Source organism: Cannabis sativa, chromosome X (assembly GCF_029168945.1).
Source record: "Cannabis sativa cultivar Pink pepper isolate KNU-18-1 chromosome X, ASM2916894v1, whole genome shotgun sequence".
Lineage (NCBI taxonomy): Eukaryota > Viridiplantae > Streptophyta > Magnoliopsida > Rosales > Cannabaceae > Cannabis > Cannabis sativa.
Genome location: NC_083610.1, coordinates 20,322,800 through 20,394,381, shown reverse-complemented (window position 1 = coordinate 20,394,381; position 71,582 = coordinate 20,322,800). Strand labels below are relative to the sequence as shown.

Here is a 71,582-nt window from a genome sequence, read left to right as displayed (position 1 = left end):
ATAATATTAATATATACATATATCTCCATAAAAAATAATCATAAAAACTCAAAACAATCAATAAAATATTTTTAAAACAACGAATATTTATTCTATAAATGTAGAACATGAATAATGTATTTTAAATAAACATAAAAATGAAGGAGTTTAGAATATCTTTTGTACCATGTTTTTAGTACAGTTTTTTTTTAATTTTTTAAAACTTCTTTATTTTTAGAGAAGTTGTTATAAGTGATCTTAGGACCAGGGCCAGCCCTGAGAATATATGAGCCGAAGGCGAATTAAATTTAGAAAATTTACATGGTATACTAATTTTTGCTCTTTTTTTACAAAAATACTGACAGGCAGTATTTTTTACTTTTTTACTGTATTTTTTTATAAGTTTCATACTACAGTATATTGTGTTAAGTTTTCACTAGTCTTCTACCTGTGTTTTTTAGTTGTTCTACTGTTGTTTTGAGTTGTTCTGTTTTGTGTTCTACTGATGTTTTATAAAAAACAGTATTTTTGAAATTTTTTCCGTGTGACAGTATTTTTGTAAAAGTTAACCTAAATTCCAGTATTTTTGTAAATTTTCCTTAAAGTTTGGGGCCCTAAAAAATATAAAAAAAAATATCAAAAGAAGAGTGTTATGGGATATGAACTCATGACCTTGAATAATATGTCATCCACCTCAACCAACTAAACTATGAATATTTATTGCTTACAATACACTTAAAATTTAGATAAATAAAAGCCTAATAAATTTGTTTATTTTTTTATTTTGGGCACCGAAAAATATGGGCCCTAGGCACGGGCCTAGCCCACCTATACCTAGGGCCGGCCCTGCTTATGACGTAATTGCCAATTTTCGTGTAATTACTAGGATAGTTACATATGGGTAATTGCTTATAGTAAAATAGTAAGCAAATGTACTAACAAACATGTTTTTAGAATTTGAAACTCCAATATCTTTTTCTCTTTTTTTAGAGAAAAAACAGAAATATTTATTAAAAAGTAAATTAGATAAAATTCATTATATAAAAATATAACTCATAAAGCAAAATCAACAATACTAGGCAATAGGCATACCAAATAAAAAAAATCAAACAACAACCTCAATTAAGGGTCTAATAAGCCTATAGCGATCAAGTACTAAAATGTGAAAAATACTAAATTTCTATATCAAATGAACATTACGAGAGAATCGACCTGTTAATAATTATTAACTAATAATCTTTCAATAAAAATTAAGACATAACAACCTCATTATTTAGATCATAAATAAAGAAAATAATATGACCAACTATGTTGTAATGCTCAATCACAAAAGATTAGAGCACAAAATAAAGGGCCAATAGACATATATGAATGACACAATGAGAAATAATAACACCCAAATAACTTAAGCCAATCGATAAATCATTGACTACCCAATAGAGATTAAGATCTTCTTCGTGCTTCAAATCAATCAATAATAATCTCTCGACATTTATCTTGGCTTCGTCCCTACTCTTTCACCCAAGGAACGAATGAGGGCTTCTAATTGATCGATGAAAAAAAAAATTACGTAATAAACCAAAAATTACAAATATACAAAACACAAAATTTTTTTTATCTTTTACGCTTTGAACTATTTTATTTACAAAAAATACATTTTCAGTAAAAATAATAAACTATTTTTTAGTTGTTTATAGTTTATTTATAGTTGTCGTGTGGTTGTTTCTCTAGTTACTTTTAATTGTTTTATAATTTATTTATAGTTGATATATAGTCGTCGTGAGGTTGATTTCTCATTTTTTTTTGGTATTTTCTTACTTTTTGTTGAGTAAAGTGTATTTTTTGTAAATTTAAAATTTTACAATCGTATTTTTATAAATACAAATTTAGGCCGTAAGAATTCGGGGAGGGGTCGTTTTTGGACCTAGAACGACCGGGTTCAAGAGATAAGAAAATTAAGGATACCTACCAGAAAGGCTAATCCATTCCATAATGATGTACCGAAAAATGCAACATTTTTATTACCCGACCAACTATCAGGAGAATCAAATACAACGGGTACACTAATCAGTAAAATTGATGAAGTAACAATTAATGGAAAAACAACCAGTTTGAAAGCAATAATCATTATAAATAAAAGATAAAAAATAGTATTTTTGAAAATTTCTCAAAATAAAAACTAAATCATTAGAAATAAATTATTATATAGATAATTTTATATTAAGAATATAAGTAAATTAAAATTACCATGTAAATGTAAAATTACATGGTTGGTTAGAGCATATTGTTCTTTTCCAGAAGTCTTCAACATGGGTCATATTCTTATTGAAGTAGTCTTATTATTTTAGGAATTTAACAAATTAATAAAAGTTACATATTTACTTTAAAGAAAACTTAACAAGTTTGAAGTGATGGTGTCATGTCCCATGTTCCCTTGCCTCATTTCCATTAGAAGCAGATAACCTATCTTGTAAGTTAAATTGACATTTTTATTCTAAACAGAGTATAGATATGTAAAATCCCCATCATCTAGTTGTGTTAAAACAAAATGAGTGGTGATTATTATATAAAGAGGAAAAGGTAAAAAGAGGAACAGAAAGCTTTAGAAAACGTTTCTTTGGTCATATTTCTGTTCTTTTCTGAGCTGAGCTGGGTCACTACTATTCTAATTGTTATAGTGAGATTTCTCTCACTTAGAAACTCGAGACCAGACCCCTCTTTGAAGGACACGTGTATCCAGACTTCCAGTGAAGGCTGAAATGTCCAGGGGAGACTTCTCGAAGTTTAGACCTCGCCCAGGATAAAACCAGCGAGGTATCGTGGATGCGACTTAATTCATACCGCATAACCGTAATCCTCATCATACAGGGTAGACCCAGCTCGCATATGTCAGAACATGTGCGAGTACCTCCCTCTATACCTCCGCTAGTATGTGAGGCCAATGCCCTATGATGCGCTGTCCTAATGACCCAATAGCCCTAATCGGACCGCTGTAAGTTCGCATGTCCGAGGATGCTACCAACTTCAAGATGCGACGTCCGTATCGAGCGATCACCTAAGGACGCAGACGTTCCAAACGTACGTGCGACCTGCGAACTCGACGGACTAACACGAACGGTCGGCTCGGCAGATGCGAAGGACGCATACGTTGATGAGTTCAGTAACTGTCATATATTTATTAATGTTAACGTTGTCTGAGTTTAATCATTGCAATTCAATGTGTAAATAATGGATTAACAATAAATGTGATCCTCATGTAACCGATTAGGCACTCCGTTTGTATATAAAGCGGGTGATCCACCATGAAAATGCACCTACGAATCCTCGCTACAGTGGGACTACAAGTAACAAAATCGACCGAACCACTATATTTCATTGTCTTCGTATTTTTTCCAAATTATTGTCTGTTATCGCATTCCTATTGGAGTACTCGCCGTTTTAGGTTGAATACTCGCATTTATCATCTCCCAAACAATTCTATCTTTTACCAGCTAAATTACACTTCTTGGTGTTGTGAAATTCTAGTAACAACATTTGGCGCCGTCTGTGGGAACGATTGTAAGATTTTATTTACCTCAAAGAACATTACTCAACATGGTACCGGAAATCACGCTAACAGAAGCTAACAATGAATCCATCAACATTGGAACGATGAACGTACCATTGCACGGAATCGAGTGCCGCCCGTAGACGTCATCAACGGCGGGTAGGAAGGAGCAACATCGACCACCAACCTTTCCGAAGCTCAACAGCGGTCCTCGTGCCGGAGGCACATCCACACCGCCGCAACCATGCACTTTCCCCCGTCACCCGATGGCGGTCGTGTCCGAAGGAATGGTCCAGCCTCACGACCGATCAATACGCCGCAATCCGGGGATCAACCGCGAGCACTACAGCGAGGTAGACGGACGAGTCGCGCTCGACACCCTCCTCGGGTCCCCGCCGTTCATAATGAAAACCCTCGGGTAACGCTCGACGTCAAACTAACCGTGTACGCAGGAGCGAAGAACTGATCCTGAAATCTTGGATTTGAATCACCCGACGTCGAGAGATCAATATGCAAGGGTGCCTAACCAGAGCACGCGAACCGACGAGGATCCCGAGCGCCGCAATCCTCGCAGTCGTCATCTTCGAGATAACGACGCGGAATCGACCTCTTCATCCTCGCATAACCGCACCTCCAAGCAGAGGATATACGAGGTCCGGCCCGTGCAAACACGGCAGGAGGACGCTACCGTGTACACCGAGGTGATCTGCGTGATCATCTCAATCTTGTCTTTAGGGCGCGCTCCGCGGCCGCGCAACACGGAGACACTCCATGACCCCGTATGGGCGATCGTGGTGTCAACGCGATTGCCAACCCGCCTATCGCGCCGATCGCGACCACGAGGGATTAACATCCCTTCCAACCTTGCCGCAGTGGCTGCGAGCCCCACCGTTGTAGCGACTCCACCTCCCGCGACAGGGAGGAATCGATCAAAGTATGCTTACGCAAGCTTTGAAAATGCTCGAACAAAGAAGCCTAAACCCCGTATACAAGCCGCACGGACCTCTCCATTTACCGTGCAAGTGCGACGGTGCCCAACTTCCAAAGGGATTCCGTTTATCCGAATCCCTCAAGTATAAAGGTACATCTAACCCATTGAACTACCTAGAGAAATTTAACACCATAATGGAAGTGGACCAGCCGCAACTCGCGAAGTGTCGCATTCCTCGCGGCCACGCTTGAAGAGAATGCCCATGACCGGTTCACCCAATTGCCGGAGGTACCGATATCGACATGGGAGAACTTCGTCGATCTATTTCTCACACACTTCCGAGCCACGATGACGTATAGGCCACCCTATACGACTTTGGCAAACATCAACAAGAATGCGGTGAGTCTTTGCAGACTATTTCAAGCGTTTTAACGGCGAGGTAACGAAAGTTGAGAAGGCTCCGAGTCTTCGCTTGTGTGCATGTTAATAACAGTGTCCCGCCAAGAACCGACTTCCGGAAAGAGCTGCAGTTCGAAGGCCGAATCCCTTGGTAGAATTCTTCGCCCGGCCCGACCGGGCCTCCACTGCAGAAGCCGAGCACTCGACGTAATTCCGAGAGACGTATTGTCACATCCAACCATAGATCGAGGAACGATCATGAGATCGATGACGCTCGGGAAATTACCTCGGATGAGTCCATTGTCGCATACCTCGACAAGGGGGTCTTACCTAATGATAAAATAAGCAAGGAAATTGCGACAACGAGCGGCCGCTATGTGATATATGACCGGAGCTTGTATCGCGTATTTTAGTCAACCGCTTCTCAAGTGTATCGGTGGTGAAGAATGCGGTTATATCTTCGCGAGAAGTACATGAGGGAATTTGTGGCAATCATATTTTGGAGGTAATTCCCTTGCCTTAAAGATCATGCAAGCAAGGATATTACCTTGGCCAACACCGCGACAAGATGCCTCACATTTGCAAAAAGGTGTGATAGATGTCGCCGAATAGCCACCTACACGCACAAGCCTCCGAGTAACCTCCATTCTATCACGAGTCCCCACTGCGATATGGGGAATTGATTTAATTGGCGAGTTACCCAAGGGAAAAGGCGGAGTCGACATACGCTGTATGCAGCTTGACTGACTACTTCACAAAGTGGCCGAAGCAAAAGCACTCGCGACTATCACCGCAGTGAAGTTGCGCGAGTTCGTCTACACTTCCATCATCTGCCGTTTCGGATCTCGCATACGCTCATTTCGTATAATGGAAAACGGTTCGACCGTAGAAGAAATGCGGCGGCTATGCGATGATTCTGGGGATTAAAAAGCCTTTTCCGCAACCGCTTACCTGAAGAGAATGGACAGACGAAGGGCCAACAAAATAATTAAGCACACCCTAAAGGAAAACTACAAGATCGCAAAGTGGCATGGCCGGATGAATTCACCGTAGTCTTATGGTCCTACAACACAACCCCTCGATCTACAACCTGGCGAAACACCCTTCTCACTTTCTTATGGGTGCGAGGCCATGTTGCCGCAGAGAGGGTCGGCCGATCCTGCGCGAGACGCTTTGGATATCTCGCGGAACAACGAGAATCCGGTTGCTTTACCTTGATTTTTTGAAGAAAAGCGTGATAAAGCACAACTACAAAACGCTACTATCAACAACGAATCGCAAGGTACTTTAACTCGAAGGTTAAGATAAAACCTCCGCGAGTAGGGGACTCGGTCCTAAGAAAAGTAATGCCAAACACCAAAGTCCAATCCCACGGAGTCTTCGGAGACAATTGGGAAGGGACCGTACATGATCGCATCAAATTGGTGATGCCACTTATCGACTCGCAACACTCGATGGGACCGCGATCCCACGAGCATGGAATAGCGAGAGCTTGAAATTCTATTATCAGTAATATTCGCGTCCTTTGATTAGAGTACTTATACTTAGACATTTATTATTCAATATAATTCCTAAGTATAGGGGCATGTATACCCGCATGTATTACCGATTGTTTGAATAAAAGTGCTCGTTAAGTTTTTTCTACTTTGTTACACCAATTTGTAATTAAAGTCGCATATATATATATATATATAATCGCGGTCACACCAAGTTGTGATCAAAGTTGAAAATAAAATCGCAAGTACCCATGTACTTGCGTAAATATTAAAATGCATACTATCCCCGCGTGGATAGAAATTTGTCCAAAAAGTAAAGAGGAAATTCTTTAAGTACAAAGTGCGAGTACGCGTACCGCATATATAAAAAAAAAAACAAAACAAATAAACAAAAGTAAAAACTAAGATAGAAAATAATCAAACGGGCGGGAGTAGTCTCATCGGAGTGCCTCATCCACGATCTTGCTCACAACTTCATTCTCGACCTCCTCACCGCGCTCCTCGATTTCATCCGGAAGGTTGCCTTGAGTCCGGGTAGAGACATCGAGCGAAGGCTTCGCCCATTTCAGCAGCCTTCATCTCCAAGCGAGAAGTCGAAGTCGGGGACCTTAGAGAGAGAGTATAAATATAATCGTACACACGAATCATCGTTTTTTTCCCCTCTCGACCTCTAAGTCGCGAGCCATCTCGCCGATCGTGTCCCCTGCGACTTCGAGCTCGAGCTCCAACCGGTTCTTTGGGGCCCGTTGGCTTCCTCGAGCTCCTCAGTGAAGTTCCTCCATCTTGGCCACCTCCTCGCTTCGGCCTCTTTATGTTTTCCGAATGGGCGTTCGCCTTCGCCGCCGAGTCGGTTTCCTTCGAAGGCGTGGCCACGCTTTCATAAACAAAGCCACGCATTGTGCGCCGCCCGCTTGATCGAGAAACAATTTCCTCATAAGGAATCTCGCCGCAATTTTTCCCGCATAGCCGGGGAAGTCGCGAGGGCGAACCGAGAATCAATGACAACCCTTCTTCCCCTTATCCCGAGTGGTCTTGGCCAACTTCTTGGAGGAATCGCAGCGAGCGAAGTCATCACATCGCTCTTCCTCTTCCGTGCGACGACCGGTGAAGAAGCGTGTCCCACCCTTTTGCTTGATCTTCGGGACGGGGCGTACTCGGGAAAGTCATGTCTGTGAGCATAAAGACGAGATAAGTAAAAAAAAAAAAAAAAAAAAATCACGACGCTACTCATCACGTTATGGCGAAAGGGACGAGTTACTGAAGTTTCTCGAGGAGTTTGCTTGGAAAGCCGTTTATCTATCCGCTCCCCGTCGTCTCTCGATGGTTCTTTATATACCGGCTCCCGTTGAAGACTCGCGTTCTCGTGGATGCCAGTTGTGTTCTCGCAATTTGGCCGTACACAAAGAATCGCCGCCGCGATCTTGTACCGAAGACTCCCAAGAATTTCAGCCTACCCCCTTTATGAGCGTTAAGCGTTGGTCGAGAAATGCATCTCGCGATGACAACAAAAGAACGAGTTAGCAAAAGATCTCGAAAAACGAGTAACAAACCTTATCTAAGTCAACAAATATGCGACATACCGGGTCTCAAGGATTAAAGCCTGCTTCCGATCCAGGGAACCTTAAAAACGTAGAACCATTTTGACTTCCAATCACCCATGTTCGAAACCATCCCCTCAACCCCGTTGATTTCGTGTCGCCCATTTACTAAAGCAAAAGAAGCCGTTATGAAGGCCCACGCTCTTTATGTCATAAAAATAACTAAATTCCTTCATCGACGGAGCTACATGGGCGTACTCCATGTACATCGCATAGAAGGCTAGAATGCATGCGATCGCTTGTTGGGTGTTAGGCCTGAAAAGGCGATACGTCATAGCGTCTAAGAATGGCCGCGACGAAAGGATGAAATGGGACCGTTACACCACATCGAAGAATGGGTATCGAGATGACCACGTCCTCCGTAGGATGATCGCAGGTTGGTGAACGAAGATGCGCTCTACGAGAGGGTTTGGGACTTTGAAACGCAAGCCGCCGGATTTAACCTCACGAAAGTGGTGAAGTCGACTTGACGACTCGCGAGACTAGGTCTTCGCATGAGAAAGGCTCGTTCAGTTGGGAGTCGTCAACCGAGTCCGTCCCGCTCCCTTCCGCTTCCTCTTCTTCCCCACCTGACTCGCGGGCTGGAGTAGTCCATCCCTCCTCCACCTCCTCGACCTCGATGTCAGGAGCCTGCCTCGTACGGATGAGGTAGTCGCGAGCCGACACCGTGGATTCGCTATCTCGGATATCGATGCCCCCGTGTTCGGTAAGCTCCCGTACCATCTTCTCGATCTCCACAGAAGACATAGGACCTAACTCTATCTCCGCGGCCTCCATTTCGGAGATGTCCGTAGGGAGAAAACTGTCCCTCTCCTGATCCGATTCCCCGTCAAAGGCGCGACCTCGATCCGAGCCGCCGGCTATCCGATAGATCGCTCATCCGAAAGATACAAGATCTTTCGGCGTGATGAATGTGTGAAAAGATAAAGATAAGTGATCTCACCCGCAGAACTATAAAAGTCGCATTCAACAAGAAAGTCGACTACGTGCGAAAACCGACCCTTCATCGATATGCGAGAAGAAACGTAACTATCTTTGGGCGAGTAATTCACGCATCCTTGGTTGTGCGGTGTACCTCCAGAACGGCAGGAGTTTCCTGCGGTGACTCAAGAAGTATGCATTTTCGAGCATAACCCCGGGGTTACCGGGAGACACCCACCGTTTCGAGACAACCTACCAACCAAAAAGTACGATCATTCGAGTATTAACGCACGTCAACAAATGGCCGGGCGTATCACGGATTCTCGAGGGACATATAATCGCGTATATGGCCATTAGAATACCGTGACACACCCACCATTTGAAAAGGGCGCTAATACTCTTACCACTCAAATTTCGCGACACGAAAAGATCCTAAAAAGTCTAATCAACGATTAAACGAGAAATAAGTTTGGAAACATGCGATTATTCAAGTCGTTCGACCGAGCCCTCGCGAGTATTCAAATTGTTCATCCGAATATCCGCGAGCATTCGAAGACGTGAATCGCAGTGATCGCCTTTTTGCGATTATGTCAATTTACAGCCCTACACTATGAGTATTACCGAGATCATTTACCAAAACACATAAATACCCACTAGCATACCTTCACCAAAAAAGAGTTTTCCATGAGCACCCAAAACTGCAAACACATTTTCTTCAAAATGCGACGAAAATGCGAGGGTTTAGCTAACCTTTAGTTTCGATTCCGCGGTTGTTCTCGATCACTTCGAGAATGAAAATGCGTGGAAATGACGTAAAAGTTGGAATGAATTTCTTTTTAAATTTGTATATACCGGGGAGAAGTTAAGAGAAAGGAGGGAAAAACGGGATATTTGATTCGTATCAAAGCGTTTAAATACCCCTATCCCTTATTTATCGGGATTGTGACACGTGGCAACTGACGAATGCCTAAGGTCGCCCAATCCAACTGCCGGCTATGGCCACGCCCACGAAACCGAAGAGTTTCGTGACGCGGCATCCTAGAGATAATGAAAATTAATCATTACGGCATCATTTTTCGAAACCCTCGATGGGACAACCAAAGGTCACCTCCTCGTGACAACCTTCACCCGTCTCTCGAGCGCAGTTTCCCCGGTTGGACCGCTCAAGTCACATCGCGAAACTAGGGGCATGTGTTATAGTGAGATTTCTCTCACTTAGAACTCGAGACCGAGACCCTCTTTGAAGGACACGTGTATCCGTACCTTCCGTTGAAGGCCGAAATGTCCAGGAGACTTCGAAGTTTCAGACTCGCCCGTGATAAAACCGGCGGGTATCGTGGATGCGACTTAATTCATACCGCATAACCGTAATCCTCATCATACGGGAGTAGACCCGGCTCGCATATGTCGAACATGTGCGAGTACCTCCTCTATACCTCCGCTGCGTATGGGGGAGGCCAATGCCCTATGATGCAGCTTTTGGTCCCAATGACCCAATAGCCCTAACGGACCAGTGTAAGTTCGCATGTCCAGATGCTACCAACTTCAGCATGCGACGTCCGTATCGAGCGATCACCTAAGGACGCAGACGTTCCAAACGTACGTGCGACCCTACGAACTCAACAGACGGAACACGAACGGTCAACTCGCAGATGCGAAGGACGCATACGTTGATGAGTTCAGTAACTGTCATATATTTATTAATGTTAACGTTGTCTGAGTTTAATCATGGCAATTCAATGTGTAAATAATGGATTAACAATAAATGTGATCCTCATGTAACCGATTGGGCACCTGCTTTGTATATAAAGGGGTGATCCACCATGAAAATGCACCTACGAATCCTCGTTGCTAAAGTGGACTAAGCGAACAAAATCCGATGAACCACTATATTTCATTGTCTTCGTATTTTTTCCAAACCTTTATTGTTCCGTTATCGCATTCCTATTGGAGTACTCGCCGTTTTAGGTTGAATACTCGCATTTATCATCTCCCAAACAATTCTATCTTTTACCAGCTAAATTACACTTCTTGGTGTTGTGAAATTCTAGTAACAACACTAATATCTCAACATTTCCACCTACCAAAGCTTGATAGTGGGATGAGGTGGGTGGGGTTGGTGAATTTGGAGGTTTACAAAAAAAATTAAAATAAAATAAAAAAAAAATAAAAACCATTATTTAAAACGCATGGAAAGGGACACCACAACCTCTTTCCCAAAGCCAAAATTCTTCTTCATTTCATGAAAAAAGTAGTCAAGTCTTCACCTCAATTTTATATTCATAATTCTCCAAACTCCTTGCCTTGTTAATGGTTTATTTATACCTCTTATTTGGGACCCCTTTACCCACTCGAGTATATTCCCTTTTCAATTATTCTCAATTATCTGTAACATGTAATGTGCCTGTTCTCTGGCATTGGAAGAAATTAAATTTGATTTGATTAAACAAATTGGGAAGATTAGGTTAAAATGGAGATTTCCACTAATGAAAGATTCTTTCCTATTCTAAATAAAACTAATTATAACTAATAATAAGATTCTTTTCCTTGTTTTGTTATTGGTCAAAACAAAAGGGTGAAGTGATTCTAATTTCTTTACATTTCTATGTCATCTCATTTTGTGTGTTTAAACTTGAACAAGCAATCTTGGGACATTGGTTAAAATATCTTAACTGATTTCAAAAGTGGACTATTTCATGAACGCGTTTAAGACCTGAACAAATCAATAATTCTTTTTTCTTGTGTTAATATGGTTACCATGTGTGGGATTTAAGTTTAGGGCTTTTTTATTTTTATATTTTAAAATATTTTTTTTTTTTTGTATTTTACGAAATTTTACATAGAACTACTATAGCAGCTAACGAAACAATCTACATTACAATTAAAATTCGTATAACAACCCACATAAAAACTATCGGAGCAACCTATACAGTAAATTTTTTTTTTAAAAAAATAAAAAATAGTATATAAAATAATTCTCTTTAAGTTTGTAACCAATAATAACAAGTTTTTTTTTCTATATATATATATATTTTTTTTTTTTTTGAATTAAAGCCATGTTTATAATGAAGCAAATTACAATAAATTTTTAACCATAGTTGACGATTAATAATAAAGAATTTGTTTTGCTTTGATAGTTAAGTTATTTTACAATAACAATAATTAAAAGTAATTATTCTTTTTTGGCTCAATTAGGGTTTTTTTGAACTTGTTATCTGTGTTGTGTTTTCGACAAGGATTACGTAGAATCCTCGTACAGCTAAAATATTTAAGGCCCAATAGCGGGTCCAATTGAGATAACTAGATCAAATCTTTAAATCATCAGTCCTTTTCGATGAAGAATAAACAACTGGTCCATATCCCATTCGACATGGTTAGCGTTTCGACAAGATAAGACTGCGTACCTAGAAGAAGCCTCTAGCGCGTATCCGAAAGCCTAGTGTAGTTTCCCACTCACTACCAGATCGCATAAGATTAGCGATTGCTTTCCAATAATCTAGAGAGAAGATCATATCTTTCTAAATAAGGAAAGATGGTAATTAACAATCAAGTAATTAATGTGTTACTAATTCCCACGAAGACAGGACGCAATTTTGACAACCAATATCGTGGTGTGACATCCACATCAACATACATAAGGCGTCCCGTGAGCTGGGCTTCACCAAATAAGTTCAAAGTTAATATTGTTGGGATTTATACCCTAAAAGCATGCAATTAATGGATAATATATTACAAAATATATGAAATACAATTATAAAATAAATGAATACATTAATTATAAAAGTATAATTAATAAATATCTAAAAATTCTTCATTCATATGGAGAAGGTATAATCTTGTAATGATGTAAAGAGAATTAAGATTATACGATAAGAATAAAACTAGTCGGTAGTGTATTAAAGTAAATGAATCTTTAATATAGAACTATTAAGTATGGTTTACTATACACTATACTCTAGTGTGTGTAACATATGTGGATAGATATGTAGTAAATGTGTTGTGTATAATTTGATTATACATGATTGGACCGATGTATAATAATATCTTTCACTAACATGTCGTTTACCATGAAAGAGTTATTCATATCACAATGATAATTATTAGTAGATCAGTCTAAATCGTGAGTATACATGAACTCTTATTTGTATTTATTGAGTTTTTTTATTCACTCGTTAAAGTTTCTCAAAAAAGATGATTCTTATAACTTCTGTTTTGGGAGCTATGAGTGGCTGGAAATATGTAATACAATAATATAATCCAAGCTTTCCTAACGGTTCGAATATTAGTTCCTTTATAGTGTTAATTTTGGGAGTGCTAACAGTTGGATCCAAATCTATAATAAGTTATAGATTAATTGTTCACATTGAATTAATGGTACATAAGAAATCAAGAGATAATTAAAAAAGTAAAACAATAATTTTAACTAACTCTAATTATGAACTAATAATTAGAGGGAACTACTTATATTGATTACATCAATAGACTACAAGTAAGAATTTTGTTAATATAATTCTATATTGTCAAATAGTGCAATTTCATATTTATACTGGAGTAATAATAGAATTAATAAACTAGATCATTCTATTGATAAGAAATGTCTTCTAGCAGCAGTTTGTTGGTCAATTTAGGGGGCCCAGAATAATCTCATTTGGAACAGTAAACCTATGAGGCTTGAGAACATTGTTGCTTCTGTAAAAGAGTACCTTGATCAATGGAAAAATACTAAAAAATTTGAGATAGATTCTTCATGGCCTGGTTTTTAGGCGGGTGATGGTTGTGAGCATTGGACTCCTCTACAGTTTGATAGTATTAAGGTAAATGTAGACGCATCTCTGTTTGATGGTGGTCAGAGTTTTGGTTTGGAGTTGGTAGCTAGAAATTCCAATAGTTTCCTTATTGAAGGGCGCACAATATTTTCTTCTAGTGTAAAGCAATGGGTATCTATGAGGCCCGTAGTTGGATCAAGGATTGGAAGTGGTTGAATGTCATACTGGAGACCGATTGTTTAGAGCTTGTGCAAGTATTACAGAGTTCTATCAGTATGATTTCTCTGTTTGGTTATGCCATTTAAGATTGTGAAAATATGCTTGCAAATTCATGTAATGTTTCCGATTATTTTGCCAAATGATCAGTTAATATGATAACTCATAACTTTGCTAGAGTTGCTATCTTATATACTAGTTGTAATTTTAATTTGGAATTTGTTCCAACAAATTTGTTACATTGTTTAGTAACAGAAGTTATTGGTTAATAAAAATGATTTTTCCATTCAAAAAATAAAATTATAAAATTATAATATTCAACATTATATTTAAAATTTTATTATTATTTTAATTTATTTATAATTGATAAATTCATATATTATTATTGGGATATGATTTTGTCTCGTTATTTTACTTTCACGGATTGTAATCCGTGATGTACGACAACTGTCAGATGAGGAAGTTATTTGATCTAACGGTTGAGATTGATCTAGGGGTAATTAGGGTTAAAAAGTATAAACGTACCCTCACACTCATTTAATGTACCCTGAGACCCATTTAATGTACCACGGAATACATTCCGTGAAAGTACATGACGGGACAAAATCATATCCCTATTATTATTATTTAATTATAAGATTTTTTAATATGTCGTGTTATATTTTTTGAGTTTATCGCGTGTCGTGTTTTTTAGTTAGTCTACTCGTACTTATGTATCGTACTTTTTGTGATTCTCATGTCATGTCGTGTTTAAGAATATATTCTTTTGTATTATCAAACTAATTTGTAATATCATGTTGTATCGTGCCTTCTACTTAAGAGTTGAGATAGTCCTATCTAGTTTAGTGTTAATAATTAGAAACAATTTTTATTTAAAGAAAATAGAAAAAAGAAGATTTTTTTTTATTTAGGATAAAAAAGAAAAGAAGATCTAATATTAATTGTCATCAACTACCAAACCAGCAGTTCATGTAAAAAAAAAAAAAAATTGTCATCAACTTGGTAGACTACTACACGTAGACCAAACCAATGGCCCAGATTCTTGCATCAATTCTTCACCAAACTCTTATACCTACGCGTAACAATCAAATTCCACCATCCTCTACTTCCAAAAATACGTGGACCCCACTTTTAAGAGCCACCCAATAAAACTCTTTATCAAAATCATTTTTTTTTTAAAAAAAAACACTTAAAATATATATTGATGACGTCATAAATCACTAAATGGCTTTTGTTCTTTCTGGTATTCACTACAAAATACATTATAATTATCATATAAAAAAAAAAAAGGGTAAATACTATTTTGGACCTTCTGTTTTACAAAAGTTACCAATTGGACCCTGTGTTTTGTTAAATGTCAAAATGGACCCTGTATTTTCTAAAATAGTACATATAGGACCCTGAATTGATTTTTTGTCAAAATAAAGTTTAATTATAATCCGATCTAAAAATGCTATGACAAAACTGTTTACATTTATTGTATCTGTTCGTATTAAGTATTATCTTCAAGTTGGTTGTATTAAAAAAAAAATTTGTCAAAAATTAAGCTTAGAGTCTTATTTTTACTATTTTATAAAATACAGGGTCCATTTTGTCATTTAACAAAATACAGGGTCCAATCTGTAACTTTTGCAAAACACAGGGTCTAAAATAATATTTACCCTAAAAAAAACTTAACAATGTGTTAAATTATTTATTATTTATTGATGCTAAGACATTTGTCTTTCATTCTACTCATACTCATAGTTAGTCACCTAAGATTTTATGAATAATGATTAAAATTCATTAAATTCATCTTTCTTCTTTCGGAAGGACATCAAATTTATCTTTGAAATCTTTGTGTGATTTTTTTTTTTTCAAAGTGTGACAAAAAAGGTGTAACTATATACGTATAGTTAATTCAGAGATAATTCAATATCAATCAATTATATCCGTAAAAAAGAATCAACATTTTTCTTTAGTAATAATGTCAACACAGATAACGAAAAGAAAATGTGAACATAAAATATTCACTAAAATCATACATAAAATAATATTATAAAGTCATAACTACTTAAAGTTTTAAATTCATAAACGATATAAAATTAATATTTATTTTTAACGATATAAATACGAATATTGTAATTTTCTTATATTTTATAAGTGCTCAAAATTTGAGATGAGACAATTGCCCCACCTAATCCTTAGCTAACTTCGTTTATAATTATACCAATAACAATATCTTATTTCTTAGTGCTTGATGTCCCTTAGCATTTCCCACCACTTCTTTTTCACCTTGCAAAACTGTAAAAACTTGTGTGACATGTGTAACTTTTGATGCAAAATACAAGTTTTGTCAAATATATAAAGAAGGCATAGAAATTGAATGAAGAAGAAGAAGTCCACGACCAACAACTCAATTTCCAACAACAACATTGGTGGGACCGATACCACTAACTTGGATTAAAGTTGAAGTTCCTAAAGCCAAAAGGCAAAGGCAAATTAAGGCTCATACAAAGTTACGAGCTCACCAACCCCGGACTTACAATCACCTTATATAAATACCCCCTTATCACTTCCACCTTTTCTCAATTCATTCTCACTCCAACCAAAACAACAAGAAAAAGAAGAAAATTCCAATACCCAAAACCAAAATGGCCAACACCGGAGAAGGAGATCAAACCCAAGTCAGCAGACACCAGGAGGTCGGCCACAAGAGTCTTCTCCAAAGCGATGCTCTCTATCAGGTAAATATACAGATCATTTTCAGATTTAAACCCCCAAAATAAAAATTAATCCTTTTTATTGAAAAAAATCATAATTTGGGTTTTTGTTTTTGTAGTATATTCTGGAAACTAGTGTCTACCCAAGAGAGCCTGAGTGCATGAAGGAGCTCAGGGAAGTGACTGCTAAGCATCCATGGTGGGTTTGGTTTAACTTCACTCTGATTATTTTTTGGGGGTTTTTGTTTTCTGATTTGTTTTTTGATTTGATTAAAACAGGAACATTATGACTACTTCAGCTGATGAAGGTCAGTTCCTGAACATGCTTCTCAAGCTTATCAATGCCAAGAACACTATGGAGATCGGTGTTTACACTGGCTACTCTCTCCTTGCCACAGCTCTGGCTATCCCAGATGACGGAAAGGTATGAAGATAAATAATAATCCCTGATTGTGATTCATCGAACCAGATATAAATTTCTAATTGGGTTTATTTCTCTAATTACTTTACCACAGATTCTGGCTATGGATATTAACAGAGAGAATTTCGAATTGGGTCTTCCTAGTATTGAAAAAGCCGGCGTTGCTCACAAGATTGATTTCAGAGAAGGCCCTGCTCTCCCTGTTCTTGATCAAATGATCGAAGATGTAAAATCTCTTTCCCTATTTTCTTTCACCTCTTCATTTTTAATTAGTAATTTTAGTTCAGAACTTTGACATTTATCAATTTTTAAACTTTTAAAGTGGTTAAAAATATCCCTAAAAGATTGGTGGATGAAAATTTAAGGGACAAGATTTAATATATACGAAAGTTTGTATATGAAAATTTGATTTGGTAAATATTAAAATTTAGGATCGTAACAATCAATAAAATAATAAAATTAAATGAATTTAAACAAAAATTATTAAATCTAACAATCAAGAAAAGTAAAAAATTATTAAATCTAACAATCAAGAAAAGTAAAAAAAAAAAGGAGGAAATTTAAGAGTAAAAATTCTAATCAGTTTTTTTGGGTTGATTGTTTGATTAATTGTGTGTTACCATCCACAGGGTAAGTACCATGGAACCTTTGACTTTATCTTCGTTGACGCTGACAAGGACAACTACTTGAACTACCACAAGAGATTGATCGATCTAGTTAAGGTCGGGGGTGTAATCGGGTACGACAACACTCTCTGGAACGGTTCTGTGGTCGCACCACCAGACGCGCCACTAAGAAAGTACGTTAGGTACTACAGAGACTTTGTTATTGAGCTTAACAAAGCACTCGCTGCTGACCCTAGGATCGAGATCTGTATGCTTCCAGTTGGTGATGGAGTCACTATCTGCCGTCGGATCAGTTAAGTCATCATTGCAAAAGAAAGAGGGGAAAAAACCAATGTTGATTGATTATTATTGTTGCTTGCATATGATAATTGACAAGAGAAAAGTCAATAATTTTTTTTTTCTTTCTTATTTTAATTTCTTCTTCTAATGTTTTGTAATTTACACAATTGTTGTATTTGGCAATTGGGCTGAAATATCTTTAAAAAAAATTATATATATATATATAATTTGATGCTTTCTGATTTATCTTTATATATAATAACTACATTACATTGTCACTCAATGATCTGTTTTTGTCTATTCCCGTGTCTTTAGGTAACGTTGATTTAGGTGCACTATAATTGATTTGATATATTATATTGTTTAGACTATTGCTAATGTCTAATATTTTTTTTATACCTATTAAAATATAAGTTAGAAAGAAAATTCAACATTTTTAAAATTAATAAGCTCTCCCCAAATATATTAAACATTATACTAAACATTTTCAAACTTCTACCAATTTTGGTATATCTAAAGAGCATTATTATTATTATGCAGTCTTACGATTAGTTAGTAATATTTCTTAAAAATTATTACATTAAATTATATCGATATTTAATTGAATAAATAACGATATTGATACATAAGTGTGTGCTAAGTATTACTGGTGTCATTTAGTATTTCTCATATATAAATAATAATAGGCACCATACGTTATTGATGATGATTTCAAAGAACGTAATTAAGTATCGGATAATATATAACTTAACAAAATAATTTAAAAAAAATATTACTGACAAATTATAAAATACCACGTATAACAAGTACTAAACACTACCCAAAGCAATACTTTATTGTTTCTATTTTGTTTTTTTGTTTGTATACAAATTAAATAATAATAATTAAAAAAACCATCATAATACACGTCGTGATAATGAAGAGAAGGAATTGATGACTTTTTGTTATATTTACATTTATTTATATAAGGACGAGTGGTTCACTGACCATACATATATTAATATTATTACTGTCTCATCTCATCTCTTCCACCAACCGCAACAACTTAATGGCAACCCAATCCCAATTTGTTGTTGTATTTTCTTTTTTAGGAAGCAATAAAGGCAGCAAACATGATCTACAAATAAATAATAAAAAATCATTCTACTTGGATTTGAAGATATTCAATTATATATGGAGGAGTATAAATTTACAATAATATGGTTTTTTTTTAAAAAAAATATATATTATTTTATAGAAAAATTTTAAAAAAAAATTATAAAAATATATATATAAAAAAAAAGCATAAGGTACTTGGTTACCCTTTTATAGTAAGTTATACCATATGAGTATGTTACTCTTATATGATTTTCTCATATTTTTTAATTTTTTTTTTCAATTTTTCCATAAAATAATATTTTTGAAAAAAAAAATTATATTTTTTCACAAAAAGTATAAAAGAAACTCATAAAATTTGTAATTTTTTCAACATATAATTTGAATTTTTTTAAGAGAGAGAAAGAGAGAAACTTTTATTAATAGGCAACTCAGTCAATAGTCTATTACATTATGATATATCGCTCAAAGAACAGAATTAACAAGATAAAAAAATCATACCATTTAAAAAATCGGAAAAAAGAATCAACAAGATAGAAAAATCACACCATTCAAAAATAGGAAAGAAAACTATGATAGCACCTTTAAATAAAATAATTTTGATATTTTAACAATTAAATTTTATGTTTTCCAATTAAATTGATATTTTGTTTGGTAAAATAATTATTTTCTATGCTTACTTAAGTTTTGAGGATTTTTTTTAGTGAAAATTATACTTTTTTATTTTTGTTCAATTATTCAAAAATATTGGTTTTTTTTTTTTTTGAAATATTATGTGAGAAAAATTCTAAAATAAAAATTGGGAAAAACAGTAAAAAGTAACTAGTTACTCTAAGGAGGTAACTGGTTATCCCTTTTGTTACCCTAAACTATTTTTCTCATACTTTTTAACATTTTTTTTAATTTTTATAAAAAATAATCTTTTTGGAAAAACTATATTTTTGTAAATTTTCCAAAAAAAAAATAATAATTTGTTTTTTCAAATAATAATTTTTAAATTAGGTGCTGAAAGTTTGCACAAGCACACAAATGAATAAATGATCCATGACCATGACCTAAACCACTATCACAATCATATAACAACAACTTCATTTATCATACAATTATTGACTTAGTGACAAGACTCATAATTTTTATTTTGTGAGGACTTATTTATCATAAAAAAAATATTTATAACTATATTATAATCATTTTTACTAAATTTATCTAATTTTATGGGGGCCTTTATACTATTTTGGTCTATAATTATTAAATTAAAAAATTTACATTTAATTTTTTAAAAGACAATATATTTGTTAGTGGGAGCGGGAGTTATAGCCTCCACATCAATATTAATGGGTCCGTCCCTGATTGACTGTCGTTCAGTTTTGAATTAGCTATGGTTGTTAGTTACTTGTTATAGCATGGTGAAGTTGTAGAAGTAAGCTGTAAGCCCCACATACATGGTTGTTTTAGTAGTTTGAACTGATAATGAGTCTACGTGATATATGGTAGCCTCCCAAAACTGACTGTTGACCAAACTAAAACAAGATAACAAAGTTGGCTAACACTAAACTAAACACTATGTAATAATTAACCACTACAATACATATATAGAATTTAATTAACCTACCGTTTAGACTCTCACTATTTTCAATTACACATTGAATAATCTTCCCAATGTCTTTCCACATATGCTTAACTTAACTCCAATAATTGATGATGTGTTCTATAGTTTCTCAAAACAGGTAGATTAAATTAAAAGAATTGCTAAAAAGTATTATTAATGTCTTGTACTATTCTCAGTGATATACTATGACGTCACGCTTTTTATAAAAAGTGTTCAGTATCTTAATATCCAATAACAATATTTTTTAATTAATTAGCAGAAAAAAACTTATTAATCAAAACAAAACAAACATTGATTGGAAGTTTCTCGAAAGTGATGTTTCAGTTTCTTGTTGATTATTTTAAAAAAATATGGGAAGAATTTAAAATTTCCTCTTTGTAAGGTTAAAAAGGAACTTTCATCAGCTTATATTACTAAAACTATATTTTTTTATTATTGTTATTTTATTTCAGATTTTTATATTGTATCATATATTTTTAAAATATTTTACCAATTTTTTTTTTAAATTTTAATATATTATATTAATATTTATACATATTCCCATATAAAAAGAAAAACTAGAACTATAACAAAATATGTTTAGAGTAATAAATATTGTTTTGTAAATTTAAAGCATCAATAGTGATTTTTTTTTTAAAAAAAAAAATTAAATAAGAGTTTAGAACATCTATTAATAGTATAGCGTGTTTTTAATTTAATTTTTTTAAAAAATTAAAAATTTATATTTTAAAATATTTAATGTGAGTATTCATACAAAAAGAGATTGTGCTAGTTTATTTATTTATTTTTTAAGGGTGCTGCATTTAGTTAGTGGTAATGAAAGTATAAAAATAGAAATAAGAATATAATAAAGTATGATGTAATGTAATATGAATAAAAGAATTCATTAAAACATTAAAAAAAATCATTAAAACTATTAAAAAGAAATATTCTTCTTGCAATAGAATGAAAAAAACAAACAAAAACAAAAATAAAATTATTCCATTAAAATATTTCAAATACAAACAAACATATTATTTTTATTTATTTTTAATTTTTTTTGTGAAATAATTCTAAAAATAAATCTAAAGAAAAAAGAATTTTCTTATTATTATTTTTTTTTTTTGAAAGTGAAAACAAACATATTATAAACACGTCATTTCCTTACAAAAGAAATAATAAATACAAAAATAAACATGATTTCAATCTTTGTTGTGAAAAGACAACACCATCGCCAACTTAAAATATCTCACAAAATTAAATTCAATCACTTTAAAAGTTATCGTATATATAATTATTTAGCGTGTAATAATTAAATACAAATATAAAATATATTTATTTTATTAAAAATATATTTTAATAGTATGCTAAATAATAATACAAATATTTCACATAACAAAAAATAATCTAAATTTAAATTACAATATAACATAATATAAAATTTACATCACAATAAATACTAAATTTTTATTTACCATTATAAAATTTTTAATATTTTATTATTAAAATTTAATTAACATACTTATTTACATTAAATAACTTTTTTAATAATTATTATTTTATTATTAAATTATATATTTATTTTTGCATAATTATTATTATTTATATTTTTAATTAATTATTAAATAACATATTAAATTTTACATTAAATTTTATAATTATACATTAAAACATAATAATAAAAATATCACAAAACTATTATTTAAACAAAATGTAAATCAACTTTTGCATCTCCCATGGTCTTAGTGGGAATTTTAAACCACACAAATTCTTCTTTTTGATGAGTTTTTAATTTTAAACTTTTGTGGATATATCCTTACTAAAAAAACTTCAGTATATATTATAAAAGATTACTATAATGCACTCCTTAAAAAAATGCACTGATCTATCTTTATTCGTTTTAGTACCCGAGATAATTTTTTAGTCAAATTTTTTCTCATAGTCATTTAAAACATCTTTCAAAATTTTAAAAAATTTAACACGACAAAAACTGCATTCAAAGAGTGTGTTACACGCGTGACTGTGTAAAATATTGTTTAAACATTATTTTCTATATTGTAAATTATTATAAATTTCTCAAAATTTGTAAGTTATAAAAAAAAAGCGTTAGCCCGTCAAAATTTTTTCCTTAACTATTGAATTGAGATTGTTAGATTTAATGATTTTTGTCTACTTTTAGTAAGAAAATTCTAAGGATTTAGTGCATATCAAAATTTGAAGGGCGTGATTAGGGTTGTTCATCCGATCCAACCCGCACTTTTTTGGTCAAACAACATCCAATCCGCACTAAGTGCGGATTTCATTTTTTGGATCCAATCCAATACGCACAATAACTCAAATCCAATCCAATCCAATCCAATCCGCAAAAGTGCACAAATTCAAAGGAAGAAAAAAAATTATACATAAAAAAAATACTTAATATTATTTTAAATTGTATGTTGAAAAAAAAAATATATAAGAATAGAATATATATTTTATCTATTAAGTTCTGCAATATAATTGTATTATATGTATTAGACTTTTAAGTTACTATTTTCTTTACATTAAAATGTTATTTGTATATATAATTTTTTAATTTTGTTATAAATATGTGTGAATTGGATTGGATCGGTTACTTTTACATGTCAATCAACATCCAATCCGCACAAGTGCGGATTTTCAATTTTCCAATCCGCACAAGTGCAGATATCCGCACTTTGCGGATTGGATTGGATCGTGCGAATTGGATTGGATCGACCATTTTATGAACACCCCTAGGCATGATTTAGTAGATATCAAAGTTTAGTACGTAAACTGAAACAGTTAAATTGAATAAAATTAGACAGAAAAATTTCAATCTAACAATCTCAATAGTTCAAAGGGTTAACGGCCAAAAAAATTCAAGAATAATAAATGTCAAAATTCAAAGAAAAAAATCTTAATTAACCTTAAAAAAAAATAGACTAAAAAATTCTTCTGAATGCTGAAAGAAGTAAAGTATGCATCAGTACATTCCATTTAAGAGGTGATCGTAGAGTCACAATTATAACAAAAACTAACTATTTTTAATAATAATAATAATACGTAAAAAAGTATGCATGATAATATACAATATTTAAATTTTATGCTTGAAAAAGATGAACTATGACAATTTTCTTTACAATATAAACAATAAAATTAGGTCCGCCAATACCAAAAATCACACCCACTTAAAATTTTTATATTAAGTTATTATAGTTGCCTGGTCAAGGCTCACAATAATAGACATAAAGATAAGTCAAAGGATTTTAAGAGCAAGTTTTAGCTACCACTAATATAATATGCAAAGAAATATTTTAGTGCATACAATATACGATGTAATATGTATTGCTAAATTAGCTATATCCTCAAATAATTATAATTACAAACAAAAGTATTCCAAAAAAACTGTGAAATTAAAAAAGCCAAAGCGAAATGGATATTAATGACAGGTAAGTGCCCAAAAAAATGAGAATAATCTTTTAGGATATCAGATTAATATTATGAATATTCATGTTTAATGACGTTTTAATCAAACATAAATATAGAGTTATATAGTTGGGTTGCACTTTGATTGAGAATAGAATCAGTGAAGAAAAACACGAGTAATAATTTAAACGAAGCTTGAAAATACAAGCCATTTCAATCACAACGAATGTGGTCTAGAGAGTAACCACCACAAGTGATTAAAAGTATTACTAAGAATAAAGAGTAAACACCACAAGTGACTAGTGATGATGATAAAACGATATACCATAAGAAAATAACCAATTGTTTAATCCATGACAGCCCAGAAGATTTTTTCATTAGGGTAGCCACTTTTAACATAAAAATAATTTATTAGTATAATCAATTTTAAAATAGTTAATTTTCTTTTTCTTCAATCCATGCTATATAGAAATCATTCAACAAAACCAACACAAAAACGACTTATGCCATAAGATTTAGGACTTTCTTGGGCAGATTGAAATACACTGATCACATATTGTCATCAACTATAGATAGACAAATTTCTAACCATAACACTGATCTAAATAAACTAGAGGAAAAACATAAAAGGGCATCAAAATTGGACCATAGAAATTTAGATGAGAAAATTACTTTACATGCTGTAGAAAGATAACTTCATGATAAGGCTGAAACGCCAACAAAGTACCAAAAGTAAAATTACAAAACTAGAAAAGACATTATTATAACTGATTGGATCATAAGCAAACCGATATAAACATAATCATGTAAGATAATTATCAAAAACAAGAGACACAACATACCCAAAGAATAACCAACAAAGCAGAAAAATATAAGAGAATTACCCCATATACTGTTTTTTTAATTTTTTTTAAAATTAAAGTTTGAATTTCTTAAGTGATTGCAGCGCTAGTTGCAATAGGGATTTCTATACGATTTTTTTGTTGCAATTTAGGTTGAAATGCTAGTTGCAATAAGAGTTTCTATATAGAATTTTGTAAAAATGTAAAAAAAACTGTTTTGAAATGTAAAAATGAAAAAGCCCCAAAAATATATGCAAACCTAACATTATTGCAGAGCTAGAGATAGAAATTCCAATGAAATGAATCAAAAAACAAAGTAGTTCATCACAAATCATCGAAAGACATTTGGTTAATAGCACTAAAAAAGAAAGTAGTTTCTATATAGTCTTATCACAAATTGACACTCACTAGTCACTGGGGTACTACTTCTAAGTTCTAACAGTAGAAAACGAACACAGTAACAATCTCATTCTTTTCAGAGCAACATAATTAAAGATAGTAATATTCCATTGATCAAGATTATAGAGTCTCCATACTCAAAATTCAGGGCAAATGTGATAAAAACAGTCATAACAATTTCTTAACACTACTGAAACCAACAAATCCCAAAAACATAAATATTACCAAACAAAAAGAAGTAAAAAAAAAAAAAGACCTCTTCCATCTTCGCATTCTGGGTTGGCGAAAATCAACGGTAAGACTTCTGGAACCTGGCACGAGCTCCACGACCACCGAACTTCTTGGGCTCGCAGCGTCTGGGATCAGCAACGAGAAGGGTCCTGTCGTACCTACCTAGGATATCCTTGATCTCCTTCTTGCTCTGCTCGTCCACGTACTTCTGGTAGTAAGCAACTAGGGCTTTGGCTATGCTCTGCCTAATGGCGTAGATCTGAGAAGTGTGACCACCTCCCTTGACGCGAATACGCATGTCGACTCCGGCGAAACGGTGTCGGCCCAAGAGGAGGATGGGCTCGATGGCCTTGAATTTAAGGATCTCTGGCTCAACCAGTTCGATTGGGCATCCATTGATCTTGATTAGACCACGGCCCCGCTTGCAGTAGGTGACTGCAACGGCGGTCTTCTTGCGGCCGAAACACTGCACGGACTCGATCGGAGGAGTGGTTGCCATCTTTAGGGTTGGAAGAAGATCTTGAGGCGCCTAAGCTCTACTGGAAAACCCTAATTTTGAGCGTGAGGAAAGGACACAGAGAGTATTTATATTAGGGTTTTGGATTCAAATAATTCCATTTAATGGGCCAGTATCTGGGCCTAGAGAGCTTCAGCCGCTCATGGGCTCAAGCGCAGTTTTGCGAAAATGACAAAGGGATTTTTCCACAAATACACAACAAAAAACAAATTACAAAAATATACGGAATTTTAAATATATTTTTGCTATTTTTATTATTTTATTTACAGAAAATAAAGTATTTTGACATATTTGTATGTTGTACTCTTATTAATTTGTTATTTTTATATTATTTTTTTTTATTTCTTTGACGTTGTTTAGATATTATTTTTTTTGTTAATTTTATATAATATTATTGTTGTTTTTGTGTAATTTTTATAAAATATCGTAAAAATATAAAAAAAATATCTTTTGAGTAAATATTTTTAAAAATAATATTATATGTAATTATTTCAATAACAAATAAGATTGTTTGCATCCTAGGATAAATAATAAAAAAATTAAAGTAGAATCTCTAAGCATAATAGTTTTTTTTTTGTTATAATAATAAATATATTTTATACATACACTTACGATTGTTAAATGAGTGCATTTGTTATATTAAGTAATATAAATTAATATTTAAATATATATGTAATAATAAAAAGAAGTTTATTTTACACTTCAATTTTTTTGTAGTATTTTTATAGAATTTTACATAGAAACTCCATAGCAACTAACGAAGCAACTAAAATCCACATAGCAACTCACATAGAAACTATCGGAGAAACCATTAAAGTAACCTAAACCATAAATTTTTTTTTACAACTTATGATTTGAAATATAAAAAAGATAACCAAATATTCTTAGAAAATAGGTGAACAATTTCTTTTTGAAATTTTTACACCATAAATACAAAATGCATTCTTTATTATTGAAATAGCCTCACACGGTTATTGTTACTTTTTTACTCATCAAGTTTATTTTATTACACTTTTACCACTTTGCACACACATTTTCATGCATCACACTTGTTGCTTACACGTAAGGGGTCTATGATTGACTTCTATCAATCAATCCATCATTTCACTCTCTTTTTTTCTTCTTTTCTTTTTATTTTTAATTTTATTTCAGCTTTTTTAATTTTTAATTTTTAAATTTATTTCAGTTGTTAATTTTTACTTTTTTTCCATAACAATTCTTCTTTTCTTTTTATTTTTAATTTTTAATTGTAAAGCTAGTTTCTTATATATTGTTGCTTACACGTCAGGGGTCTAGGATTGACTTCTATCAATCAATCCATCATTTCACTCTCATTTTTTCTTCTTTTCTTTTTATTTTTAATTTTATTTCAGTTTTTAATTTTTAATTTTTAAATTTATTTCAGTTTTTAATTTTTAATTTTTTTCCATAACAATTCTTCTTTCTTTTTATTTTTAATTTTTAATCAGTAAAGCTAGTTTCTTATATATTCTTACGAAGAAACTAATCTTGATAACATATGGAGCGACCGTGTAGAGAATAAAGCCGTAAAGAGTATAGACAACAAAAGCTAATACCCGAAGACAAAATCAAATAATAAAGAATAAGTCGAAGTCAAGGAAAGTGTTCCGAGAAATGAAAAATATTTTCATCGGTTTTAGCACAATCTTAGAAATCATCGTGCTTCTTATGTATGTTTGCTTAACAAATAATGCGTAGATTTCATTGTCAACGTTTCGGGAAAAAAGCTAATGTTGGCGCCGATGTTCGAACCGAGGTTTGTTTTCGTTTTTTTTTTTTGGTTTTCTCCCGTATTTGAAATTTTACACCTTCGTATGTATTTTTTTTAATATGTTTTTTATCTAGTTGTTTCCTCGTCCATTTTTATATCATCAATGGGTAACAATGAGATTTATCATGGATGTTGATGTTCAAAGAGTTTTTCCCGTATTTTAGTTTCAGATATACTGCTTAGCTTTATTATAGCTGCTACTTGATATGTTATTTCACTATAAAATTAATATGCAACTATTTGCACAAAACTTACTACGTATAACTACTATTTCTTACCCCCATCAAATTAAATTCTTGCATAATATATAAACTATCATAAAACGATAATGCAACTATAAGGCAACTATTTCGTACTTGCAAACAAATATTGTTTTGTAGTTTTATTATAGTTTTCGTTTACTTGCATATGTTATTTCACTATAAAATTAATATGCAACTATTTGCACAAAACTTACTATGTATAACTACTATTTCTTAGTCCCCATCAAATTAAATTCTTGCATAATATATAAACTATCATAAAACGATAATGCAACTATAAGGCAACCAAAACAAAAAATAAACAGACTTATACATAATTGGTTGTACCTTAATTCGATTTTACTCTTCTTATTTTATTTTTCAAAAAATATATTTATATTGAAAATCAGTAATCAATCAAAATGTAACTGTATATAACGTAGATATATTATTCATGAGGTTTTTTTAAAAAATTTCACATCATACATTGTTTTGAATTTGGTGGGAGCCCGAGATTCGTTTGTTACGTATCTACATTTCATGAATCCGGATTTCGATATTGTGGAGTTGTTTTGATCGAATAAAACGTAAAACAAATGTGTAATTTCGCTTTCTTTTTTTCGATTTTTTTTTCGTCATTTTCGCCAGATTATCATAGGTCTTTTCCAGTTGATTTTGCCAGAATTAATAGTTGTATTTTTCTCGTTTTGGTTTCATTTTGGTTGTTTTGCGGTTTTGAAACGAGCGCGTATTTTCATCTTCATGGTTCGCTTCCGTACAAGGCTGTTGCATGTGGTATTTTTGTAAATATTTGTATGTGGACTGTATAAATATTTAATGGGCCGGCCCAAAGTATTTTTGTAATTTTTTTTCCTTTTTTGTATTTTTCTATTTTTTCCCTTTCTTTTTTTGTGGGTGGTGTGAACAGTTAAGAAGTTGTAGGAATGCTTAGAAGTTTTCTAGAAGTCCTATGAAAACACCACAACCCATATAGGCTGTCAGGATGTAAGTTGCGAGTTGGCTAGCTAGCCTTGTTTGGAAGCTGCCCGACTTGTCTTTACTCCCCTTCTGGCCGGCCAGGGTCTTTTAAACTCTTACTTTCAGGTTGTGTTATTCTTCATTGAAACCTTAAGACTTGGTGGTCAGGGAGCTGTCTGACATTAAGTTGTTTAGCCTTTTGTAGGCTGTAAGTTGTCTAGTCTTTTGCAGATTGCAAGCTGTCCATCCTGCTAGGGTCTTGTTAATACTTGTATATTTCTATTTTTGCTCTTGACTTGATTGAGAGAGATAGAGATTCAAAGATAGGAAAATGAGAGAGAGAGAGAGAGAGAGAGAGAGAGAGAGAGAGAGAGAGAGAGAGAGAGAGAGAGAGAGAGAGAGAGAGAGAGAGAGAGAGAGAGAGAGAGAGAGAGAGAGAGAGAGAGAGAGAGAGAGAGAGAGTGAACTTTTTTTTTTTTTTTTTTTTTCTAGATTTTAACTTTTTGTTTATTAAACAAGGATAAAAGGGGAAGAAAATGTAATCAAAGTAACTATTTTGTATAAATTACTTAAGGGTAAATTTTGATATGGAGTATTTTTTTAAGCATGGTTAATGAAATTTTCCTTTCAAAATTAGAGTTGTTGAAGTCCTATTTGTGGTTTACCATGTTATAAGAAAAGCTTAATGGATTAGTATTAATCGCAATAAAAATTAATTAGAGATTATAAAATATGAAAAATTAATTGATAAATTTGCTTCAAAGAGTGTTCCAAAGATAGTCCTTTTTAAGTAGAAAATTGATGTTAGCTTTAAGTTGTATTAGGATAAACAACAACTTTAATAAATTAGTTTGAATATATTGATACTTAACACAATAATATTGTAAAGTATTATTAGTTTTCAATTGCATTTCTTTTTATTAGAACCCAAATTTTAAGATTAGACCCGACCCGACCCTTTTACAATTTAGATCACAAACTATTTGATTATATTTCTATGTCTACTCTTGAATTGTTGTTTTGTTACTGAGATCTTGTTCTTCAGGGTGATTCCAATCACTACAATATTTTTACCAAATTCTAAATCACGGCTACTTTTAAGTTTTAAGCTGGCTGAATTCCATTAAACACAAAAACCCAAATTTTTTCTAATTCTTTCTCGTACCTTACAAATTCGTTATGATTTATGTAAGTAAAAATGCTACCGTACTCTGTGGTTGGTAATGTAGTTATGGTATACCTAGTATACTACCAACTACTACTAGTACTACGGCCTGTCAATTTCAAACCAACATTTCCTCAAGCTAAGTTACCTATTGTTGACCATTTGACATTACAGAAATGTCTAACATTGTTATTGTTAGAGCATTGTTATTGGGCACTAATAATATCTAGCTAGTATCTCTAGACACGTTGCTTAGCGATTAACTAACGATACTCCCTAATAGTTATTACATTAAAATATATGAGACTCGATACTTAGTTAAACTAATAGTAATATTGATACATAAGAGAATAATAAACACCACCGATACTTTTTAATATTTCTTTTATCGTTATATGTAGAACTCGATATTTAGCCTGAACTAGATAAGAGGATGCTAAAAACTTCTAATCTTTTAGAAAGCGATGGACACAAAATGGAGAACCATAAACAAATTGTTGGCTAAATCTATAATTCCCCAAATATGATCCAATCTCTAAAACGGCTGATTGTGATTACTCTCTCATTTTCATCACCAACTAATCAAATAATTCAAACATTAATTACGTATTTCTATTTGCCACTATTCAAATCTATATATTCTTCTCCCAATAACAACCATCTTAGTCTTATACATACCCAATCACGTGACTCGCACGCCTTTATTTTCTCTCTCTCTCATGGCTTCGCCGGCAACCGACCCCGACGAGCCTCTAACTCCGGCGGGAAGACTATTTCTCCGACAAGAAATGAACCAAATAATCCATTGCATCATCGGAGTAAAAAACCCGTTCGACATTGAAGCCGTCAAGTCCCAGATCCGAGACTCTTTCTTACTAAAACACCCTAGATTCTGCAGCCTCATGGTCGTTGACCGGTACGGACGCGAGCGGTGGCGGAGGACCGACGTTGACCTCGATCGCCACCTCATCGTTATCGATTCTCCCGTGAACTCATCAGATTCCTCCGCCGGCAACGGCGATGAAGCTGCTGTTAACGAGTACCTGGCGGAAATGTCAACCGGGTCGATTCTAAGCCCGGAAAAACCGCTTTGGGAGATTCATTTGCTGGTGGCTCACAAGTGCGCCGTGTTCCGAATTCACCACGCGCTCGGGGACGGTATTTCGTTGATGTCGATGCTGGTGGCCGGTTGCCGGAAAGTCGGGAAACCGGAGGAGGCGGCGAGCATGGGTATGGTTGTTAGTAAGAAAAAGAAAAGAAAGGATAATTGGTGGGAATATTATTGGTATGGGATTGTGAGATTGATTGGTGTGATTTGGTTTAGCTTTGTGTTTGTGGTGGAGTTTGTGATGAAGCTGATGTGGGTTTCTGACCGTAAAACGGTGATAAGCGGCGGCGATGGGGTTGAGCTTTGGCCACGTAAGCTGGCTACTGCTAGGTTTCGTTTGGATGATATGAAGATCGTTAAGAAAGCCATCCATGATGCTGTAAGTCCTTCTCACTTTTGGTTTTTTCATTTATTATTTTTTTTATTATTATTATTACTATTATTGGCAAAGCACTTTGATTTTTATCATTACTGTTTGAATTAAAAAAATAAGCATTATATAAGAAAGAGAATTGGTAAAAAAGTTAGCATTGATCATCTTTATGATATTGGTATTGGTGTAATTAAATATCAGCTTTCCTATAATTTAAGAAAATAAATTTTAATTAGTATTGTAAACTAATTGTAAAGCGCTACGGTGTTAGGTACGAGATGGAAATTTATACCGTGGGGATGGGTAACCGCGGGGACCCGCCCCTAATAGGGTGGGGATTCCCCATCTTAGTGGTTAATGGGGCGGTGGTGGGGGACAATTTCAATACTCGAAGCGGGGATGGGGCGAGGGCGGGGATAATACTATCTGCACCATATCCGACCCCGATATAGATATATATATATATATATATTTTTTTTTGTTTTCTTTTTCAAACTTTGACACATATTTAGTTTTTATTTTCTATTAGGTTATGCTTTTTTTAAGTAGGTTTATTTTTTATCTTCTATGAATTATGAATCCATAATAAATATTTGTGAGAATATTAGTTTAACTTATTTTAAATTAATTTGTTTTTTCATTTTATCTTAATGGATACCCGATGGGTTCCTCATAACCGATGGGTATTCCCCTACCCCGAATCCGTTGGTTATTAGACGGGGATGGGGTGGGGATGGGGGTATAAATAGGTAACAGGGATGGGGGTGGGGATTGCATTCCCCGTACATTAACCGACCAATTTCCATCTCTAGGTACTAATAATACTCAATAACAATTCTCAAAAATAAAAATTGTAAAAATATAATTAATTTATGTGTGTTTAATTTTCACTTATAAATAAAAATTTAAATTTAAATATTAATGGTAATAATATATAAGTTATAATTTTAAAATTTTTACCTAATAATTATTTGATCATTTAATTTTTATTTTTTTATATATACTAATAAAAAATAACATGTTAATATTAAAAATTAAATTTAATTATTTATTGAATTTATATATTTACTTTAAATGGCGTTCATAATCATATTACATATATTAAAAAAGAAAAGACGTATAGAATCATGGGTAGGTGTGAGTCTCTGACTGATGTTTCTGCCAATTCATGAGTTTGAAGCTCAGAAAGTTTGTTGTCCACCTGCGGTCAAATGTTATTGTCTATTTATGTAAATTTTAAGGTAAGTGACATAAATAAAAATGATAAATAAATTGATAAATGTAAATAGTGTTTGGTAATATTTTTTTTAATGAGTTTTTTATTTTTAAAATTAAAAAAATGAAAATGTTTTTAAAAGATATGTTTTATAAAATTGTTTTCATTTTTTAATTTTTTAACTAAGAATCAAAATTTTAAAAATAAAAAAAATCACTTTCAATATTTTTCTAAATAATTTTTTTTTTCTTAATTAATATTTTGGACTCCGACTAGACCCAAACCCAAATCTCCCTACGGTCCTGGTACTGAACTCGGTCTCTGACCCGAACCCGAATCTAACTTTGTACTTAGACCAGACTTAAATAAAAATCAAAAAATAAAAATAAAAATAAACTTTACAAAACACACTTTTATTTTCTGTTTTAAAAATTAAAAAACAAAAGTCGTTACTATTTTTATTTTTTAAAAATAAAAATTTTACTTTTATTTTGTAATAAAAAATTTAGAAAACAAAAGTATTACCAAAAGTCACTATAATTTAGGAAAATTATTTTTTTATGATCGTGTATATTATAATTATTTAAGACATTTTGTAAAATTTAAAAAAATTTATCATGCTAAAAATAGGGTTTAAAATATCTATATTGCACGTATGATTTTTTTTATTATATACGCGTGTAAAAAAACTATTTGAACATTATTTTTTATATTGTAAAATTATTCTGATTTTTTTAAAATTTTACAGAATATCTTAAATAACTATAATATACTATAAAAAAATTAAATTAAATTTTATTTCTCAAATAAAATTGCATCACTTATTTTAAGGTATACATTATAGAACTACTTTATAACTTAAATGTAAGAAATAACTATAAAAGAGATTATATTTATCTAAATAAATATTTAAAAAAATTGAGGTGGGACAATTGCATTTGCATCCAATCAAATGCCTCCCTTTATTGAAAGCATTTCATTTAAAAGCCCATTTTTTTTCCAATTTATTTATTTATTTTGCTAAAATATCTTATATCACAATATAAATGACATTCCAAATTATGGAGCACCACATAAATAGTGAAATATTTTTATTAAGCATCAGTTGCTTAGTATTTTTTAGATGTATCTACTTGCGATTAGTTAGCGATATTCTTTAATAGTTATTATATTAAATTATATGGGAGAAATACTAAAAGACACTAATGGTGTCTAGCAAATAACTTTTAAAGAGTATCGCTAGTCAATCGCAAGACAACATGCCTAAATGTGCTAGACATTACTGATGCCCAATAACAATGCTCATTATATGAGACTTAATATTTTATTATACCAATAACAATATAACACTTAACCATCTTTAACAATTGATCTGAAAGAACAAAATAGCATAGTCTTATTTTTGGTGTCATTATATTTATTTTTAAAAATAGGAATTGAATTCGAACACATATTTAATTCTTTCTTAAAAGAAAGCATATTCAATTTTTTATAAGAAAATAGGATATATTTAATATATTGCATAACACTAACCATACAAAATGTTCCATTCAAAAAAAAAAAAACCATCCAAAATGTAATATAGTTATGAATATAATCTAATATGGAAATTCTATATATTTTAATTAAATACGTGATATTAAGAAAGAGTTTTTACATGGCATACTAAAATTTTTAATTTTTTAAGTTTTTATTGTGGGGTAGAATTTTTTTAAAAAATACATGTAAGTTTTATACTATACACTGTGTTAAGTTTTCACTGTTGTTCCACGATAATTTTTTAATTATTCCTGTTGTTTTAATTGTTCTGTTTTATTATTTTACGGTTATTTTTATAAAAAAATTCCGTATAACAAAATTATAAACTTTTACCAAAACTTTAATATTTTTGTAAAACTCCCATTAAAAATTGTTAACTTGTATAGTCTAATAACTATGGATAATATGTGTATAGAATATTCAATATTTTTAATCACTTACCAATAATATATTTTGAAGTACATTTTGATTATAATTTTTGCAAGTTAAGGGAACACTTTATTTTTCATAATAATATGTATTATGATTATTTTTCATAGTAATGAATGAAGAAATAATACATATATTTTTGTATCTTTCTCTACATAACTTTTTTTTTTTTTTTTGGAAATGGTCTCTACATAACATTTTGATACCGCAATATGTTGAGTTTGTTTGCAATCAAATGTCAAACGTAAGCAAGTCATTTTATTATGATAATAATTAAAAATATTTATTTTCAACTTCAGTATTTTCAACTTACCAAAACCTTCATAATTTACAGCTTCTTTAAACAATATATATATATTCAGAGTTTTATTTTTTATTTTTTTAAAATATATTTATTATGGAGCTGGTGAGCTAAGATATTATTATTCAGACCATAAATGATGTTCTCTTTGGGGTGATATCAAGTGGACTATCAAGATATCTCGATCATCGAACACCTAATGGTAAGCATTGTCAATTTCTGAAGTTGATGTTAATTATCCCAATATATCATTTTTTTTTTTAATTTCAATTTGTGTTACTTAAAAATAAAGTTTAAACTTCATATGTAATATAGTTATAAATAAGATTACATGCCCCTTATGCTAACATTTTTAATTGAGGACTATAAAAATATTATAATGCTATATTTTACCCTTTTTAAAAAATGAATCTCCACTCATTTTTTACTAATTAATGATTTTTACTAATTAAAAGTTTTTAATATTTTATTTATTTAAATAATTTTTTTATAACTTTGCTTAGTTTCAAAAATAAAAATAAAAATGTTTGCTTTTCACTGGCGGAGACAAAATGTGCAAAGTCTACAACTCATGAAAAAAAAAAGATACTTATCAATTTATATGTAAAATTCTATTTAATTTTTCTGTACCAAAACTTTTAAGATTTTTTATTTTGTAATTTCATTTCATCTTAGCTGTGCAAGAGGGTATTCAACTTACAGGTCTAGCCATGGTAAATTTGAGAAAACAGTCTGGACCCCAGGTACGTTAATAAATATAGTATAAATAATTTTCTATATGTTTCTCACTATATTGCTATTTTCATAGTGAAATATCTATCTTAAATTATTTGTAATACATTTGTTTGGGGGATCAGGAGCTCTCACAATTGATGGAAAAAAATTCAGAGTCTCAATGGGGAAATAAATTTGGGTTCCTTATGATACCCATCAAGTACCATAAAACTACTGGTACTGATCCTTTACTATATGTTAGAAGGGCCAAGGTGATGCTAGATCGGAAGAAACAATCTCTCGAGGCTCATTTTTCTTATAAAGTTGCTGATTTTGTGATGGGATACTTAGGATCAAATGTAAGTACCAATCTTTTCATTCCATTTTCTACTGCAAAAAGCATTAAAAAGCTAATTAAGATTTTTATTCCTGAACTTTGACAAGTATCAAATCATGTCCCTGATCTTTTAACGTCGTTAAAAATGTTCCCTGAACTATTGAGATTATTGGATTTAAAGACTTTTGTCTAATTTTAGTAAAAAAAGTCTAATATAGATGAAAGTTCAAGGGACATAATTTAGTATATGTAAAAGTTCGAGAGGCATGATTTGTTAGATATTAAAGTCTGAGGAGTATGGTTTAGTACATAAACAATTACTAAATAGTAAAATAAAATGAAATTAAACAAAAGTTCTTAAATCTAACCATCTCAATAGTTCAGGGAGAATTTTTGACGGTCAAAAAAGTTTAAAAAGCATGATTTGGTACATGTTAAAGTTCAGGGGCCAAAAATCCTAATTAGCCAAAAAATAATGATAATGTATTTATTTATTTTATTTTATTTATTTATTTATTTATTTTTAATTTTCTAGGTTGCTGGTTTCCTTAACTACAGGATCATTTGCAATACTAGTTTTACCATATCCAATGTGGTTGGGCCACAAGAGGCTATTGCAATGGGAGATAACCCTATAACTTACATGAGAGTGAACTCATCCAGTCTACCTCATGTACTTATACATCTCTTTCCTATGCTCTCATTTAATTTTCTATGTTGTTAATTCTCATTAAATTTTAGATTAAATTAATAATTGGAAGAAAAAAAACATGTAGGCACTGACTATGCACATGTTGAGTTATGCTGGAAGAGCTGATATGCAAATTTTGGTGGCTAAAGATATAATCCCAGACCCTGAATTCCTTGCTAAGTGCTTTGAAGACTCTTTGCTTGAAATGAAGGAGGCAGCCTCGGCCATTATCAAAAGTATCTGACAATCTGACATACACACATACACTGATATATATGTATCGGTAATAATTAGGACTCTTTTAAATATTACTATCAGCTACTTTAAAGTGTTCAACTTCAACATAATTGGCGCTTCTAACCGTTTTGTATATCACTTGTTAAACTAAAATATACAGAAGAAACCTGATATTAAATTGAATCAATAGCTATATAACATCTTACCTTATGAGATATTTCTTTTTGTTAAAAATGATATCAGAATTTGTATTGTTGAAACTTTCACAAAGGAAGTTTAGTACTAATGTTTTATCTTCTTATTATTAGCTTCATTAATTCTAAGTTTTAAGATATGGTGTTGTATGATCACAAATTTACAGTTGATTTGATAATTACTTATATCTTTTCTTATTTACTCTATGAAAACGTTACTTGTTTGTACTCAAGTTCGATCCTTAACATAAGCAAGTTAAGTCTGTGCCTAGAACCCACCTAATTTAGGAGTTCAATTTTTTTTTCCTTTTCAAAATACATATTTTTTTTTATTAATTTTGAAAAATACTATATATTTTCTAAATAAGAACCAAAAAATAATTTTTTTTTTCCTATAACCAACTAAATTTCACGGTCGAACACATTTTTCTCACAAATTTATGCTCCCTTTTAGACTTTGTTCTTGTGCTGGTTTTGGCTCACATTTTGGAGCTTGTATGAGAGGTTGCTTCTTCTACTTTATTATTTAATTAGTGAAGACTAAGATTGTTAGGGAAGTCCTACGTTGGATTTAATTTCTCACATAATTCCTTTTGTATGTATTCTTGTTGCGTTTTCTATTTATTGCAAATAAATATCCCTCGTAACATATAAGACACTTTCCAAAATTTTCTAACAGGAGTGCCCATCAAGCCTCCCTACTGCTTAAAAGTGAGATGTTAACCACACTTTAATAAGTATCTAGAGGCATTTTTAAATTATTGCAATAGTAGAAGTTTATCAATAATAGTTATGGCTTCTTTCATTTTAATGTATTGAGCTTTTAATCTTATTTTAACTAATCTTTTGCTACGCATTTCTGGTTCTCAACTCAATTTCTTTTCTTTTCAAAACAACAAATATACATATACACATCACCACCCATGTTTACAGAATCATAGCACACACACTCTCTCTCTCTTTCTGTCTCTAAAATGAGACACCACAGTTAATCAAGAACAACTCAAATGAGCTTCCTTTTCTCATTGCCTCCATGGCAATGTAACTCTTCTTTCTTTAATTTTTATTTTTTTGTTCTAATCTGTTAGTCAAACTTTTGCTGGAAACCGAGATTTGTGACTCTGTCCCTTCTTTCTCCTTCGCAGAAGCTTCCGCAGCAAATCAAAACCTCCCTTCTTCTTGCTTGGCACAATAGCCAAAGCCCCAGCTGCATTGTTACTGATTTTGCAACTTGAGCTATGACATGCTAATGTAGTATGTGCCGGGACACTAGGAGAATCGATTGCATTCATGCTATCTGATTGAGATGGCTTTTCATCGGTTTCCACATTGCTTGACATTTCTTTGACATTTTGAGAACTGACAACCTCAGCTTTAACATCATCCTCGGCCAGCATTTTATCACGTAGCGAGGATCGCTTGCTTAACCTCTTATCTTTGTTGGCTACGGGCGTTTCACTCGTGGTGGAGAATACCTTATCTAAGAGTGCTGCTTCCCTCGGCGAAGCCAGTGCTTTCAGCTGTTTTCCCAGGTTGACAATTGTTTCTTGGCACTCTGCCAACTTTGCTGAAGCTGTTGTGATCTCCCAATCCTGAGAATTTTCATTCATGAGCTTCATATGACATAATCAATTGAAGTAAAGTAATTCAACGTTATCAAGATTCATGTGCAGTCTCATTTTTTGGTGTAGACTTACATTTTGAGATTGTTTTTCCTCTTGGTTTTTGAAATCTGTAGTTTCTTTTGTTGCATCACTGAAAGAAAAATCCTCATATAAGTAATTCTCAGAAAACATTAGAACTAAAAGTTTGTGCAGTAATATGAAAATATAATTAATCTATGTGACAAGAATGTTACCTTTCAAGTTGGAGTTGAAGCTCAAGACATGTTGCTTCTAACTCTTCACAACAGTTACGTTTGTCCTCTAATTCAACCTCTAAAGATGAGACCTTTTGGTAAACTTGATTCAGTTTAGCTTTGGCAACACTGAGTTGAGTATCAAGGTCTTCACTAATCAACTTCTCATTTTCAATCTCGTCTTCAATTGACCCTTTCGTTTCTTTCATAGTCTCCAGTTCGGCTTGCAAGCTTCCCACTCTTTGTTGCGATTCTTGGAGCTGTTTCATCAACGCTTCACTTCTTTCTTTCGCTGAATGTAGCATAACTTCCATCTCATTCTTTACAGATATAATATTCTCGAGTTCATTTCTCAATTTGTTGTTTTCTTCTTGTAACGTCGAAGGAATGTTATCCACTTTGATCAAAGCTTGTTGTCCTTCTCCAAAAGCAACCAAGGGCCAACCCAATGAGTGTTTTTCAGATCCAACGCCTTGCGATTCCCCACTTGGTAGACATACTTGCTCATCATTTTCACCTTGTGTATCATCCAAACCGAAATGCTTCTTGATTTTGTCCCTTGCACTTGCAGCCTCCTTGGGGGCCACATAGTTATTCAAAATCCAGTCTAAAGTCGATGCTGCCTCTTCTGCAAAATCTTCAACACGGGCATTCCCATTCAGCAGATCATCACAGGTGTTGATAAACCTTTGTAGCATAGCATTTAGTTCTGACCATTTCCATTGAAAAACATGAATGTAGTAGTCAGCTGAAGGTTTATCAGGAGAACAGTTCCCAATTACAGATCCTGGACTGGTGTCTTGAATTAGCTTAATGATTTTGCAGATTGATTTACTCAGATTACGCTGAATGTGCTGGTTCCCGCCTACCTCAGCTGAGGTTTCGACACTCAGAGCTCCAGTCAAAGAATTTAGGACTGTTGATCTTTTTGGTGAATTCCAAAGATCAGTTTCTGTTGGAGTCCTAGACTTTGGTTGATGGTTAGTTGGCCGGTTAATATAACCAACAGAAAACTTGATATCATCAAGTAGCTCTTCTAGACTTCTTTTGGAAACATGTTTTTGATCAATCATTGCATTGAGAACAACCTGAAGCCAGTCAAAGGATTTGTCATCATCTTTGTGCTGCTCCATGTTCCTCTCAGCACAATGGGAGAGAGCTTCTGCAACCGGAACCAGATCCCCATGAGTTAGTGTGTCAGCAGAAACTATTGCCAATTTCTCCATTTCAACAAAATCATCCATTAAGCTAATGTCTGAACCTTCAAAGGCTTTGCGGTTTGGTGGATCTCCAAGTTTCCCATTTTTGAATTGTTCCAATTCAGAAATTAGAGCACTAGCCCAAGATCCAGAAGATCTGAATCCATTTTCACTTTTCATGTCAAAATCTGTGGACACAAAAAGTTTCTTTGCTAAAGGATTAGATTTTGACAGCTCCATTGATTTCTGGCCTTTGGAAGCTGTTTCTGTATGTATGGCTCTTGACAAATTGTGTTCAGGACTCTTCATGTTTAAAATCTTTTTAAGGGCTTCATTTTCTTCTTCAACAAACCGCAATCTTTCACACACGAAATGCACATCCTTGCTCATAATTTCTGAGGAATTATCTATGGAAGCATCTCTAACAATCAAATCTTTTGTAGGACTAAGCTTTCTTCTTCTCATCATCTCTGTCTGGTTTCTTCCATTCACTTGAACTTCACTCTTCATATTCCTAGACAAACCGAGAGGACCAGGAAGACGCTTTCGCATAGGAGAGCGTAGTTTTTGGCATTCTTGTTCTAACATTGTGATTCTCTTCACACACTCTAAATTTTGCTCCTGTAATACATCAGCAGACTGGCGATAATACTCCATTTCTTCGTTACGAATCTGCAGCTCTTTTTCAACCATGTGAAACTCATATTTCAGAAAAGCATTTTCCTTCTCAGTAGAATCTAGTCTAGCCATCAATGCACTAAACTCTGCATCAGATTGAGACTTGTGTCTGTTCAAATCTTCAACAACTTTTTCTTTCACAAGAAGAGCCTTGGTAAGGTTAGAATTCTCAACAGCTATATCTGTGAGCTGTTTACTTGCCTTTGCTAATTTCTCCTCTAACTTCTTCTGAGCCTTCTCATATTCTCTCGACGCCAATATCACCGCGTCATGTATCTTTTTCTCAATCTCCTCTTCGACAAAGATTAATTGCCGTTTGCATTCTCTATGTGCAGCATCTGAATTACTGAATCTTTCATTAGCAGCCACTCCCTTCTTCAAAGCTTCATCTGGCTCCTGCTTTAGAGGCTCAACCTGCTCTTGGCCTAAACAAAAATCCATTTATTGAATTACACTAAATGTCAAAACCCAAATGTAGTTGTCAAACATAGTTTAAATAGTTGAAGAAAAGCATAATTTTGAATCACCTTTCATGGTTTCTTGAGTTATTTTCGCGTTTTTCGCCACAAGATTATGTTCAACATGAGAATCTAGTATGACTAAAGCTAACTTCTCATTCAGAGTTTTACCAGTTTCAGATCCAACTCCTTTTTCTGTTGGAATCTTTTGCACCTAATACAATCATATTTTGGTAAGATACATTCATTAGATTCTAATACTAAACATTGCTTACTAGAAGAAAAAGGAGCTCTTGTTAGTTACCTCAGGATTACCAACTTTATTAGCTGCCAAAATTGTCTTCTCAGATGATTTTTTCCTCCAAAGCCATGACTTGTGATCCATGATATATATTTTTCTGTAATTAGAGTGAAAAAACAGGACTGTAAATAAATACATATGGATAGAAATTTTAACCAAATAAAAATGACAGATCCCTTGGTAGCTCAGCTGGGATATCAACTTGTTTTCAATGTTTTGACAGTGATAAACATCTGACTAAGACATGCTAACTACTAAGGCTTCAATATTCACAAATTATTATGTTAATTCATAAAATGAGGTTCAGATGAAACCCATCTCAAAAAAGGAAATTCTTAAATCAAAGAACACTGTTCACTGAAGTAAGCAAGTGAGAATTACAGTTAAACCCAAAAGTGACTGGTTTAAACACACACACACATATACACATGGTTTTGGGGTATTTCATAATTTTCTGAATATTTTGACTGTTGGAACAGAAGAACCAGAACATGCATGGCAAAATATCAAAACACAACATGTGAAAAAAACCCAGAAAGCCATTGTTACAGTTGTTACCTGGGTAAGTAAGTAAAGTGTAAGATGAAAATACAAACATAATCAACTTATGTGCTGATTAAAAACAGAGGTGGAGCATAGAAAAGTGTTCATATCATAACGTTTAGATAATTAAAGTCAAAAAGAAAAGAAAACTAGCCTAAACTGGTGGAAGGAAGCATTGAGTGTTAACTTGTCATAGGATGCTTGCTTGCACCCACCGACAGTTTACTGAGGAGTGATAATAATAATTCACGAGAGAAAAAAAAAGGAAGAATAAGAAAGAAAAAGGGAGAAAAAGAGAGTCAAAGGAGAACCCACAAAAGGAGAACTGTGTTTAGTATCTCAGGTAGTAATAGACACAAGAGACAGAGTACGTTGGAGACAATTTGATGATCTACGAGAGTTAGTTGTTGGTATATATGGATTGGGGAGTGGAATTAACGCGCCATGGAAGAAGATGATGGTTTCTTTTAATGGACCACAAAGGAAAAAAAAAGAGAACTCTTAAAAGGAACTGCCGGTGCATAGGACTCTTTTTCGTATTTAGAATTGTAATTAAGTATCGAGTCTCGTATAATTATATTGTTAACGGTGTTGTCTATAAAAAGTGTCGAGTACCATTAGTACCAATAATAATGCTCTTTTACTAGTGGTATCTAGCACCTTTAGATATGTCGTATTGTGATTGGCTAGCGATACTTTCTAAAAGTTATTACATTAAATTATATGAGATATAATATTTAGTTGGACTAATAACGATATTGTCACATAAAAAAGTGTTAGGCACCACTGATATCTTTTAGCATTTCTAAAAAAAAAATATGAGCATTGCTACAGGACATAAAATGTCCAGCACCATTATAAGATGACGCATTATAATTGGTTAACAGTTTTTATAATTTTTATTAAAATAAAATAAGTGAGATCTAATATTAAATTAAACCAATAACTATATTACACCTCATAATACCTTCTAACATTTTTAAAAAAGAAAATATAACAAAAGATCCTTGAAAATGATGATGTTTCCTCCTCCTTGTATTTATTTACTTTTATTAGTTAAAGGAGTTAGTGAAGCTGCCTACTACTACTACTACCAAGTGCTCTTTAGTTAAAAACAACTTTGACAAATAAATAATGGGAATTTAGGTATAGTTTATTTATTGTTATTTATCATGATTGAGACTTAGATGAAGTTAATATGTAAGAGTTAGTTCATTAGTCATTTGTAACTCAATTAGTGTCAACTAAATTAGTTTAATTAGGTTCAATGATTTATTTCATAGACAGGTCCACCCCAAATGTATAAGGTAGAGTAGACAAGTGAATTTTTATTTATGACTAGAGATAAGTATGCATTAAGGTACATTCGACACATCATTTATTTTATTGTGTGCCCACAAGAGAACCCACTCCCAACTTTTTTTCTCTCTTGCCTCTTCTTCCTAATTAGTAATTATTAAACCCCCAAAGAGGTAGATAAGATAGAGTCATAGACCCTGTTTTTCAATATTTTTTTTTCTTTATTTGTAGTAAGTTGTTTTTTTTTTACAAAAATAAATTATAGTGTTATATTATTTTATAATATGATATATACATTAAATGTGAATGATGTATTAGAATATTTTTTTTTATAAATAAATATTTTATATTTATTGAATCTGAATAAAGTTAATTAGTTGATATTCTATATATAGATATTTATTATCTAATTTGATTTTTCAAATTAATGGTCAAAATATTTTGACAATTAATGTAACACAGATACTAATAGTGTATCTCACTTATAAATATAAGGTCTTAGTTTTCGAACTTTTTACTCATTCTGTAAAAATAACAAATTCTATTTAAAGAGAGATTGGAAGCACGATTTCCTATTTCGAAGCTATACTGAGGATTGAAGCTAAAAAATCAATAGCAGAAGGTATTTCAGTCCTTTCATTGCATGTACAATTTTGATATGTGTAGAGTTTATATTGAGAATTGAAGCTCAAAAATCAATCGCTGAAGGTATTTCAGTCCTCTTATTGCATATACAATTTTGATATGTTTACAGTTTATTCTGGTTTTTATATATATCATATAAGCTTTATTTTTTATATCTAAATAATTTAAGAGTTGGTATCAGAGCATATTTTTATCTTTAGCTTAATTTAAATTTTGAGTTTTTATATATATATATATATATATGCATGGAGAAGGTTTCAATGGTTACATTTTTATTGTAACCATCATGGTTACATTTTTTTTAGCCATTGGATCATTATTAAATGGTTGTGATTAATTTAGAAATTAAATAAAAATAAATAAAAAATAACCTGTAACCTGATATTAACTTGTTAATTTATTTCCTTTTAAAACTTTAATTAAGATTAATTATATTTTAAAATTAAATTAAGTATAATTATTAATTAATGTTTTGCAATTTATTATTAAATAAGGATCTTTTAACAATTTATTTTTTTTACACTTAAATTATTTAAATTTTTATACATATAATTTTATAATTAAAATTTTATTATACTTATAATTTTAATTTAAAATTATTACACTTAATTATTTAATTTTATTTTTAATTATATGTACCACTTTACCATTAACCTATAACAGCCAAACCTCCATTAAATGAAAAAAAAAAGTAAAATTAAAATGCAAAAAGAGTAACCTATTTAATTGTTGCTCGAGAATACCGCAGGGAACAATTAGCGATTAAACTCATGAATCTATTTGAGGACATCAGTGACAAGATTGATAAAGGTTATTTTGTGGATCTATTCGTACAAGCATCAATTACACACCAACAATAAAGATATATGAAAGGGTATCATTGTTGTCCATCTCGTTAAACTAAAATGACTATTGCTGCCTTTTGCCACTAATATTTTCTTTTATAGTTCTGTTTCTTATTGAAACACTTATATACATTGATTATGCATTATCTAGTCATTTTTCCTTAAAAAATACAGCCATTTAAAAAAAAAAAAACCAATTAAAAGAGTATCAGAATATATGCACATACTACAGTCGCTATGGAATATGCAAATTTGGACTTGCTTGTAAGTATGATCATCCAGTACAGCAGACGCCAACCATGTCCAGTGTAGAAAATCAACCTCCTCTTTACAGTAACTTGGTTGGGGAAGGAGCTAGGAGAAGCAAAAATGAGACTACAGTTCAGCAGTTGGCTTAGTTTAGTTGTGCATGAAATATCTGATAGATTTTAGCATTGGTAGAGGAGAAAGGGGTTGTAGTTTCTTTTCTCAACTTGAATTTTCTTAATAAACCTTTTTTCTTTTTCCTTGGCCTAACTGGTAACTGCTACTTCAGGGAGTGACACTTTTCACTTAACGATATTATGTAATAGTATTAATTTACCAAATTCTTGCTAAAACAGATATGTAAATTATGCTATTATTCATGTCAGCTTACCAACGAATATAAATACAACGCAATTGAGACATTTTCAATAAAGAATATCATGCAACCACGGCAAGAGTATGATCATCCAGCAAAAAAGAAGCAGGGTGTGTTCCTGTAAAAAAATTCGGACAAAATTTTAATTTATATAAAAATAAGTTTAATTTTTGTAAAAAAAAATTGTAAATATTATAATTAAATAGTTTAATTGTTAAAATAATTAGTCAAATGATTTATATATAAATAAAAAAAATTGTTTATAAATTTTAATTGCTAAAAAAGTTCTATATCAAATATTTATTTAATTACTTAAAAAATAGTTAATTATAATTAATTAATTCTAAAAATGAAATTTTTACCTATTCGTAACCTGCTATTACAGGTAAAAAAAAAATGTAACCATATGGTTACAATAAAAATGTAACCATTGAATAGTCACCCATATATGCATATATATATATATATTGATTGGTATCATGGCGAATCTAAATTTTTTCATAAATATATACATTTGTATTTATTATTCTATATACATATATATAATCATATTATATATAGGTATATATTTTTCTATATTTATATATTATACTCATTTATTCATTGATTTCATTACATATAATTAATTATTATAATTTATTTTATATATATATACACTATATTTTATGCGAGCAAATATATATACATTTTTTTTTTAATTTTCGGTCTGTTTTGCTTGAATCTTTAATTTTTCATTATTTATTTTGATTTATTTATGCATTAATACATTCATGTAATATTATAAATCGATTTTGTATATGAAAAAGATTTGAAAGCCTTAAAAACTTTGAACTTTTTTTTAGAAAAAGTGTTTCGGACCCAAAAGTTTTTTGTAACATTAAATTTCATTAATTTTCATAAAATTATTCATAAAATATTATAAGACATTCCTAAAATGAATAAAATATGAATAAAACATAAGTAATTTTGTGGTTTGACATAAGAAAATATGAAACTGGATAAATGCTCATATCTATAACGATTTTTAATGATCTTCGGATGATCACACTAGGAGGACTAATCTCAGTGATTGTCTATTATGTTAATAACGAATTACTTTTAGATAGAGTCCAATACTCAATTTCTAAGTGAAAATATAATTTTAAATAATTAGGGAGTAGTCATAGTATTTTTAATTATATAAAATTATATATCAATTAAAAATTTACCTTACTGGACATAACTTATAATTATTTATATAGGTATAATAACTTTACCCAATTTTATTATATTTATATAATTAATTAGAATAATATATTAAATTAAATTATCTTTATTCATTTCACAGGAAATTATGGAGATTTATTTTAATAGTGTTATCACAAATTTAATTAAGATAGATTACAAACCATCTATTTCCTAAATTAAATGTTTGATTAAATCAATCATAAAGTTCATATAATTTTATTAGATTTAAAATTTATCCCACATGCAATTTTAAATTTAGTAAAATTTTTATCTTCATCATGTTTCTACATTGGTAAAATATGAATTCATTAAAGTCTCATTTTTTTAACATCTAAATTTGTAATTATATTCTTACAACTATTTCATAAAGTGGGAGCAATCTAATCATCTATGCATCATGTTCATCATGTTTAGAATTCCTATGAGAATGCGTGGTTCAGTGAAGCCACTTGAAAAGGTCAAAGATTTTATCAAAGTGATGGATGAACAGTTCGATACCTTTGATAAATCTTTATTCAACAACCTCATCTAAGAGTTCTCATCCACCAAACTCACTGGGTGTCAGATGAGTTCGAGAATGCATCTCAAAGATGAGGGATATCACTGCTCATTTGAAGAAGCTCAATGTTATCACTCCTGATACTTTCTTGGTTTATTACATTAATCTTTACAATTTTCCTCCATAATATGGGCCTTTCAAAATTTTCTACAATACACATAAAAAAAATTAGAGTATCAATGGATTGATGACCATGTGTGCTCAAGAGGAAGCAAGGCTCTTACAAGAGTAAGGAGAAAGTGCTCACATGGTCACTCAAGGAAAGAAACGATAACCATTCAAGAAGAATAAAAAGAAAAGGCAATGACTCTACAAGCTATCATAAAGAAGGATTCTATCAAATGTTTCCTTTGTAAACATGTAAACAAAGGGGATATGCAAAACAAAAATGCAGCCAGTTGAAGAACAACTTGGACAGATTAACTCGATCAAATCGATAAAATAATTGAATGGGTTGAACTGTTTTAATTTTTAATTAGACGGATTATAATTAAATATTTGTAACCTAATAGTCAAAAGATTGATAAAAATAAACTATAACTCGACTAAATTAACCTGCAATACCACCTTACAAAAAAGAAAAATGCAATACTTATGACCACTACTAAAAACCATTATGAGACACATTATTATAGATCTCTTAATTTCTTATTCTTATTAATTTAAAGAAATTAACCACCACAACACAACAAAATAAATGAAAATTCCTTTCCAAAAGAAAGAATAAATGAAAAAAGAAATGCTAAAAATATTATTAGTATTTAGTATCTTTTTACGTGTTAATATTACTATTAATACAATTAAGTATCAGGTCCTATATAATTTAATATATTAATTTTTAGAGAGTACCACTGACTAACTGTAAGACGACACATTTAGAAAGTATTAGACACTACTGATACTTAATAACAATTAATACCATTAGCAATGCTCAAATGAAAATTAATCCAATATTTGATTACATCATTTTCGTCCATCAATATTGAATCTAATATAAAGCCTGGTCGATCAACCAATTAAAGTCGAGTTGAGACTTTATAGTACCAATGGAGAAAAAAGAACCCGTACCTTAAATAACATTTAAGCAAAGATGGTATCAATCTTTTTCTAATTTTTTTAAGCCAATCAACAACTTTTACACTTTTGCTTTTTTGATTTTTCTTCTTCTTTATCTAATGGAATATAGTTTTTATCATTTACAATCACATAAAGGAAAACATTTTGTTTAGGTGATGAAAGAAAGAAAATTGCTAAAAGGTACTATTATTGCTATTAGTATAATTAAATATTTGGTCTTATATAATTTAAGAAAATAATTTTTAAGGAATATCGCTAATCAATTGTGAAACGCCACCTATAAATAGTGTTGAGCACCACTGATACCTAATAATAATACTCTAAAAGAAAGCATATTTTAGGTAACATATTTTTATTTCTAGGTGATCATATAGGAATTTCTAGGTGATCACATAGAAATTCACCTCTCATAAACTTAAAAAGCCAAAACAAGGATTACAAACACCCCCTCCACTTAGCAAGAGAATGAGAGTCATAAAATTTGTGTTAAATTTAACTCAAAAAATAAATCAATATTATATTTGATCTAAATTTTACAATTGTACTCTAATGTATTATGGTAAAATTAATATATTTTTGATAAAAATATGTATAAAAAGAACAAAAATATTAAATTTTGATTGAAAATAAATAAAAATCCTATTAAATATATGAATAAAATGTAAAAAGTTATTAATAATATTGAATAACAAAAGAGTAAATAAAAAATTGATATTTATTGTGGATAAAATTTAGCTCATGTTATATTTTGGGGTAAATGTTATTTTAGACACTATGTTTTACAAAAGTTATCAATTAGTCCATCTATTTTGTTAACTGACAAAACGAACCATGTATTTTCAAAAATGGTACAAATAGAATCCTGAGCTCAATTTTTCGATAATTTTTTTTAATATAACTAACTTGAAGACAATTCTTAACACGAACAGATGTAGAAAATTTAACCACAATTTTGTCATAACACCTCTAAGTAGGATTATTATTAAGTATTATTTTGACAAAAAAATCAATTCAGGATCCTATTTGTACAATTTTAAAAAATACATGGTCTATTTTGTCATTTAGCAAAACAAATGGTCAAATCTATAACTTTTGCAAAACACAGGGTCTAAAATGATATTTATCCTATATTTTGTGCTAAATTTGGCACTTTTAATATGTGCCAAATTCAAACCACATTATATACTACTATTGAAGTTCAATTTTATGAGTATAGACTAAAATATATATGTATACACTATTTTTATAACACTCTATTGAAGATGCTCCAATAGACCAAATAATAGAACAAAGAGAGTCTACAACAGATATAACAGATAGCAGATTAAGTAAAGCAAAAAACATGTTCTAGTTGGGGACTTTCTTGTTCAATGGGCAAGCCGAAACAAGCTCACCATCAATGATGTTTGCACCTCTGGTTAGTGCCATCAACTCTCCCTTAAGCTCACTTTGCTCGAACCTTGTCATCACACATACTAAGTACACGACCCAAGGTATATTTAGCTATTGTTGACTATAGAAATAGCCAATGACAATAGTCGAAGAAAAGCGATAGTAACAAATGTAAAGAGAAGTAATACATGAATAATTTTTTTTAGTATTGCTATTAAGCACCACCAATAGTGTCAGCACCACCTAAAGGTGATAAAATTTTTTTGCATAAGATTTGTTTGCCAATGTCTCGAGGAGGCGTGGATTTTAGAAAATTGTTAGAGATAAATAGAGCCTTATTGGCTAAGTGGGGTTGGTTTATGTTAACTGAATGGAGGTCTCTCTAGTACAATGTGTTGAAAGCTAAATACTTGAAGGGTTCTCCCTTTTTGAGATACAATTACCTTAACTCGGACTCCTGATTTTGAAAGAATGTGGTCAAAACTAAAGAGATTCTTTCAAAAAGTGCATGCAAAGCTATTAGGGGCGGGGCCTCTATCAACATGTGGGAGGATCCATGGGTTTCCTATGGCCAAAACAAGTGTCCTCAACCGCGAGAGTTCCGTAGAGATGGGTGAAATACCATGGTAGACCTGATTAATTTAGAAGGATATTCTAAGGCTTGGCAAACCCCCTGGGGTGGGGGTTGATGGTTGGATCTAGTGTAAGGAGAACAACAAAAAATTACAACAAAATTTACCTATTTAATCCAAGCTTTGGAGTGTGCTCCGCACTGTACTATGGCCCTTTTTGTTTGAAATAAACTGTGGAACTCGAAAATTTTTAGAAAGACATAAGCTCCTTTGGTGGAGTATCTTTTCAAACTCGCTGCCAATTTGGGGAATTTTTGGTGAGCGTATGGTTGTGGAGGACCGACCATGCCCTTTATGTGGTCTTGAGGTGGAAACCATGGAACCTTCGTTCCATTGTAGATTTACTGATCACATTTGGAGAACCTCCCCATGGGGTCTAATGCATATTAAAGAAAGTGGAGGAATATATTGGGACTGGGTCAAGTTTCTTTGGAGTTTTCATTCAAGGGGAGTGTCCACTCGTGACACCTTCCTTTTTGCATCTATTGTCGTTGACACTATTTGGAGAGACCGTAATGACAAGGTCTGTGAGACTAAATTGGTTGATATTTATGTTTGTATTAATGGTATTATGTCTACCTTTGTAGAGTATGCTTTGACCTTGTTCGTGGACGTGGAAAATCCAAAATAGCTGGGTTAGACCCTTGCTCTAGTTTATTGGCTGAAGATAAACTGTGATGTTGCTGTTAGTTTTAATGTTATGATGGTTGTTATTGCTTCTAGAAATCATAACGCAAAAATTTTCTAGATGGTAACCAATAAGATGTCGTTCAGAGATCCCTTTCTTGAAGAAGGTGCAATTTTTAAGTTGGCTCTTAGTATTGCTTTACTTAAGTCTCACCAATTTGTAATTGTTGAGAGTGTCTCAGAAATTGTGATCAAGACCCTAAACAAAAGCATTTATCGTTGGGAGATCGACAACTTTGTGACAAATTATTTTTATTTAGCTAATCGTTTTGTTGGTTGTAATTTCTCAAAAGCTTCTAGAGCCTTTAATGGTAATGTTCATTATATTATCCACTAGGTCTCTTTTGATCGTTTTGTTGGTTGTTGGTTCATTGATGCTAATTCAATCAGATTGTAATTTGTAATAACCACTATGTCTCTTTTGATCAATACTACTAGATAGTTGGTAGAATTAGGCAGCAATTTTACATTGATTAAGCATCCAATATGCAGACTTGATTGAGAACCCACTATTCTTGGAAGCTTTCCAAATGAGCTTATCATGAAGAGGGAGATATGGAATTAGAGCTTAAATCACTTCAATAACAACTAATAACACACCACATTTTAAAGAGGTACTGGATTTGAGCATGAGCAAACTCAATTGTAAATATTATATTTATGTATAAATGTGTACAAATATTTTTTCTTATAATTGATCATATAGGTTCTCCAAGTGGGGTATTGGTGTGTTTATGTTCATCCATTATGGTGAAATGAAAATGTGTATGTTTGGGTAGGAAGTGTAAATAGATTTAAAAAAAAAACATTTCATAACTAATAATTCAAATTAAATTTTGATAAAGTAAAAAAAAAAATCATTCTATCAAGGCCTTTGATCACCTAGTGAATCATGTGGTGCCTCTAATAAGTTGGTAGTTGTAATAAAAGCACTTTCCAGGCATACACGAGTCTGTCTACAGTTTTTGTATACCTTACCAGTTACCAATACCATAAACCTATACTACTTAAAACTTAAAAGAATTATAAAAAGGAAAAACAAAATTGCCTTGCTCCTCCTAATGTATGATCACGGGCCATGTCAAAATATTTTAAAATTAAGATACTAAAAATAGTTTAAAATATAAAAGGAATAATTACATTATACACAATTTTTTTATTTATTTTTCAAGGTATTGTATAAAAACAATAATAAAATTACATAATAGTAACAGAAAAATAACATAAAAAAATTAATAATAATAAATTAATAAAAGTATAACATCAAAATTGTATTTTCTGTAAATAAAATCATCTAAATTATGAAAGTATTTAAAATTTTGTATAACCGTATTTTTGTAATTTTTTTTATTATTTTTGTGTATTTGTGAAATAATCCCAAAATAAATTAGGAGTTTTTACAAAAATACTAGATTTTGAGTAAAAATTTACAATTTTACTGTTACATGAATCTTTTTACAAAAATACTATATTTTTATAAAACAACTATAAAATAACAAAACAGAACAATTAAAAATAATATTGGAACAACTAAAAATAACTGTAGAACAATAATAAAAACTTAACACAATACACGGTATTTTTTTTTAAAATTCCGTATAAAAAATTTGAAAATTTCGTGTAAAAAACTCCATAAAATTATGCAAACATGAAGAGGGTAACCCATGTGGAGAAATATGGGCCTTCTAAATAAGCCCACTGGGGCGGATAACCCAAAGTCCAATATCGAAGTGATAAGAGAAACTTATAAAAATATTAAAATTTTGGTTACTTTTTACAAAAATACTTTCACACGGAAAAGTTTTCAAAAATACTGTATTTTTTATAAAATACTAGTATAACACAGAACAGAACAACTCAAAACAACAGTAGAATAACTAAAAAACACTAGTAGAACACAGAACAGAACAACTCAAAACAACAGTAGAACAACTAAAAAATACCAGTAGAACACCAGTGAAAGTTTAACACAGTATACTCCAGTATGAAACTTATAAAAAAATACAATAAAAAAGTAAAAAAATACCGCCTAACAATATTTTTGTAAAAAAATAAGAAAAGTTAGTATACCATGTAAATTTCCCATAATATCCACATCCAAAAAACGCGTGGTTTTCAAGCCTAATAATGGTCAAGAATCAAGAAAACCGACCTCGTCTTGGCTCGTAAATTACAAAATCTCAGGAGGTCACAACCGTCAACTCATCTCATTTTCAGGGGTACAATCGGAACCTCATAAAATACTCTCTTCCTTTCCTCTCCTCCTCCCCCCGCGGTCGCTCCATTCCATCCGAGCTTTGCCACAATTTCCGAGGATCATCCTACCGACGCACCCGATCTGACTCCCCAACTCCCACCATGGAGATCGCACCGGCCACTCCGGCCACCGAATCACCCAGTTATGAAGATACTGCTTCGCCTGATAGCGTCGCCGCGGCTTCGGCTTCGGATTCATCGCCTGAGAAGGAACTGAACGCCTCCGTGGCTTCGTCTTCTCCGGCGGCGTCGAGGTACGATGAGGATGAGGACGAGGAGGACGTGTGTAGGATTTGCCGGAACCCAGCTGATTCTGATCATCCGCTTAGGTATCCGTGCGCGTGTAGTGGGAGTATTAAGTACGTTCATCAGGACTGTCTCCTTCAGTGGCTCAATCACAGCAACGCTCGCCAGTGCGAGGTGCGAAATTATTATCTTTTTATAATATTCTTGCTAATTCAATTGTGTTATTTGGTATTAATCTCGTTAATGTCGAACCTTCTTGTATTTTTAGGTTGAATGAGATATCCTTAACTTTAAAGTTGTTGAGGGAATTTAAATTTGATTTAGGGGAAGGTGTCATTTTGATTCAAGAAAAACTTATTTATGGTTTTGTGGAATTTAATGAAACATGAAGCTTCTTTGAGGTTTATAGTTTCCAATTATTTGAGTCGGCCAAGGCAAGGACTTGGAATCAAGCTTGTCTTCTATTTGTTGTGAGGGTTTAAAGGAAAGGGAATCGGCTACCTTGTCTCGTTCCTGTGTTTGAGTTACCAATAAAACTTGTTATGGCAAGGAGAACATTCATAGTAAAAAGTTGAACAATGAAAAGAAATACTTATTTTCAAATGGCTGCTGTCTTGTATAGTTTCCAATTTGTATTTTTATATAATCATGAAACTAGAATTTTATCAACTCTAAATGCCTATTCTTTATCGATGCTATGATGTTGCAACGATATTAGTGCAATTGTATATTTAAGTGATACAAAATGTTTATTGCTTTTGTACAACTTATGTTGGGTTTTCTGGGTGGCATGTCCGAATGAAGCATATTTCTTTAGATATGAATGAAATGCAAACATAGTGATTAACTAAGAATCCAATTGTCCTGATAATTGGAAGTGCTGTTCTAGACAGTAATGTTATAGTTTGTTACCGACTGATTGGCTCCTCCACAAATAAGTGATGCTTTTATGTGTGATCAATGAAAATGGAGGTCTTTTAGGTTATCTATTCTTTGAAGACAAATTTATTGCTGAAGAGGATTATTGTTTATAATGTCTCGGGGTCGATGTTTTAAAGATGAATTTCTTTCACACCACTTTTCTGGGTGTTGTGGACTTGCCTTGTGAATTTAACGTTATTCTGCACTACTAGTTGGTTTCCTTATCATATTTTTTGTGTTAAGCCTCGGAAGATATATTTCTGTTGACAGATTAATGATCTCACTTGATGTCTATGACAGGTTTGCAAGCATGCATTTTCCTTTTCTCCTGTATATGCTGAGAATGCACCAGCAAGGCTTCCTTTTCAAGAGTTTGTGGTTGGGATGGCCATGAAAGCATGCCATGTTCTGCAGTTCTTTTTGCGTTTAAGTTTTGTGCTTGCTGTTTGGCTTCTCATCATCCCATTCATTACATTTTGGATTTGGCGGTTGGCTTTTGTAAGGAGTTTTGGTGAAGCACATAGATTATTTCTGAGTCACCTATCTACCACAGTTATCCTTACTGATTGTCTGCATGGGTTCCTACTTTCTGCTAGCATTGTGTTTATATTTCTTGGGGCCACATCTCTGAGGGATTATTTTAGGCATTTACGAGAACTTGGAGGACAGGATGCTGATAGAGATGATGAAGGGGAAAGAAATGGTGCTCGTGCTGCAAGAAGACCTCCTGGACAAGTTAATAGGAATTTGGTTGTTGATGCAAATGGGGAAGATGCTGGTGGTGCACAGGGAATTGCCGGAGCAGGTCAAATGATTAGAAGGAATGCTGAAAATGTAGCAGCACGGTGGGAGGCGCAAGCAGCTCGTCTTGAGGCTCACGTTGAACAAATGTTTGATGGTTTAGATGATGGTGATGGTGCAGAGGATGTACCCTTTGACGAGCTTGTTGGCATGCAGGGTCCTGTCTTTCATTTGGTTGAAAATGCATTTACAGTAAGTTTTATTCCACAAGCACACTAATACTTCCTTGTATTCATTGTCCATCCTCTTTCTACCATGCCCTGTTGATCTTAGTAATTTTAAGCCTTTTGTCTTTTCCACAATTTCTTTAGAGGATTTTTGGTCTTTGCATATTTAATTTTCTTCCTTTTGCCCAGGCTAAATGTGGACATGATTTTTTTTTTCACTGATAAAAGAAATTGGTGTAGAGTGGAAGTTTGACCAGAGCTTGTGATGTCTGTGCTGTACTTATTTTGTGGCAAACTTGACTTTGACTTATTACTGCTTCTTTTCATAAGTGAATTCATCTTTCTTTAAAAATTCTACCTTTTGGGTGATATCTATGAATATGTATTCTTCTATAATACACCACAATAAATTTCTAATGGAATTTCATCTTTTTTCATGGATTTTTTTTTAACTAATACTATCATTGATTCTAAATATTAAAACTGGTTTTGTTTGGTTGCAGGTTTTGGCCAGCAATATGATATTTCTTGGTGTTGTAATCTTTGTGCCATTCTCTTTTGGTCGGATCATCCTCTATTATGTATCTTGGGCTTTCTCCACAACAAGTGCTCCAGTTCTGTCAACAGTAATGCCACTAACAGAATCAGCACTATCTTTGGCAAATATTACATTGAAGAATGCTTTAACTGCTGTTACTAATTTGTCTGATGGGGGAGAAGACAATGGTGTGCTTGGACAGGTTGCTGAAGTGTTAAAAGCTAATGCTAGTGGATCAAATGAACTCTCAAGCAATATAAGTTCACCACTTTCTGCAGATCTTTTGAAGGCAGCAAGTATTGGCACATCACGACTATCTGATGTCACAACTCTTGCTGTTGGATACATATTCATATTTTCTTTAGTTTTCTTCTACCTTGGGTTCATTGCTTTGGTTCGGTACACGAGAGGTGAGCCTTTAACTATGGGGAGATTTTATGGTATTGCTTCAATGGCAGAGACCATCCCGTCCCTCTTCAGGCAGTTCTTAGCAGCCATGAGGCATTTAATGACAATGATCAAAGTTGCTTTCCTTCTTGTCATTGAACTTGGTGTTTTCCCATTAATGTGTGGATGGTGGCTAGATGTATGTACCATAAGGATGTTCGGAAAGTCAATGGCTCAAAGAGTTCAGTTCTTTTCAGCATCTCCATTGGCAAGTTCATTGGTGCATTGGGTTGTCGGAATTGTTTACATGCTACAAATAAGCATATTTGTCAGTCTTCTTCGAGGGGTATTGTTTTTTCTCCACCTTGAGTTGGTGAATTGGTTGTACTGGAAATTTAGTCTGCTGCCTTATTAACACTATTCTATCTTTTCGCAGGTTTTGCGTAACGGAGTACTCTACTTCCTACGAGATCCAGCCGATCCCAACTACAATCCGTTCCGTGATCTTATTGATGATCCTGTTCACAAGCATGCTCGCAGGGTGCTGTTATCTGTTGCAGTATATGGGAGTCTTATAGTGATGTTGGTGTTTCTACCAGTCAAACTTGCCATGCGGATGGCACCCTCCATTTTCCCACTGGATATTTCGTAAGATGGCACTTATGTTTTATTGTCTTAACCGTGGTTCATGTTTATTATTCGCCTATCCCTAATTTGCACCACCTTTTTGTGTCTTTCTCAGGGTATCTGATCCATTTACAGAAATTCCAGCAGACATGCTTCTGTTTCAAATATGCATTCCGTTTGCCATTGAGCATTTTAAATTACGGACATCAATTAAGTCCCTTCTTCGCTATTGGTTTACGGTAGTTGGCTGGGCACTTGGTTTAACAGATTTCTTGTTGCCCAGTCCTGAAGCTAATGGTGGTCAGGAAACAGGAAATGCAGAGCCAGGGAGGCAGGATAGACTACTAGGTGGGCAGGACCAGCCACTGGTGCCACTCCCAGGTGCTGATGATCTGAATGGAGCAACATTTGCATCTGCGGATCCAAATGTTGCAGAAGACTACGATGTTGATGAGCAATCTGACTCGGAGTAAGTTGATGCAACTTTAACTTTGTTCATGTTATTACTTTGACTATATCCCTTGACATTTGCTTTACTATCTTAATTTAATTGAATTCTAGTAAAATTTATGGGAACATCTTTTCCTTTCATAACTATAGTTCTTGCATCCATGGTTCAATGAATTAGTCGAATTCATTGTTGATTCTAATCTTATCAGAATATAGATTTGTTAATATTCATTTCCATTCCATACCATTTCAGAAGGTACAGCTTTGTTCTTCGCATTGTCCTCTTGCTGGTGGTGGCATGGATGACTCTACTTGTCTTCAACTCTGCCTTGATAGTTGTACCAGTTTCACTTGGAAGGACAATTTTTAACACTATTCCTGTTCTCCCAATAACACATGGAATTAAGTGCAATGGTAAATTGATTCAACTTAATTTAAGATTCCTTTGTTTCATACCACTTTGCCACTGGATTTTTAATTTTTCCTTATTTTTGTTGTTAGATTTATATGCTTTCATCATTGGAAGCTATGTCATTTGGACTGCTATAGCTGGAGTCAGATATTCCATTGAGCATGTTAAGACAAAAAGAATTGCAGTTCTGTGTGGTCAGATCTGGAAGTGGTGTGGCATTGTTACGAAGAGCTTTGCACTTCTATCAATCTGGGTATGCATCATCAGTGTTTTTTCCCCTTCACAATTCAGATTTTGCTGTCTTAATTGTTTTCTAACGTTGTCATCATAATCTATCATGCTGCAGATATTTGTGATTCCAGTATTAATTGGGTTACTGTTTGAGCTTCTGGTGATTGTACCAATGCGAGTGCCTGTGGATGAAAGCCCAGTTTTCCTTTTGTATCAGGACTGGGCACTAGGTCTTATTTTTCTTAAGATCTGGACTAGACTGGTGAGTTTTTTTTAGTAATTATTTAATGTAGCCAGGATAATAACTTTTCACACACAATGATTCTAAAACTTAAAAAAATTAGTTTAGCTGCAGTTAAGAGATAGAACATCTTTCTTTGTAATTGAGTATGTGTTCTGTAAGAAATTTGCATTATTCTTTCAATGGTTCTGAAACTTAAAAGAATTAGTTTAGCTGCAGTTAATAGATATAAGACCTTTTTCTTTTTAGCTGAATATTGTTTTCTGTAAGAAATTTACTTTATCCTTACTTGGCTTTGTCTTTAACTTTGTGATGATCCCTTTTTAATTAACTAATACTATTAGAAACTGTGGAAAGGATGAATATTGACATGGATTGGTAATTGCTGGTTAGGTAATGCTGGATCACATGATGCCACTGGTAGATGAAAGTTGGAGAATAAAATTTGAAAGAGTGAGAGAAGATGGTTTCTCGAGGCTTCAAGGTCTATGGGTGCTACGTGAGATTGTTTTCCCGATTGTCATGAAGTTGTTGACTGCCCTTTGTGTCCCATATGTTCTCGCCAGGGGGGTGTTTCCTGTGCTCGGGTACCCATTAGTTGTTAATTCTGCAGTCTATCGGTTTGCCTGGTTGGGATGCCTGTGTTTGAGCGTCTTTTGCTTTTGTGCAAAGCGATTCCATGTCTGGTTTACCAACCTGCACAATTCAATTCGCGATGACCGCTATTTGATTGGCCGTCGGCTTCATAATTTCGGGGAAGACCGTGAATTAAGGAGAACTGAAGCTGAAGCTGAAACCTCAACTGAAATGGAAAACTTTGATATGCAACAAGGTACGGCTCTGATTCAAGACGGTGGGCTGCGATTTAGACACGCTATCCAACATGAAGCTTAATAATTAGGGCGTTTATATAGGAAAGGAGGTTTTTGTGTTTGATCTTAGGTTGTGAATCGTTGGGATGTGTAATTGTGTATACACCATGGACTGTATACATATATATATACTCCCTTACGAGTGGGTGTATAATAGGGGTCGCCTGAATACTCTTCTAACTTTGAGTTTATGGCTTGTGCATTTTTAAAGTAGTAATTTAAAGCTAATGAAATCAAGTTCCCACAAAAGCTGTACGACTTGCTGTACTTTTCTTAGCGTTCAACATTTTTTTTTATCCTTAATAATTTTGAAAATTCAATTGAATAGGTTTTTTATTCTAATGATGTTTCTTGTAATTATTATTTGACAAGGACGTGTGTTACATGTATTTAAAAATAGTAAGTGTTATTTTGTTCTCTACTCTTCCATTCTTTGCACTTTCTAATTCTGTTTTTATTCTTCTTTAAAGGCAAAAACTTGGTTAACAAGGATTACAATACAGATCAAATACGCTATCGCTCCAAGTCACAAATTGCGCCAAGAATAGTGATGATACAAATTAACCCTGAATAAGACAACTAATCAAATCTTGTCGCAAACACTGCCATTGAAAATAAAATAAAAGAGGAACAAATTTTTAAGTTGAGTTGAGGACTGGTTTTTAAGATTTTCGCGACACTGTTTAAGAATGTGCAAGCAGTCGGATAAATGTCGGTCGTCTTCAGAATAAAATAACCCATTCGTACATTCTCTAATAATATCACTGTTAAAAAAATTATATCGGATGGGAAAACTGATAGTAAAAAGGGATGTATTTCTCCCGCTAGTTTTGATGCAGTATAAAAAAATACACAGAAAAATAAATCGGGAAAAATTTCGTTCTGAATGGTAGGAAAGTTGGATCGTGACTAAAATTTAGAGGAGAAAACACCTGTTTACCAACTAATTAAATACGTTTAAAAATATTTTTAATTAAACAAATAAAAAATAATAATATTTTAATAAATAATTTTTCTCTAAAAAAATGTGTACACCATACTAGTTAGCTCGACTCGGATTGACCAGACAGCAGCAGCACGTGCGTGTGTGGTGATGAGCATTTATGTGACTCCTAAAAATAAGGTGCACACCACACTAGTTAGCTCGACTCTGCTCAGACGGCGATAGAGCGGGCAAGTGTGTGGTGTTGAGGTGAGTTTTTGTGTGGTTCCTCTCTCTTCCACAAAAGTGTGTGGTGTTCAGGTGAGCATTTGGGGGTGGAATTGTGATTTGAAGAAGCATTAAGCAATTTACAATCTCATATTCTACTATGGAGGTCGAGTACATAGCTACTACTAAGCTGTTAAAGAATTGATTTGACGGAAGTTCTAATCTTGGTGTTATTCTTAACATGAATAAACTAATAGTATTACTGTGTGATAATACTAAAGCAATTGTCAATAGTAAATAACTTAGAAACTACAAGATGAGTAAGCATATAAAAAAAAAGTACCACAAGAATTTTGTAACAATAGGTGGCATGCTAGTTGAAAAGATTGCCTCTAAGACAATCTTACAAGATAAATGTTTATTTATATTTTATTATTCTAATAAACAAATTAACAAATACCTTACCAAAAAAAAAATATCAACATACATTTTAGTATGAATAATTTGGTGTCAAATATTTGTACTGAATATTTAAATGGATTATATGTAATTTATTTTAATTATTTTGAACAGTGTATATTGTTTAGAGAATTCCACCATAATTAATAAGAGACCCGCTACTACGTCGTTAATAGCAATATTGCAATAGCCTCGTCGTTCTTTTTGTTCGTTAAATTTGTTAAAAGTGGCTATTTCAAGCAGATTCTTGTTTTACTTTTTCTATTTTATTTTTAAGAACATCTTATTGGTTTTTCCTGTTGCCAACTAATACTACCATTGTGAACTCAGACATCTAAGCTCAAAACATGTAAGCAATAAATATGCATAGTGAAGTCAGTCAAAACGTAATGTCACAATCAATCTGGACGTGAAATTTAAAAGTTCTCAGAACAAACCAAAATCTGCGTCTCTCCTAAAAACTAAAAACCCACAATCACAACCACAACCGCAACAGTGTCTAGTTCACGAGGTTCTTTCGAGTACAAATTTTCGCCAAAATACATTCTCAGGAAACAAGGTTGTCTGTAAGAGACAACGAGGACAGTTGATCAGCTGCATTGCCAGCCTGCTGCTGCTGCTGCTGTGCAACTGTTCTTAGAACTTCCATGGCCTCGGCCACTTTAGCTTTCAAGGCTTCTGGTGACTCGAGCAAATGCAGAACCTCAGTTTGATCCATCTCCAGAAGCATGCCGGTGACCTTAGCAGCATTATCTGGTTCCAGCTGTTCCACTAGTGGGTAAAGATTCTCGCCCAGCATCTACAGATTTTAACCGAGAAAATTTTAAGATACAGAGGAAAAGGGAATTGAGATGCATCAATTAAAAAGTAACAAAAATTATTCAACATGCAAAAGCAATCAATGGCTTACAGTTCTTTGCTGCTCTGGTGAAGCATTTGCAAGGGCAGTAGCCAATGCCCCAATTGGAATTGGCTGAGAAAGAGCTGTACTATCACGCATTGGCACACCACTACCCATGTCAAATGGAACAGAAAACATTCCTCCAGCAACACCGGGGCCAGGCATTGGGACATCAGGCAGGCCACGGCCTGGAGGGTAACGATAAACCCGCCCTCTTGGAAGCATCTATTATTAAAAGTAAATCTTCAAGATGAAAATCTGGAAACATTTCACACAGGTGGAAATGAAAAGCAAGACAACACAACAAACCTGTTGTTGCATTAATGAAACGGGTTGCTGGTTTTGCTGGACAGCTCCACCACGTCTGCCACCAGGGCGCTGCCCTTGCTGTCCTTGCTGAACCATTGGCATAAAGAAATTTGGCATTGTTGCCCCACCAGGCCTCATACCAGGAACAAGTTGCTGTTGATACCCAAATCCAGGCTATATTTAAAGAAAAGAAACCAATGTAAGAATACCAACCAAACTAATAGCAGCAATGAAAAAAAACAAAAAAGAAGAAAGTCCACTGAAATGTCACCTGAGAAGGAATGATAGCAGGTGGGCCTTGACCGTAGAATATTTGTTGTCCAATACCTGGGCCGCCAGGAGGGTACATAGGCATACGAGGAGCAACTGAAGGTGCAATAGCAACAGGTCGCATCTGAGAAAATTGAGCCTGTACAATAAACAATAACCCATCCGTCAGTTTCCACAAAACCAGCAATGTTTAAATAATAATAAAATATCAAAACAGGAAAGAGAGAGGAAGGGAAAAACTGAAAATACCTGCAACCTAGCTCTCCTATCTTCTTTTCGTTGTGCAAGCGCAACATAGAGAGGTTTGCTAACAATCATCTTTCCATTCATCTCCAAGAGCTAGCAACAAGGTAGAAATTGGTATTATATAATTTTGTTATCTTGGCAGGAATGAAACATTATTATGATAGTACGTGTCCATTTTTTTACACCGGAATTATTAACTTACTGCTCGAGATGCTTCTTCAGGTGTAGAGAATGCAACAAACCCTGATCCCCTGCTTACTCCATTTGGGTCTCGCATAACCTGCCGCATCTCAAGAAGAAAAATTGTTATGAAATCTACTTAACAAATCAGAATGTGAAGGCTTCATAAAACAGATGCGATGACCAACCTTGCATGAGGTTATTGTACCGAATTGGGAGAATAGCTCCTTAAGTTTTTCATCACTGACAGTATCATCTAAATTTTTAACATACAGGTTTGCACCTTGATATTTGTCAGATGCCTCTTTCATACTCTGTTCAAATTTGACTTTCAATTCAACTTCCCTTTCAGATTTTTTCTGGGCTTTACCAACATACCACTCCTTATCATCAATTTTCTTCCCATTCAAAGCCTCAACAGCCCTCATAGCATCCTCTACATTCTCAAAGTTGACAAACCCAAAGCACCTTGATTTCCCATCTGCATCCCTCATCACCACTACGCTAGTAATTTCTCCAAACTCACCAAAAATTCTATTCAAGTCATCCTCATTTGTTGATTCAGATAGATTCTTTACAAAAACATTGTTGAACTTCGACTTATCAGATGAACCTTCTCTTTCCTGCTTGCGAAGGAAGGGCCCCACAAAGACTTGCTTATCATTCAAAAGCATTCCATTCAACTTCTCTATAGCCTTTTGGGCAGCTTCCTCAGTGTCAAACTGAACAAATCCATAGCCCTTCGATTGTCCAGTTGGGTCTGTAGCTACCTTGCAAGAAAGGATGTTCCCAAATGCTGAAAATGTTTCATGAAGTGCTTTGTGATCAATGCCCTTGTCTAAATTCTGAAAGTTTTGAGCCAGAAGAAAAGTTAGTCTCGACAAGAGAAAATAAAATGAGCAATGATATGTGCACCTAAAATATGCACAAAAACAATATATGCACTATTGTGGCACTGTTTAAGTGAGTCTCATATGAAATAAATGGTTTGTTAAGAAAAAAATTATCACTGTGCAATATTGATGGTGAACATATCATTACTCAAAATATGAAGTAAGCAAAAACAGATAGTTGTGATGTTTTAAAGTTGCAGCAAAACACAAAAATAGACAATGGACATATACCTTAATAAATATATTGCCAGCCCCACTTTTGCGAATACTAGGATCACGGTGAGAGTACATAACCCTAATTGGCCTTCCGTTTAAAGAAGAAAAATTCAGCAATTCCAAAGCCCTTGCAGCTGTCATAAATTCAACTAAATGTGTAAGAGAGATTATGAAAGAGCTACAAAGGATGATGAGAACAAGATATAACAAACTTATTTTCCATAGCAGAAGTCTAACTGATTCCCTCCATCAATATATTCGCAACAAAATTTTGCTCGATATGTTAACATTGTGCAGATTGTTTAGATTTCATATCATAAATGCTAAGTAAAGAATAAATTCATACCTATCTCATACAGTACAGAAGCTGCCTAAATGACTACGAAAAACTTAACAGACTAAGAATATAGGCTAGCCAATGCCAAATAGGAAAAGCTTCCCTTATTTTTTTCGTGCTGTAATCTTTCTGTAGCCGAAAAAAAATATTCACTAGATGAAGGATTCATACTTAGTTGTTTTGATAGCAATCCAATTTATAGTTCTTTCGATCTCTCTATTTTAGATTATTGTTTATAAAAGGAAAAAATGTGTAAAAAATTCACTTCTCCTAGATACAACGCACTCGATATTAAGTAACTTTAAATTTCAGTGCCACAAGCACTATTAAACTGCTTAATAGAAGCATTCCTATCTTTACCATAACCACCCAAAAAAACTGCAACAACCATTCCCTTGTCCATCTCACTAACACCACTGAATAACTAATTAAGGACACTCATGTAAAGCATCACTGCAAGCTATGCAACCAAACCAAATTTCAAGTTGAACTCCTTAATCTCCCTCTTTTTTGCCCCCCAACCCCAACAAACTAAACAAATAGATAGATAACCTAACCTATATATTTTCTTCATCATAACATCAGAAGAAAAAACCTCACTTTTCTTCAATCAGTGAATCCATAGTCCATTCATATAATATAACCCATAACCCATTAATAAAGCTTTATCACACAATAAGTGATTTTTACACCTAAAATAAGAACAATAATAAAGAAAAAAGTACTAACCATCTTGAGGATTGCTATAATTAACATATCCATAACCAAGTGATCTTCGGGTGGTCAAGTCCCTGCAAACCCTAACTGAAACCACCTGACCCATCTGATTAAACAGATCATAGAGCTGTGGATCGGTGACACTCTGGTCAAGATCTCCAACATAGAGCGACGTAGTCACAAACTGGTTGTTCCCACCGTTGGCCGCACCACCAGCGTTAGCTCCGGGAACAGCATTCTGAGGCTGAGATTGAACTTGGGCCATCACAAACTTCCACTCTTTTTTTTCTATAAATTTTTCAAATTTTTTCTTTTTTTTTTCTTCCCTCTCCTCAAATTATTCAGAATCAAAACCCTAGGAAGAACTCAAGACAAAGATCCGAGATAAAACCCTAGATAAAGAAAAAAAAAACACACAAACTGTTTGATAAAATCTCTCTCTTTTGTTTTTGCTTTTTTTTTAAATTTTTTAATTTTTAATTTTCTGGTTAAGGGATAGATTAGAGGAGAGGGAAGGATGAAAAGAGATAAATGGTCGGAGAAACCGACGGCAGAAAGCAGTGGCCGCCGGAATAGACGGCGGCACGGTAAGATAGAGAGAGAAAGAGAGAGAGAGAGAAGAGTTGAAAGAGAAAAGAGGGTTGAGATTGTGTGAGGTGTGATAGTTAATATTAGAGGTTAGGGTTGGGTAAACCCTAGGATGTACTCAAACACACCTATCAACCGTCCGATCTTTTGATTGTGGGTCCCTTCTTATATGATCAAAATCTATGTTATGTTGTTGTGAAGTTGCTCCAAGTTGGAACTCACTTCAAAAAAAACTAAGGATAGTGAAATGTACTTAAATATATTAGTTAGCCAAACAAAAAAAATAAATTTAAATTTAAATAAATCTAGTTATATTAGAAAAGAATTTTGTTAAAAGAAATTATTAGATAGAAAATACAAATTGTCACTTTATTTATAAAAATATTTCTATAAGGTGTGGACAATATTTATACATTTTATATACTTTTAATTACCAAAATACCTCTTACATTATCACTTACACAATTAAACAATGGTTGCTGGGTGGTTGGTCGAATGTTGCATCAGACGAAGATTTCAATCAGACGAAGGTTGCTGGGTGGTTGGTTGAATATTGCATCAGACGAAGATTTCAATCAGACGAAAGTTGCTGGGTTGTTGGTCGAAGGTTGCATCAGACGAAAGTTTCAATGAGACGAAGGTTGCCAGGTGGTTAGCCGAACGTTGCATCAGACGAAGGTTTCAATCAGACGAAATAGCTGTTAGCAAAATGTTTATGCAACTGTAATGCAACTATTATGAAACATTAAAAATCAGAACAGTGATTCCACGTACGTAACTCTATCTACATGTCTCTTCATGATTTTATATGAACAAATTCACCATTAGAAATTTGAAAAATAACGAAAATATACCAAGATAAACATTTTACTATAGTATTAATGTAATTTTTTTTTTGGATTATACTTGAGTTGGATTGTTTGGAAACTTCAATTTAACTTTTTGAGATATGCATTTCATGAATCTGAAAATTAAAGTCAGGACATTAGTTTTATGCAAATTAAATTGAATTTCTGGTTGAATTTTAGTTTCGCAGTAGTTTTCTATACTTTTTTTTCATGAATTCGAAATAGCCCCTTTTTGATTGATTATGGTCGTATTCTCAGGTGAAGTCGTCAGAATTAATGGTAGTTCTCTTTCTGGTTGAATTTTTGTTTCGGTTGCGTTTAGTTGATGCGTGGTTGCGATGGTTGCCCATGAAGCATGGATCCTGGGTTGAAGGTGTGTGTAAGAAGTATTTTGTATAATTTTTTTTTATTTGGGTTATATATTTATTTATTTAGCCAGCTGAAAGTAATTTTGTAATATTATTAATTTTTTTTAGTTAAAATTGAAAAAAAAAATATTTAGCAAAAAGTGTATTTATCTTTCTTTTTTCTTAACAGATGTGATAGAACTATGTTTTTAAATTTTATCGTATTATTCTTGTTAAAAGAAAAAAAAATATTTTAACACTTTAAAATAATTTTTAGTAACCCAACCTGTAAGTTTTTCTAAAAAATAGTATATAGGATGATTTCCAAAAGAAATCTTTACAATAATTCGAACGCTTTATAATATTAAAATAATACGTTAATTCCATTTTAATATATATATATGTTGAATAATATTGAATTAAATGGGAAAGATAGAATTTTTATGTAGTTCGATAGTTAAAATATATCTAGTTTATGAGTCAGTTTTACTCTTTGTGTACAAATTTTGACAAAGGTTAGGTATACAAAATTTGTCATCCCTTTATTATTAATTTCACTGCTATTTGTAGAAGTAGGATAGTGGCATTAAGGTTTATGCCTAGAAAATTTATAAAGATATTTTTGAATATAAATAGTAGTTGAACAATTTGATATATGTTTGAATGTTAAATTGTTTATTAATAATTTATGTTTGTAAATCGAGAAAATCTTTATTCGTATATGAAGTTGTGACTAGTATCGTGATTTCTTAATGATGTACACTCCTTTATTAATCAAAAGATTTATGGAAAAACATGAATAATTTAAAAATTTCTTGTTTAACCTCTAAACTTAAATAAATAAAAACTTTACATAATCTGAGATCCCGTCTTTAAATTTTACATCTGTAATACAAAATATTTAACTACAAAAGTTGTTGCCTGACGACTACCAAAATAAAGCTTGTTGTTCCAAATATCGAATACTCTAGGTCTAACTATCATGATATGTACAATCTTCATTAGCTGGAACTCACTATTGTTCAACTTTTTCCTTACTCTTACTTACACATGTAAATAATAAGGGTGTACATCAGTTAGTTTGGTCAGGTTATAGTGTATTTTTACCAACCCAATATAAATGTTAGGTTGTGAATATCTAATTGTAACCCGTCTAATAAAAAATAAAAAAAGCATAACCCCCTCAAGGATTTTCGTCAGTTTGGTCGGGTTAACCTGTTTAAACCAATCTTTATTTTTTATTTTTTTTCAGTAAAATATATGTATAGTATACACCTTTCAAGATTAAAAGGATTATAGTTTAAATTAATGTTAAAAAATAAATATAAATTGAATAAATGTTAAAGTATTAAACAACCTTTTTTTTAAAAAAATAGAATAAAAAAAATATACTTACATGTAAATTTTAAATTTCAATTTCAATATTTAAATACAATCAAAATTATCAACTATAAATTTTAAATTTTAACTTTTAATTAAACACTATAAAATACAAATTTTAAATGTAAAATAGTTTAACTATTAAACGCAATTTATATATTGTATTATAGATGATTTTAGTAAAAATCATGTGAATCGGTTTATTCAGATTATTTGGGCGGGTTAGAATAATATTCAACCTGCCCAATATATTCGTTGGGAGGTTTGAATTTTTTTCGTAAAATTATTCGGCTTGTATTTTTTGTCGGTTTATTCGGTTTCGTTTGGAGAATTTAGTCGGGTTGAGCGGTTTATAATTTTTTTCAAACAACCCTAGTAAACAATATCTGGAGTCGACAGACTCGGTAAAAAAAGTATAATTAAAACATACACATACACTAGATTATAACTAGGGGCACATACACCCAATTATAATCGTATCCTGCGTGAGTTTAGCAGCCTATACTATTGACCATAATATCAGCCTATACTCGGTACTTTAGTTGTACTGATGTGATAGCATCAATCTGTACTATGCCAAACATATATCTGTCGGTATTCAATGTAACTCTATGTACACTAATACCGCCATTATTGATATGCTATCTAACAGACATTCATAAATATACATGCTAAATATGTAATCACATATGATATTATTATACTAATCTTACCTTAATTTTGAATTCAGGTGTGTTGGTCAATTGTGAGGAAACTACTGATAAATATACATGCTAAATATGTAATCACATATGAAATTTATGTATGTTGTGACTTAGGGGCATGTAATCACATATCGATGATTTACATGCCCCTAAGTCACAACATACATTATTGAAAAATATTGTCCCACATGGATTAAATGTAAAAGTATTGAGCCATATATAAAAACATGGGCTACTCCACTCATTGCCAATTAGTTTTGAGATGGAACCCCATGATTCTCATCATGGTAACAGAGCCATATCCCTAGCAGGCTTTGTTAGGCTAAAATTAGTCTAAGATTCGGGTCATATTTCGGGTAGTTTTCACTCTTTGTTTCTAGTTTTAGGGCTATATTACGCTTGATTCTTTTGTTTCAGGTCCTCGGGCATTTAAAGAAAGTATGTACAAGAATTGAGGAAAAACGGTGAAAGAATCGAGAAGAAAAACCAAAATTGGTGTTGCTGCCTATTCCCGTCGCGACGGGGAATTTGCCAGTCGCGACGGGAACTGACAGAAAGTTTCAAAAATTCGATGTTGAACTCCCGTCGCGACGGGGGCTTTGCCAGTCGCGACGGGGACCCCAGTGACGGGATTTTTGGGCAGTTTCGTAATTTCACGAATTTTAAAGATGAGAATTGGTTTAAATAGTGAGGGTTCGTGAAAATTAGGGATTATTCAGAATTGGAACCCTAGAAACAAAGGAGGAGGCTAGAAGAGCGGCTTGTGGCGACCCGAATCGATTGCTTCAACTAGTTCTTTCTCTTCTCTTTAATTTTTCTATGTTCTTTTCTATTTCAATGTTAATTATGGATTTGATTATGGATGTTTTGAACTAAACTCCTATTTAGGGAGAATGATGAATGTTGTTTAAGTTTTTCCTAGTTAATGAATAATTGCCATTCCTCCATCTTGATTGTGAACACTATTCATATTTGTGTTTAATTTCCATGTGCAAGATTGATCACCTTTTACATGTTTTATGATCTCAATTCGAAATCTGAAAAGTGAGAATTGAGAATGCTAAAATTGGATAGTCTAGGTTTTGATGTGAAACGAAAGTATTTACATAGCCTTTGTGACATTTAGATTATTGCTTAATGCTGATTTCATGTTAGTTTAATTAAGAGATTAATTAAAGAGCATGAGATTTAGAACCTAGAAGATCTGAAAAGAGCTAGGTTAATTCATAATCTGTCATTCACTTCAAGAGAAGGATAGCATTTAGACATTAACATTGGTAACTTAACAACAGGATTCGTCTCCCTATTTTCTTATCTTGATTAATCTTCCTTTGTTATTTTTAATTTTCTGAATTGTCTTATTTAATTCATAAAAAGTATTCTTTTACCAGATAGAATCAATAGTATAATTTAGTAGTAATTAGTCCAATTCCCTGTGGTTCGACCTCACCTGTGTGAGTTTACTACTTGATTGCGTATACTTGCGTAGTGATTATAAATTTAGCAACAAGTTTTTGGCGCCGTTGCCGGGGAATTGTATAAAGATTAATATTACCCAAAATTATACTAACTTCTACTTTGGTTTATTTTTCTTGCTAATTACTAATCTTTTTCTTGCAATATTTTCTTTATCTATTTCAGGAATCCTAGTGTATGCGCCGTCAAGGACAAGCAGTCATATTACCAGTTGATCCTGAAATCGAGAAAACTTGTAGGAGAAACCGAAAGAACAAGAGGCAAGAAAGAGTTTCAGCAATTGCTGAAACAACAGAAATCATGGCTGCTAATGTGAATGCGAATGTTGTAAATAACGGCAATAATGGTGGTGCCGTGGAAGACCAAGCTAATGGCCGTAGCTTGAGAGATTACATTCTCCCTACTCTGACGGGAGTGCAGTCATGTATCAGGCCACCGGCAGTGGATGCGAATAACTTTGAGATCAAACCTGCCATACTTCAAATGGTGCAGTCTTCAGTTCAGTTTGGTGGCCTCCCTTCTGAAGATCCTAATCTGCATCTCTCGAACTTCATGGAACTTTGTGAGACTTTTAAAGTCAATGGAGTTAGTGATGATGCCATTCGTTTGAGACTGTTTCCATTCTCACTTAGAGAAAGAGCCAAGAGTTGGTTAATCTCCTTGCCACCAAATTCCATAGCAACATGGACAGACTTAGCAACTAAATTTCTGTCTAAGTTCTTTCCCCCAGCAAAGTCTGCTAAGCTGCGAGGAGAGATCAACAATTTCTGTCAACAAGAGAATGAGTCTCTCTATGAGTCTTGGGAGAGGTTCAAGGACTTAATCAGAAAGTGTCCTCATCATGGTATTGAGAAGTGGATGCTGGTTCATAATTTCTATAACGGGTTGGTTGGTAACACTAGAACTCTAATAGATGCAGCAGCTGGCGGAGCCTTTATGAGAAAGAGTGCTAATGAGGCGTATGATCTATTGGAGGAGATGGCTCTAAACAACCAAATAGCAGATAACCGAAAGGAGTCAATCAAAGAAGGTAGCTGGTGTGTTAGAGCTTGATGCCATTACAAAGCCGATGCTCTGTGTTGAGGCCCTAACAAA

At 32.8% G+C, this 71,582-nt stretch overlaps 6 protein-coding genes and 1 non-coding gene across 11 annotated transcripts; 3 read left to right on the top strand and 4 right to left on the bottom strand.

The window, feature by feature from the left end:
* Positions 1-16,341: 16,341 nt before the first annotated feature.
* Positions 16,342-18,125, top strand: LOC115702947 (caffeoyl-CoA O-methyltransferase). Its single transcript, XM_030630419.2, has 5 exons — positions 16,342-16,579; positions 16,675-16,754; positions 16,835-16,979; positions 17,071-17,202; positions 17,606-18,125. Exons 1-5 carry the CDS (start codon positions 16,487-16,489, stop codon positions 17,897-17,899), a joined length of 744 nt encoding a protein of 247 aa, XP_030486279.1. The 5' UTR covers positions 16,342-16,486; the 3' UTR covers positions 17,900-18,125.
* Positions 18,126-25,304: 7,179 nt separating this feature from the next.
* LOC115702948 (small ribosomal subunit protein uS9) lies at positions 25,305-26,044 on the bottom strand. The gene has a single exon (XM_030630421.2). It carries the CDS (start codon positions 25,959-25,961, stop codon positions 25,521-25,523), a length of 441 nt encoding a protein of 146 aa, XP_030486281.1. The 5' UTR covers positions 25,962-26,044; the 3' UTR covers positions 25,305-25,520.
* Positions 26,045-30,512: 4,468 nt separating this feature from the next.
* Positions 30,513-37,281, top strand: LOC115702949 (wax ester synthase/diacylglycerol acyltransferase 11). 3 transcript variants are annotated; one of them, XM_061106991.1, is made up of 6 exons: positions 30,513-31,643; positions 35,252-35,324; positions 35,825-35,865; positions 35,980-36,195; positions 36,709-36,846; positions 36,950-37,281. In XM_061106991.1, the coding sequence occupies exons 1-6, from the start codon at positions 30,876-30,878 to the stop codon at positions 37,106-37,108; spliced, it is 1,395 nt and encodes a 464-aa protein (XP_060962974.1). In that variant the 5' UTR covers positions 30,513-30,875; the 3' UTR covers positions 37,109-37,281. The 3 variants fall into 3 exon arrangements, with proteins under 3 accessions (XP_060962974.1, XP_030486282.2, XP_030486283.2); XM_030630422.2 differs by having other exon boundaries at positions 35,798-35,865; XM_030630423.2 differs by lacking the exon at positions 36,950-37,281 and having other exon boundaries at positions 35,798-35,865; positions 36,732-36,851.
* An 870-nt stretch (positions 37,282-38,151) lies between these two features.
* On the bottom strand, positions 38,152-42,780 carry LOC115702950 (filament-like plant protein 7). 3 transcript variants are annotated; one of them, XM_030630427.2, is made up of 6 exons: positions 42,648-42,780; positions 41,793-41,886; positions 41,558-41,702; positions 39,154-41,455; positions 38,993-39,050; positions 38,152-38,887 (listed from the first exon to the last, which is right to left on the bottom strand). In XM_030630427.2, the coding sequence occupies exons 2-6, from the start codon at positions 41,871-41,873 to the stop codon at positions 38,384-38,386; spliced, it is 3,090 nt and encodes a 1,029-aa protein (XP_030486287.2). In that variant the 5' UTR covers positions 41,874-41,886; positions 42,648-42,780; the 3' UTR covers positions 38,152-38,383. The 3 variants fall into 3 exon arrangements, with proteins under 3 accessions (XP_030486287.2, XP_030486286.2, XP_030486285.2); XM_030630426.2 differs by having other exon boundaries at positions 42,348-42,764; XM_030630425.2 differs by having other exon boundaries at positions 42,487-42,764.
* A 10,659-nt stretch (positions 42,781-53,439) lies between these two features.
* On the top strand, positions 53,440-59,887 carry LOC115702951 (probable E3 ubiquitin ligase SUD1). Its single transcript, XM_030630428.2, has 9 exons — positions 53,440-53,993; positions 55,041-55,733; positions 56,212-56,979; positions 57,070-57,281; positions 57,376-57,729; positions 57,964-58,124; positions 58,212-58,375; positions 58,469-58,615; positions 58,988-59,887. The coding sequence occupies exons 1-9, from the start codon at positions 53,676-53,678 to the stop codon at positions 59,486-59,488; spliced, it is 3,318 nt and encodes a 1,105-aa protein (XP_030486288.2). The 5' UTR covers positions 53,440-53,675; the 3' UTR covers positions 59,489-59,887.
* A 1,523-nt stretch (positions 59,888-61,410) lies between these two features.
* LOC115702952 (polyadenylate-binding protein 8) lies at positions 61,411-65,952 on the bottom strand. The gene is made up of 9 exons (XM_030630430.2): positions 65,157-65,952; positions 64,106-64,224; positions 63,170-63,826; positions 63,004-63,081; positions 62,805-62,894; positions 62,557-62,694; positions 62,286-62,459; positions 61,986-62,201; positions 61,411-61,874 (listed from the first exon to the last, which is right to left on the bottom strand). Exons 1-9 carry the CDS (start codon positions 65,407-65,409, stop codon positions 61,623-61,625), a joined length of 1,977 nt encoding a protein of 658 aa, XP_030486290.1. The 5' UTR covers positions 65,410-65,952; the 3' UTR covers positions 61,411-61,622.
* A 5,276-nt stretch (positions 65,953-71,228) lies between these two features.
* LOC115703255 (small nucleolar RNA R71) lies at positions 71,229-71,335 on the bottom strand. Its single transcript, XR_004009033.2, has one exon. It is a non-coding gene; the product is annotated as a small nucleolar RNA R71 (small nucleolar RNA).
* Between the last annotated feature and the right edge of the window lie 247 nt (positions 71,336-71,582).

Excerpts from the sequence above, each read along its gene's own strand:
- LOC115702951 (XM_030630428.2), top strand. The coding sequence starts at position 53,676 with ATGGAGATCGCACCGGCCACTCCGGCCACCGAATCACCCAGTTATGAA. Across the intron at positions 57,730-57,963 it reads GATGAGCAATCTGACTCGGA|AAGGTACAGCTTTGTTCTTC; the intron begins GTAAGTTGATGC and ends ATACCATTTCAG. Across the intron at positions 58,376-58,468 it reads TTGCACTTCTATCAATCTGG|ATATTTGTGATTCCAGTATT; the intron begins GTATGCATCATC and ends ATCATGCTGCAG.
- LOC115702948 (XM_030630421.2), bottom strand. The coding sequence starts at position 25,961 with ATGGCAACCACTCCTCCGATCGAGTCCGTGCAGTGTTTCGGCCGCAAG.
- LOC115702947 (XM_030630419.2), top strand. The coding sequence starts at position 16,487 with ATGGCCAACACCGGAGAAGGAGATCAAACCCAAGTCAGCAGACACCAG. Across the intron at positions 16,755-16,834 it reads GTGACTGCTAAGCATCCATG|GAACATTATGACTACTTCAG; the intron begins GTGGGTTTGGTT and ends TGATTAAAACAG. Across the intron at positions 16,980-17,070 it reads CTATCCCAGATGACGGAAAG|ATTCTGGCTATGGATATTAA; the intron begins GTATGAAGATAA and ends ACTTTACCACAG.
- LOC115702952 (XM_030630430.2), bottom strand. The coding sequence starts at position 65,409 with ATGGCCCAAGTTCAATCTCAGCCTCAGAATGCTGTTCCCGGAGCTAAC. Across the intron at positions 62,460-62,556 it reads CTGCTATCATTCCTTCTCAG|CCTGGATTTGGGTATCAACA; the intron begins GTGACATTTCAG and ends CTTTAAATATAG. Across the intron at positions 62,202-62,285 it reads TTTCATTAATGCAACAACAG|ATGCTTCCAAGAGGGCGGGT; the intron begins GTTTGTTGTGTT and ends TTTTAATAATAG.
- LOC115702950 (XM_030630427.2), bottom strand. The coding sequence starts at position 41,873 with ATGGATCACAAGTCATGGCTTTGGAGGAAAAAATCATCTGAGAAGACA. Across the intron at positions 41,703-41,792 it reads ATAAAGTTGGTAATCCTGAG|GTGCAAAAGATTCCAACAGA; the intron begins GTAACTAACAAG and ends TGATTGTATTAG. Across the intron at positions 38,888-38,992 it reads AGGAAAAACAATCTCAAAAT|GATTGGGAGATCACAACAGC; the intron begins GTAAGTCTACAC and ends GAAAATTCTCAG.
- LOC115702949 (XM_030630422.2), top strand. The coding sequence starts at position 30,876 with ATGGCTTCGCCGGCAACCGACCCCGACGAGCCTCTAACTCCGGCGGGA. Across the intron at positions 31,644-35,251 it reads AGAAAGCCATCCATGATGCT|ACCATAAATGATGTTCTCTT; the intron begins GTAAGTCCTTCT and ends ATTATTATTCAG. Across the intron at positions 35,866-35,979 it reads GAAAACAGTCTGGACCCCAG|GAGCTCTCACAATTGATGGA; the intron begins GTACGTTAATAA and ends TTGGGGGATCAG.